Source organism: Hyaena hyaena, unplaced genomic scaffold (genome assembly GCF_003009895.1).
Source record: "Hyaena hyaena isolate Hyena2069 unplaced genomic scaffold, ASM300989v1 scaffold_986, whole genome shotgun sequence".
NCBI lineage: Eukaryota > Metazoa > Chordata > Mammalia > Carnivora > Hyaenidae > Hyaena > Hyaena hyaena.
The window spans coordinates 447,148-519,236 of NW_024081620.1; the positions used below are offsets into that span (position 1 = coordinate 447,148).

The following is a 72,089-nucleotide window of genomic DNA, read 5'->3' on the forward strand; positions in this document are numbered from 1 at the left end:
TTTCCAACATTTATTATAAAAATTTTCAAATGTATGGAAAAGTTTAAAAGAATTTTATAATGAATGTACACCACCAAGATTTTACAATTACCATTTTATTATTATATTCCAATAGCTTTCTTTTAAACAATAACAGGAATAGAAACAGGAAAAAAACCTATCCCATTCTCGAGTAGAAAAAAAATGTGTGAAACACGAACCGACACAGACAAAGCCTCCACAAAATTCTTTTTCTTTTCTTCTTTTTTTCTTTAAAGATTTTATTTTCAGGAGCACTTGGGTGGCTCAGGCTGTTGAGCATCTGACTCTTGATATTTGTTAGGGTCCTGATCTCAGGATCTTGGGACCCAGGTCCAAAGAGGCTCCGTGCTGAGCATGGAGCCCACTTGAGATTCTCTCTCTCTCTCTCTCTCTCTCTCTCTCTTTCTCTCTCTCTCACCTCTCCCCCACCCTCCGACGCCGCTCGCGCTCCCTCTTTCTTTCTCTTTAAAAAAAAAGGGGGGGTGGGATCAAAATAAGATATATTTTGAGTTTTCTGTTTGCTTTGGGGCCAACTAGGCTTCTGTCAGGCGACTGTGGTTTTCCCTGAAGGATTGGTCAGATCCGCTGTCAATCAACCACCTTCGACCTGTTAGACACGCCGGAACTCCGGGTTCCATGAGCGGGACTTAGCTTTAAGAACGTGCGTGTTGCTAGCGTGACTAACGGTCCTTCGTTGGCTGTCGTGGTTCGGGGGCCGGCCGAGGAGTTTGGCGGTCAGAATCGATAGAACCCAGGTAACCAGCCCAAATCCTGTGGGTCCTCTTGGGACGGTGAGTTAAACAGACCCTTAGAGACCCCGGGAAAGCGGAGCGCGTATCTTTTAGGGGCTTACCGACTGTGGCCCTGCCTTTGGGCAGAGAGACCATACGCCAAGGCTGTTTCTGGTAATTTTAAGTGATTCTCTTTGTTGTACTTCTTTCCGTTATTCCCGCACGTTTAAAAGAGGTGTGTTAGAAATTATAGCCTTTAACTCAGCTGCGATATGAATTTAGGGAAAAAGTGTGTTAGAGCCACAGTTATCTGAGGAGAAAATCCTCTTAAAGATGGCGACCACGAGGGACGACCCCCAACAACTATGGCTCCGTAGCCCGATGAAGAGGCCCAAAGAGAAGATAATTAGAGACCTGGTTCAGATCGTAGCGAGGTCGTACTTTGAGACCTTCTGAAATAGCTGGAGGACGCCTTGACTGGAGTCTGTGTATTGGCGGTCAAGCTCCCGGGCTTGGGGGGGGGAGGGGCGGGGGGGCGAGTGGGGGCAAAAGCCCTCGTAATTTAAAAGGGCATGGCAGATACACAGTTTACGATGTTAGTCTGAACAATTGTGCTTTTTCTCCACAAAAGAGCATGAAAGAGGGAAAATAAATATAAGAATAAAGCCGTAAAAATAAAAAAAGGATAGAGCCGTAACCGTAGGGGATAACGGGGCAAGGTGTGATTGGCAGGCCAAAATTGTGAGGATTTTCTTGAAGATGGCAAATAAGATACACTTGGTTGAGAAGCCAGAGTCTGTGAATCCGGAACACTATCCAGATATGGGAGAGGACTGCTGCAAACATGAACTCTGTTTTCTAATATAGCCCTTCAAAGACAGATTATGTCACAAACATCTGGATCAGGGAAAGGGAGGCATGATGCCCCCATTTCAGAAGACGATGGTGAGTAAATGAACTAGTAAAAGCTAAATACAGAGTTAAACACAAATAATTAAAAATCTGTCCAGGAAGTGGTGCCTGACTGGTTTAGTTGGTAGGGCATAGGACTTGAGGATCTTGGGGTGGTGAGTTCGAGCCCCACATTGGGTATAGAGCTTACTTAATAAAAAAAAAATCAAGCATAGTGAAACCATTCATATGAAAAATTAATGGCAAGATGCAAATAAATTTCTGGAGAGAGGATGGTGGTAGAGAGGATACTTCTGCTTTGTTGCAATTGTTTTACAGTGAGAAGGAATTCATGTATATTTTGGCAGAAAATGTAAAGTTTGATAATACTTAGCACTGCTAATGGCAGTCAGTCATTCTGATGGCGACGGCATAGGTACTCTTCACCTTTCTGAAGAGTAAGATGGCAATCTATCGAAATTTTAAATATACCTTTCCCTTGATTCTACTTCTTCATATATATCCTCAGAAATACTTGTACACGTGCATAAAGATTTACATTACAGGATGTTCATTGCTGCATTATTTGTAGTAGAAAAAATTAGAAATAGCCAAATATCCAAAACTAAGGGAGTGGTTAAATAAAACAAGGAATGGCTGTACTATGAAATAGTATGCAGCCCTTAAAAAGAATGAGATCTCTATGCACTGTCATGTTAAACTCTCTGAAGTATATTAAGTTTGAAAAGCAAATTGTAGTGCCAAACATACAGAAATGATACTATCAAAAAATACCAAAGCTGCCTATTTGTGGATATACAAGTAATATGTATAGAAATGCTGAGGAAGGCTATGCACAAAACCTAACAGTGAAGGGACTTTTTGTTTTATATTCTTCTATATATATATTTTTTTATAAGAATGTGTGTGTCATTCATATAAGTTAACAAAACTGAAAGACAACCAGTAATAGAATTTAGTGTGTAGAACTTCCCAATCACTAATAGTTGAAAAAAAGTAAAAAGGGAAATTCAGTCAGTCCAGTAAGGAGAGGGGAAAAAGAAACAATAATGCAATAATTAGAATGTTTTAAAGTGAGAGAAATATGTATATTCATATACAGTATGCTATGCTGCCCTTAAAAGTGGTGGTGGGGTAGATCTGTGTATACTGACAAGGAAAGATGTCCATGATAAAAATAAACTCACAGAACAATTCATTTAAGTACGATTTATTTTTTAAGCAACAACTGTATGTTGCTAAATGTGTACAAAAAGATCGTTAATTAGCAAACTGTGAACTGAGGCCCCAGGCACCAGGTCTTTATACTTTAAAAAACTTTTTGTTATATAGTTTTAATACATACAGAAGAATACGTGGGACATGTAAATTATGGAGCATTCTAAGAAAATAAACACCCATGAAACCCATCATCAACCTAAGAACTAGAACATTATCAGTGCTTTTGAATCTACTTAAATTCTCCTCTCTACTTTCCCCAGAACAATCCCCTATCCTGGATTTTGTGTTTATTTGTTCCCTTCTATATGTTAATGGTTTTACCACATTTTCTGTCCATTAAGTATTATTTTTGAGCTTTACAAAAAAGTTATCAATTGCGTGTATTCTGTGATTTGCTTTTCCCATTTAACATTTTTTGCGATTTATGCATGTAAAATAATTTTTCAGTGTCATGTAGTATTTCATTGTGTGAATATGCCACAGTTTATTTAGTCATTCTGTCAAAGAATATTTTGTCATTTTTTAAATGTTTACTTATTTTTGAGACAGAGAGAGAAACAGTTCAAGTGGGGGAGGGTCAGAAAGAGAGGGAGACACAGAACCTGAAGCAGGCTCTAGGCTGTGAGCTGTCAGCACAGATCCCCATGCAGGGCTCAAACCCATGAACCATGAGATCATGACCTGAGCCAAAGTTGGACACTGAACCCAGTGAGCCACCCAGGTGCCCCTTTTTTGCTATTTTTTGAAGTCTGTATCAAAAGTGATGCAGACTCATAACAGAAAATCCTTATCCTGTTTTTTCCTTTCTTTAGCATGTGTTAAATCACTTCACCCTTGTGCCACCACTAAACATTCTCCATATAGCTATTTTTATTTTATTTTTTTACATTTGTTTATTTTTGAGAGAAAGACAGAGCACACAGCATCCCTCCTAATCAGGGAAATGCAAATCAAAACCACACTGAGATACCACCTCACGCCAGTCAGAGTGGCTAAAATGAGCAAATCAGAGAACTCTAGATGCTGGCGAGGATGTGGAGAAACGGGCACCCTCCTGCACTGTTGGTGGGAATGTAAACTGGTACAGCCCCTCTGGAAAACAGTGTGGAGGTTCCTCAGGAAACTAACAATAGAACTCCCCTATGACCCAGCAATAGCACTGCTAGGAATTTACCCAAGGGATACAGAAATGCTGAGGCATAGGAGCACATGTACCCCAATGTTCATAGCAGCACTCTCCACAATAGCTAAAACATGGAAAGAGCCTAAGTGTCCATCAACAGATGAATGGATCAAGAAGATGTGGTTTATCTATACCATGGAATACTACATGGCAATGAGAAACAATGAAATCTGGCCATGTGTAGCAACATGGATGGACCTTGAGGGTGTTATGCTGAGCGAAATAAGTCAGGCAGAGAAGGACAAATATCATATGTTTGCACGTATAGGAGGATTAGGAGGAACTTGACGGAGGAACAAGGGGGAGAAGAAGGGCGGAAATGGTGGGGGAAAGGGAGAGAGGCAAACCATGAGAGACTCTTGAGTGCTGACAAAAACTGAGGACTGATGGATGTGGGGGGGAGGGGGGATGGGCATGGAGGAGGGCACTTTGGGGATGAGCACTGAGTGTTATGTAGAAACTAATTTGACAATAAACTATTTGTAAAAAAAAAAAAAAAAGAAAAAAGAAAGAGCACAAGTTGGGGAGGGGCAGAGAGAGAAGGAGACACAGAATCTGAAGCAGGCTCCAGGCTCTGAGCTGTCAGCACAAAGCCTGACATGGGGCTCGAACTCACAAACCATGAGATCATGACCTGAGCCTAAGTCGGACGCTCAACCGACTGAACCACCCAGGTGCCCCCTTCATATATCTGTTTTTAGCACTTAGGGCAAAGGTCAGCAATTTATTTTTTCTCTAAAGGACTAGATAGGAAATATTTTAGGTCCTTTCTGGCTGTATGGTCTGTCCCAACTACTGAACTCTTGTTTTAGCACGATAGCAACCACAAAAAATATGTAGATGAATGCATATGGCAGTAGTCCAATAAAATTTTCTTCATAAAAATAGGCAGCCGGCTGGGTTCAGTTCGACTGACTGTCCTTTCCCAAACTCTCCTTCCAGTTCATCTGAATTCTTGTAGCATTGTCCAGTACTGTGGTTATGTGTGCATCTGTATTATCTCATTTCACTCTTACTACTTTCTTTCTCATGCTTATCTTTCCCTACATTCCCCGCCTCTGCAATTCCTGAACCAGTGTGGCTCACAGCAAGAATTATTATCAGTAATGGGGTGCCTGGGTGGCTCAACCGATTAAGCGTCAGACATCAGCTCAGGTCATGATCTCAGAGTCTGTGAGTTCCAGCTCCGTAATGGGCTGTGTGCTGACAGCCCAGAGCCTGGAGCCTGCCTCAGATTCTCTCGGTCTCTCTCAAAACCTAAATATTAAAAAATTTTAAAACAAGAATTATCAGTAGCAATGAGAAGAAAAGCTAGAACAGCAGATAAAAAGGTCCAGCCAGATGTCTGAGGCTGGATACTCCCCTTGCATACTTTTGGCTTCTATACTCTTGATTGCTGCGTGTGTCCACCACCTGCCTGGTTAGCACCATGGATAAGGGTCCCCTCCCTTTTTCTTTGGTTTCTCAACCCTCTACCATCCCAGCCATAAAAGGAGGCTGATGCCAAGGCTCGGGGCCCAGCCTTTGGAGGTGACGCCACTGGGCCGGCACTGGTGCACAGTAAACAGTCTTTTCTGATTCCCTGAGTGTATGTGGCTTGTCTCTTCCTGGGCACCGAGTATTTGCTGTAACATATGGTGCATTGACTGGGAAACTCGACAGCCGCATTGGTCCCTTGAGGCACTGTTGTGAGAGGCCAGCAGAGAGGCTACTCTTCGAAGGCCCTGTGACGGAAAGGAAGGCGGCCCCGCCACTGATTTCACTGGACCCAGACCCTTCCCAGGCCTGGCGATAGTCAGCCCCCGCTGTGCTCAGACAGACTCCAGGGGGCATCAGGAATTCTGCCAGGATGGGACATTGGATCGGGTAAGTGTTCCTGGGGAACCAGGACTGAGTTCAGGCCCACCCTAGAGGCAGAAGGGGAGTCTGATCACCTCCCGGGTGACACAGTTGCCACATAGGACAGGGAAGTCCTGGGTGGAAGTCTGCAATCTGTCTGAATGTGTGTGTGAGTGCCTGTGCTCCACGGTCATGGCTACGGAGCCTGAGTGGGTCCTAACCTGCGATTCCGTGACGACCTCATATGGCTTAAGGCAGAATCTGGTCTGCAGAGGCCTGATCCAAGTTAGGGGTTTATACTGACCTGCCAATGCTAAGAGGCGTCTAAATCCCTGCGAGGGGAGCAGCCAGGCAGACGAAGCAACCTCTTCCCTCATGTTTGTCCTACGACACCATACATTGGGAGGGATCTATCTAGGATACCAGAATAAGAGGAAATTTCTCAAAACCAACTGTTTTGGAATATATGATGATTAAGAATATTAAAAAGCGATTTTCAGTGGCACCTGGGTGGCTCGGTTGATTGGGTGTTGGACTTTGGCTCAGGTCATGATCTTGCAATTCATGGGTTCGGGCCCATGTGGGGCTCTGTGCCAACAGCTCAGAGCCTGGAGCCTGCTTCTGATTCTGTGTCCCTCTCTCTCTCTGCCCCTCCCCTGCTCATATTCTGTCTCTCTCAAAAATAAATAAACATTAAAAAAATTAAATAAGTGAAAAGGGATTTTTAGGTGACTATGGGATCAAATTGACCTGCGGAGAAGTTATGCACCCTCTGTGAATTAGAATGGCCCATGTTTGGTGTAGGTTGGCCCCCTGAGGGCACCCTAGATGTCCCCACAGTCTGAGCTGTTTATAAAGTAGTTAGTGGAGACCCTGGCCCCCCAGATCAATTCCCATACATTGGTCAATGGCTGGAAATAGCCCAAGTCAAGCCTCCTTGGTTCTGGTTCTGTGTTAATAGTAAGGGGTAATGTAGGATCTTAGTGGCATGCGCTGAGAAGACTTCACAGCAGAAAAAACTGCCTCCCATCCTCCAGGAAAATTCAGAAGTCCTTCCATTTCCACCATCATATGCCCCCAGGGCGCCCCCCTCACCTGCCTGATAGTCCACCTCCACCAGTCATGTCTCCACCAGCAGCGAGCCTGCCCCAGTCAGGGACACCTGAACCAGTATGAAGATGCCTTAGGTCCATGGCTCAAGGTCGAAGGCTCAAGGTCCAAGGCCCTCAAAGGCAATGCAGATGCCATTGCAGGAGATTGGGGGTCCCCAGAGAATAGGCCCTGACAGGACCCTACAAAAGGGGCCATCAGTTTATACTACCAACTCTTTTCCACTAGTGACCTTCTCAACTGGAAACACTATATGCCGCCCTACTTGGAGAAGCCATAGGCGATGATAGATCTCCTAGATTCCATAATCCAGACTTGTCACCCTGTCTGAGTCAACTATAAGCAGCTTCTTCTTACCCTTTTCAACATGGAAGAGCGCTGACAAATTGTCACCGAAGCCAGAAAATGGCTCCAGACTCAGGCATCAGATGGGAATGTAGATGTTGAGTCTTGGGTATGGGAGGCTGTGCCTGAAGAGGAGCCCTGCTGGGACCCCCAACACAGAAGTGGGAACAGCTAGATTAGAAAGATACCAACTCACCTTCCTCCAGGGGGTAAAAGCAGGGGCCAAAAAGCCCACCAGCATGGCAAAGGTATCTGAGTTCCTACAAAAGCCAGAAGAGAGTCTGGCTGATTTCTATGAAAGATTATGTGAAGTCTTTGGAGTTTACACTCCATTCAACCCAGAAGCCCTCGAAAATCAGTGCATGGTCAATACTGTCTTTGTGGGACAAGCCCAAAGTGATATTTGCAGAAGCCCCACAGATTGGAAGGATTACCTGGAAAAAAGGCCACCGAATTATTGGAAAACACCAACAAGGTTTCTGTAAAGCAAGATTAAGCTGCCAGAAAGGAGGCAAACCAAAGAATGAAGCAAAAGGCAGCTCTCCTGGCCATGGCGTTGGGTCACCCACCCCCGTCTAGAAGGGCCCCCCACAGAAACCACAAGGGATGCAAGAACAAAAAAGAAGGGCACCACTAGGACGGGATCAATGTGCCAACTGCAAGGAATATAGACACTGGAAAAATGAATGCCCCAACCACCAAAAAGGGAAACCGAAAACCTATTCTCTACCCAGCTGCTACCAACCAGAACCACCTGAGGCTGATAGGACTGGCAGAAATGAACTCTGATTTGGAAAGACTAGGCTCTATCCAACTAGGCTCCCAAGAGCCCATGGTCAAAATGAAGGGGGGGGGGGGCAAACAATAGACTTCATGGTTGATGGAGGGGCCAAACACTCTGTGGTGACACTTCTGTCAGGTTAAGAAGTCACCATTATTTAAAAAAAAAAAATTTTTTTTTAAAAGAAGTTACCATTGTAGGAGCCACAGGGGTGCAAACCCAAAGGCCATTTTACAGTCCCCGACAGTGCCAGCTGGGGGTCACCAAGTAGTTCATGAATTCCTGTATCTACCTGACTGCCTGGTCTCACTGTTAGGTAGAGGCCTCCTAGCCAAATTGGACATAGAAATAGCCTTCTCCTCAGATGGGCAGACGCAATTGCGCCTAAACAGAAAGGCCCAATGCATGATTTTGTCCCTGACAATTCCACAGGAAGAGGAATGGAGACTATATACTTCCCTCCTGGTCAGCCAACCGTGGCCTCCGAGCTAGAAGCTGAATTCCCTTCATTTTGGGCAGAAAGAAGCCCCTCTAGTCTGGCAAAAAAAACACTCCCTGGTATTAACTGGTACTAACACTCCCTGATCTAAAGCCTGGGTTGCAACCTGTCAAAAAAATGCCAATATATGGTCCCACGGGAAGCATGCCTGAGGATTCAAACACACTTGGACAGGCTACTCAAATGGGGACTTGTGAAAGTCCCCATGGGATATTCCCCTGCTGCCCATGAAAAAGCCTGGGACAAATGATTACCACCCTGTGCAGGACCTAAGAGACGTTAATGAAGCAGTCATCACACTGCATTCAGTATTGCCTACTCATACCCTCAGAAGCAGGATGGTTCACATGCTTAGATTTAAAAGATGCCTTCTTCTGTGTCCAGCTAGTGCCTAATAGCCAACCCCTATTTGCTTTTGAATGGGAAAACCCTAGCACAGGGGCCCAGGAACAGTTCACTTGGACTAGACTGCTGCAAGGATTCAAAAATTCATAAGCCTTATTCAGTGGGGCACTGGCATTTGATTTAGCCAGGTTTCCCGGACGGGACCTAGGATGCGTCCTCCTCCAATATATGGATGATCTTCTGCTAGCCGGTCCCACGCGGACCCAGTGCTGGGAGGGAACCAGGGCCCTACTCAGGCTACTAGTAGAGACGGGTTACTGGGTGTCAAAGAAAAAGGCACAGATTTGCCAACAGAAGTTAAGTATTTGGGGTTCACAATTACCCAAGGCAAACGGATGCTGGTAGCCTAAAGGAAACAGGCAGTCTGTGCCATTCAGGTTCCCACTATCCACCAGAAGATTTAAGAGTTCCTGGGAGCAGCAGGATTCTGTCAGATATGAATCCCAAGCTTCTCGGAGTTGGCCAGACCTCTATATGAGGCACTGAAGGGGTAAGAGAGAGCACCCCTTTTCTGGGGCCCTAATCAAGAAAAGGCGTTCGAAACTATAAAAGCAAAACTCATGGAGGCACCGGCCTTGGGACTCCCAGATATATCCTGACATTTCAGCCTGTTCGTACATGAGAAGAATGGGGTGATCCTGGGGATTCTCACCCAGGAATATGGACCTTGGCAAAGACCAGTGGCAAACTTTTCAAAGCAGATTGACTCAATTATGGCAGGGTGGCCATGCTGTCTGAGGGCACTAGCAGCCACCACACTTTTAATCAAGGAAGCAGACAAACTCACATTGAGGCAAAACCTAAATGATAAGGATCCTCATCCATCTTGATGGATGCCAGAGGGCAACACTGGTTAACACATGCTTGGATGATACAGTATCAGGGGCTGCTATGTGAGAACCCAAGAATAAGATTGGAAGCTGTAAAAACTCTAAATCCTGCCACTTTCTTGCCCACAGTGGCAGGGCTCTCAGAAGTCTATTCTAGCTGACCTGACCTATCAGACAGGCCCTTACAAAATCATGACCTCATCCTGTATACCAATGGCAGTAGCTTCATGGACAAAGGCAAAAGATACACTGGCTGGGCAATAGTCTCTAATTTTGAGGTCATAGAAGCAAAAACCCTTCCACAAGGATGGTCAGCCCAAAGAGCAGACCTGTGGGCCCTAGTAAGAGCACTAGAACTCAGCAAAGACCAGCAGGCCAACATATACGCTGACTCGCGCTATGCCTTCGCCACTCTACCTATACATGGCGCTCCATACAAGGAGAGATTGACTGCAGGAGGAAGAGGAATCAAAAATCAGGAAGAAATCCTAAAACCATTATGGGCAGTCTGGGATCCAAGGGAGGTAGCAGTCATCCACTGCAGGGGACACCAAAGAGGAAAGGGACTCGGTGTCAGAAGGTAACCAATGGGCAGATGCCACAGCTAAACAAGCAACAAGAAAACAAAACAACACCCTCAAAAATCATGATGGCCCCGGAACTGCCAAGGCACGCAATCCAAGAAACAAAATGGGCACAGCAGGAAAGGGGGGGGGGAGACAAAAAAAGGATGCTGGGTACTTCCAGACCAAAGAGTCTATACACCAGAGCAGCTAGCCCACCAGGTGGTTCTCCAACAGCATAAGCTCACCCACCTGGGAAAAACCACCCTTGAAATCTTAATGAGCTGTTACTCTGTAATTGCTCTACTCCCATCCCTCTGTGCCTCCGTCTCTCAATGCTGCCTCCTCTGTGCTCAAAATAATGCCAAACAAGGCCCCACTGGGCCTATGGGAATCAAATGCTGTGGTCAGGCACCCTTCGAAGATTTAAAGGTAGACTTTATCGAAATAAGGCTCAGTAAAGGATACAAATATCTTTTGGTATTCATCTGCACATTTTCTGGCTGGGTTGAAGCCTTTCCCACACACACCAAAGAGGCAAGAGAAGTAACCAAGGCCTTACTAAGGGATAGCATTCCCAGACATGGAATGCAGTTAGCCTTAGGCTCAAGCAATGGCCCAGCTTTTGTGGCCAAGGTGATCCAACAAGTAGCCAAAGCCCTAGGTATCCAATGGAACTAACACGCAGCCTACTGGCCCCAGAGTTCAGGGAAAGTGGAAAGTATGAACGGGACCCTTAAATCAGCTATGGCAACTATGTCAGGAAACTAACTTGCCCTGGCCAGATATACTACCCCTAGCTCTTCTCTGAATACGTTGTACACCCTGGGCAAAAATAAGATTCTCCCCATTCGAGATCCGAGGACCTGCTTCACTAGTCAAATTCAAGGGGGACCCAACAGAACTATGGAATTTAGAAATATAAAAACAACTACAAGGACGAGGGAAAACTATTTGAGACACATAGATGGGTGACAGACAGGGTACCGATTTCCCCAGGAATAACTGTACACTCCCACAAACCTGGGGAGCAGATTTGTATAAAAGATTGGAAAAAGGAACCGCTTAAACCTACCTGGAAGGGACCTTATTTAGTTGTGCTAACCACGCCCACAGCTCTCAAGATTGCAAGACCAAAAGCCTGGATCCACCATTTTTAAGTAAAGGCAGCCCACCTGTCACCTGACAACCACTGGGAACGGAAAGTAACTGCTAACCAGAATAATCCTCTACAGATCACCCTTAAGAAGATAGCAGATGATAAGCAGCCTGCAGCCAACACCTGAGAACTCTCTGTAACCAGAAGCTTGAGGAAAATCACCAAGCAATTTAAATGAACTATAACAAATTGTTCTCTCATTTCATTGTCATCGCCAACCTATTTTTCTTTTCATACTTGTTGCTATACTCTTTGCTGTAGGGCTAGACCTGCTAACTGCTGAAAGGGGAGGGCTAGGTCTCTTTCTAAATGAAGACTGCTGCTTCTATGTCATCCAATCAGGGATAGTCTGAGATATGGTCCAGCCGTTAAGGGAGCAAATCAACCAAGGAAGACAGGAACTAGCAGATTCATTGAACTCTTGGAGCACATATTGATGCTCCAGTTGGACCATTCTAGCTGTTGCTACTCTCCTTTGAATGATGAAGAATCCTAGCTGCCTCACCCCTCCCTTCGACGTCCCTGTCCAGCAGGAAGAAGCCAGAATGGTCTTCGTCCCTCCTCCCATTCCCTGGCCCCCACAAACTGATTTTCTCTAAGTTGGCTACAGCAGCTTGAGATTCAAGAGGGGGTAGAAGAAGAAAAACTAGTAACAACAGATAAAAGAGTCCAGCCAGATGTCCGAGGCTGGATACTCCCCTTGCATACTTTTGGCTTCTGTACTCTTATTTGGCTCCTGTGTCCACCAACTGCCTGGTTAGCACCACAGATAAGGGCCCCCTCCCTTTTTCTTTGGTTTCTCAACCCTCTACCATCCCAGCCATAAAAGGAGGCCGATGCCAAGGCTCGGAGCTCAGCCTTTGGAGGTGACTCCACTGGGCCGGCAGTAGTGCACAATAGTCTTTTCTGATTCCCTGAGTGTGTGTGGCTTGTCTCTTCCTGGGCGCCGAGTATTTGCTGTAACAGCCACAGCTCCAACAGCAATTAGGGATAGGAGTAAGGCCTAGTGCTGAGAAGCCTAGGAATTAGCTGTACCAGAAATGAGAATGGAATGCTGTCTTAATTCCCCTCCATAGCACTCCTGGGAAATAGGTTAGGAGAAACTATACTGTTCACTGACAACTAGTTTCCTTGCCGCTCCTGAATATGTCTTAGTCTTTCTCACCTTTAGGATTTAAACATGCACCCTAGTTTCCTTCTCTGTGCCCCTTTCCTCCTCCCATTCTTCTACCCTGGTTAATTCCCACTTACTCTCATGTATTTAAATTGAATTACTTTCGGGACCCCTGGGTGCCTCAGTTGATTGAGCTTCTGACTTTGGCTTCGGTCATGATCTCACGATTCATGAATTCATGAGTTCCAGCCCCAAGTCAGGCTCTCCAGCTCAGAGCCTGGAGCCTGCTTCAGATTCTGTGTCTCCCTCTTTCTCTGCCCCTCCCCTGCTCATGCTCGGTCTCTCAAAAAATGAAATAAAATGTTAAAAAATATTGTAAGTGATTACTTTCTTTGGAAGCTATTACTTTCTCTGGAAGCTATTTATAACTCCCCGCGCCTACCTTTCTCTACTCCGCCCCACCTTCTTAGGCTGTGCAGGTGTCGCTCCTTTGTGCTCCTATAGCAGCTTTTATCACTTTGTCCTCTAATTGTCTGCCTCACCCACTAGGCCAATTGAGAACTGTTTGAGGGCAAGGGTTGTCTTTGTATACTCAGTGACAGGTCCTCAGGCAAGACTTCTTCAGTGTTTCTCTGGATTTGGCTAGGAGAAGGAACTGGTTTCTACCTCTAGTGAAGATCAGCTATTGGCTGAGGGTCCAGCCAAAGAATGGACTGATTCTCTAGAACCAAATTGCTATTGTCTCCTTGAATGTGCATTGCTTGCTGCTGGATCCTGTCTGAGCTGAATCCAAGCTTGGTCTCCTATTGAGTTCTGTGATTTGGCTTATCTCAATAAAGGAGTTTTTTTTTTTCTTTTTTTACTGTTTTGTTTATTTCTGAGAGAGAGCGAGAGCGAGAGAACACGAGCGTGAGCAGGGGAGGGTCAGAGAGAGAGGGAGACACAGAATCTGAAACAGGCTCCGGGCTCTGAGCTGTCAGCACAGAGCCCAACGCGGTGCTCGAACCCACAGACAGTGAGATCATGACCTGAACCGAAGTCGGACACTTAATCGACTGAGCCACCCAGGAGCCCCAGGAGTTATTTTTTTATTCCTCATTTGTTTTTCTCCTGGTGAGTGGGACTCTGAACGTCTTTTCCTAACTTGTCTATTACTTGAGACAATTTTGTGGCGTGTCTCCTTACTAAACTGGAAATTATGGGAAGTACCATATTTGGGTTTAGAGAAAAATTGTGTTTGGTTTAAGTCTGTGTGCTTTGTGTCCTTGGCAAGTCATTTTAACCTCCTTCTCTGAGCCTGTTTCTCATCTGTAAAATGGGGGTGGCACCTGACCTATCTCACAGTGTGGTTATGAGGTTAAAATAAGATTGTGTGTGAAAGTGCTTTGAAAAACTGTAAAATCAACCACAAATGGGATTTCGTATTAGTTCTGTATTCCCTTATGACATCTAGCACCGTGCCTTGCCCAGAGTAGTTGCTCAATACATTTTTGTTGAATGACCAAATGAATTGGCAAGAAAAATAATGCTATTGGTGGGAATAAAGGACATTTAATGGAATCAGGAAAAACAGATCACTTGGCAATAGAAGCATCCATATGGTGAATAATTCAGAGTTGGGCATTTATGGATAGTCCCAAATCTACACTCCCAATGTCTGGTCTTCATTTTGTTTATAAAAAATACTTAAATTTCTTTGAATAAGCTTTTGGCAGCTGAGATAAACTGGACTAGATCTTAAATATGCAGTCATCACAAAGCAGGATTGGCCCCAGGCAATACTGTGAGGTCAGGAAAATGTACTCTCAGAAATCTTTCCTCCCTTGCTGGTAACTTAACCCCCCCCATCCCCCATTGCAATGCCTAGTCCTAGTTCTGTTTACCTCCAGGCACTTAGGACTTTTGTATCATCCTTTGTTCCCAAGAAGGATTCACCTTAAAGGGTCAGGCACTGAGTCTCCCTGGCTAATTTGCATTTGAAAAAAGGATTCCTAGAGAAGGAGACTATTTTTATCAAAAGGAATGAATAAATAATTGTGAAATTTCAGGCATTAAAGAGTACAAAGGCATGTCAGCCTCATTCAGATCACGATGGTACTTAGTTCACCTACAGCTGTGGTCTCAATCTTGGAGGTATGTAGATTCACCCTGAGAGCTTTTTAGAAATAATGATAATTGAGGCCCTACTCAGAGATTCTAAATCCGTTGGACTTGTTTCAAACCTGGGCAAAGGTGTGTTTTTTTTTTTTTTTTTAAGTCCCCAGGCAATTCTGTTGTTTACTTGGAGTTGGGAACCACTGATTTAAACCTAAATTGGCTTTGCTCTCGAGAAAAAGAAAAGCCAAATGCCATTGGAATATCAAACCTTGAGGCTGGGTGGGAGTGAAAGGACTGTGATAGTCATTGATGAAGGGAAGATTAAAAATAGGCCCGGCAGCTCCACAATAAGCAAGTGCTTAGCAGCACCAAAGAAAGAAGTCATCTGTGGTTGATCCAGCCCCCTACCCCAGACCCCCAGGGATAATGGCCTGGCTCTAACTGTTAGTCCTGAAATCTGCTTTCCAGATGGTTCACGGTGTAACTATAGGTAGAATCTCTGTGCTAAGGTGCTAAGTCCTCAAATGTTTGAGGTACCCAAATCAGTAAGTCTTAAGTTGATGAGATAATTTTCCGTAGAAGATAAATGATTTTGTTAAAAATATGAAATCTGTGTTATATTTATTTACATTGCACTGAGCACCACAGGTTTAGCATTTTTTATCAAGTTTCTTGCTTCATAAAGCAACTCTAGGAGGGGTGCCTGAGTGGCTTAGTTGGTTGCGGCTGACTTCCCCTCAGGTCCTGGTCCCATGGTTCCTGGGTTCCAGCCACACGTTAAGCTCTCTGCTGACAGCTCAGAACCTGGAGCCTGTTTTGAATTGTCTGTCTGTCTCTCTCTCAAAAATAAACACTAAAAAAAAAAAAAAAAAGCAACTCTAGGATGGGCAAAAGGTGAGTTCACATTGTGTAGTTGGATCATCTTTGCTTCAGCTTTGACCTCTTCAGTCATTCCCTAGCAGCCCCTTGCTGTTGAGAGCATCACAGAGCCCTTATTATGATATCATGTTGACCACCTCACCAATACCTGGTTTAGCTTTTCTGTACTTCCCTGCTTCAAAGATGGTCCTTCAGAAAGGCAGATAGGCAACATGGACTACCTTTTACCCACCAGTTGTTTTTTGTAGACACATTCTTAAACAATGCTTCCTGCAGAAACATCTTTAGTATTCTTCTGAGCAAGCACTATTTCCTATTTAAGGAAGATTCCACCCCGTGGACAACAAGGCTTCCAGGAGTGTCTGTCACTGACAAACTCCTCCTCTGAGATGTCTGGAGAAGACCCCGAACGAAATAACTTTGGAAATCCCCATAATCAAAAAAGGGAATCAGGTTATACTCTTTTTTAAAGTTTTTAAAAATGTTACTTATTTTGAGAGACAGAGACAGCATGGGCAGGAGAGGAACAGAGAGAGAGAGAGAGAGAGAGAGAGAATCCCAAGAGTGCAGAGCCCGATGTGGGGCGAGAGAGAGAGAGAGAGAATCCCAAGAGTGTAGAGCCCGATGTGGGGCTAGAGCTCATGAACCATGAGAGATCATGACTGGAGCTGAAACCAAGAGTCAGATGATTAACTGACGACTGAGCCCCCCCAGGCACCCCTCTCTTTTAGAGACACGCCTGCCAAGATAGAGGAATGGACTTTAGAAAAACTCATCCTCTGTCTTTGTATATCTTCCTTTATGCATATATTTACCTTTATACGTAGCTACAGATTTATTTATTTGCTTGATTAAAAGAATACCAGTAATAACTATACTTCATCTGGCAGCACTGTAAAGTTTAATTAATGTTTCTAAGGTATGAGTTGAACTCACAAGATGAAAGATTCTATATATGGAATATGTGTTAAGTGCCCAATCTGGTTTAGTCTGATAATGGCCATAATTGTATGGTGTCCTACATTGCAGTCTTGATTATTGTGGTTTCAGTGAGTTCAACCTTGAGAAATGTATTTTAATGTTGAGAATGTGTTTAACAATGGTTGGCAAATGTTTGGGTGTACTTGATTCTTGATGTAAAAGATGTTTTTACAAAGAAACATGGAAGGTTTTTCTTTTTAAATTGGTCCAAGGGTCCAAGAAGACACAAAATTCTGGCCCTCACACATCATATAGTAATATCTAACTTGGTTTGTGCCACAAAATCTAAATGTTAAATGAAAAAGATTGTTAAAAATATATTTCCAGGGGCGCCTGGGTGGCTCAGTAGGTGAAGCGTCCAACTTCGTCTCAGGTCATGATCTTACTGTTCATGGGTTCGAGCCCCGTGTCGGGCTCTGTGCTGACAGCTCAGAGCCTGGAGCCTGCTTCAGATTCTGTGTCTCCCTCTCTCTGACCCTGGCTTGCTCCTTCCTTTCCTTGCTGTCTACCCTAGCCTACAGAGTAGACCAGATTTTTGGCTTTGTGCGCCAGAGGAGGGAAGGAAACATTCTTATTCTACCCTTCAAGGTCTTCCAGCTGGATTAAGAATTAAATTTACATGAGACAGATTAATAGGAAATAAAACCAAAGTTTTATTATGTGGGCACTGAGATACCAAGAAATGACCAAGGCAGGCAGTTCTTATACATTTTAGACAATGAGACAATAAATTTGTGAGGAATTGAGAGAATAAAGAAAACAGTGTTTGAGAGCTTTAATTAAATTAGTAGGGAATTCTAAGCAGAATGTAGGTTGAGGCAGATTAGAAAAATGGTTTCTGCAGCTTTCTTGGCTTTTCTGGTGATGTCTTTTTATTTCTTAGTACAGGGAGCATATTTGCCTTATGTGAGATTTGTTTCTTGCTTTCACGGGGACAGAACACAGTCTGCATGTCCTTGTGCCAGTGGTTTCCCATGTAGCTTCAATTCAAAATAATCAATATGTCATTGTGTTACATTTTGGGTGGCCTGCTTTTAGCCTCTACCCAGGCACCCTTGAGCCTCATTTTCCTTACTTCCAACCAGACATCTTACTTGCTAGCTTCATTGCGCTGTCCATATTTCCATAAATAGGCCAGGCCCTTTCAAAACTCCCTGCTTTGCCCGTTTCCACTGCCCAGAATGCCTTTCACCTTACCCCTCTCTCCTCTTTTGGGCAGTTCCCACTCTGACACCCAGGATAAATAATTCCTCTATGAAACTGATTATTCCAAAATTCATTTCTTGATTCACATGTTTCTGGAGCACTTTGTACATTTGTTATACAACTGTTAGGGAAATTAGTTTTGAAACCGTCTTCCCCTACTCGCTTCCCGATGGCAGGGACCTGATACCGTGTGTGGCATGAAGTCTTTGAGTACATGCTCGTTGCATGTTTCTGCAATTAGAATGATCAACAGGTTGGCAGATCTAGTTTTACTTGACATTGTGCCGCACCCCCCAGTGCCCTCAGGTTAAACAAAAACTCCCAGCAGGAAATTTACAAGGTTTAATATTGCTAATTTAACAAAATTTAGAGGTTTGTTATGAGTAATCCATTTTGAAATTTGGGCTCGGGGAATATATTGGTAGAAAACATTGATTTTTGCCAGTATCATTCTCTTAAAATGTGTTCTTCGAAACAGTGTCTGAATTGAAATTGGTAAAAGTGGCTTTGTTTAGTCCGTAAATTATTGGATTAATGACTGAGGAGGTCGTTGTGAATTGTGTGTGTCGGGGGGGGGGAGGGTTAGTTACCTTCCTGTTTCTTGGACCTTAGAATGCACCCTAACTCTGGCCAGCCATCTTAGAAAATGCTCTTGGAAGGTAAAAAGATTTTACAGCTACATTATTGAAAAAGGTATCAAAACTCAGGCCCTATTCAGTACTGGGTCAGCAGTGTCCTTGTCATAAGAGAAACAATTTATAGCTCAATCGAAGCAAAAACTCCTTTTACTTTGTATCTAAGATCTTTTTCCTTTCCTAGTTTAACGTCAGGACATTCCTCTTTAGCAGCAGGCATAATGCCATGATCATATTTTCCTCCATTTTGGGTTACTTCCCATGCCCTGCAATCCCTCCTTATTCCTTTATCTCTTTCAAAGTTTCCATTCTCCGTTCCCTTACTTTTTACTCCCTCCCTTCCTGTCTTCCTCCTCCTCTTTTTTCCCAGCTAGCTCACCCCGCCCCTCACCGTCACCACCTTCCCTCCCCTTCAGGCTCCTTCCCGCTGCTGCTCCCGCCACCTTCCCCCCACCCCGCCCGCCTCGCGTTCAGAAAGCTCCAATCAGGAGCTCGGGAGTTGTCTCGAAAGCCCGCCCCCTCCTCCCTTTCCACTTCTCTTACCCCCCTTTTCTCCCTCCCCCACCCCCCCCACTCAAGTCCTGCGGACCTGGGGGCTTCGGGATCTGGGCGCTATGAAAAGTGTCTGCCCAGTCACTTCCGGTAAGGGCGCTGCAGCGCGAAGCTTCCCGCGGGACCGTTAAGGAGGGGGTGGGTGTTACCGGCGGACCGGGGGAGGAGAGTGCTGCCAGGGAAGGGGAGCGGGAGAGGGAGGGGGAGGAACAGCGAGAGCAAGAGAAGGAGCACGAGCGTCTTGGGTGCCTTAGCTGCCGCTTTCCCACCGCCTCCCCAGGAGCCAGCACCCCCGCCCCCCGGGCGCCTTGCAGTGCTTCTCTCCACCCCCCACTCCGGAGGACAGACGCCGCCCCTCCCTCGCCGCCGCGTGACCGGAAGTGGCGCCATCTTTAGCCTCTTGTGCTATTGACAATAACAAGTCCCGGTTCTCTCCCCCTCCCCCTCCCCCCCAACCACGGCATCTCCCCTCCCAGAGAGAGGGAGAACTGGAGGAGGAGCTGCAGCTCACAGACTCACTGAGTCGCTCCTGCAGAAAGGGGGGAGAGAGACTGAAAAGCAGGGGAGGGGGACGGCACCGCCGTTACCTGTCTGCCTCCTCATTTGCTCTCCCCCCTCGTTTGGCTCACTCCTGGTGTCAGCCTATCCGCCTTCCCAAACCCTCCCATTCCCCCGGTGTAGCCCCCCCCTTCACTTTCCTTCCCGTCCTCTGTGTTTCTCCTCTCTTTCTTCCCTTCCCCCTCTAGCATTGCCACCTTCTCTCCTACACGCACGCAGGCATATAAACGTAGGTTTTTGATGCTCCTCTGCCTGTTGACCCCGCTATTTTCATGTTTCCAACAGGTTTTTCTTCCCCCAATCCCTCAGCTGCTGCTGCTGCTCAGGAGGTCAGATCTGCCACTGATGGTAATACCAGCACCACTCCGCCCACCTCTGCCAAGAAGAGAAAGTTAAACAGCAGCAGCAGTAGCAGCAGTAATAGTAGTAACGAGAGAGAAGACTTTGATTCCACCTCTTCCTCTTCCACTCCTCCTTTACAACCCAGGGATTCGGCATCCCCTTCAACCTCGTCCTTCTGCTTGGGGGTTTCAGTGGCTACTTCCAGCCACGTACCGATACAGAAGAAGCTGCGTTTTGAAGACACCCTGGAGTTTGTAGGGTTTGATGCGAAGATGGCTGAGGAATCCTCCTCCTCTTCCTCCTCATCTTCACCAACTGCTGCAACATCTCAGCAGCAGCAACTTAAAAATAAGAGTATATTAATTTCTTCTGTGGCTTCGGTGCATCACGCAAACGGCCTAGCCAAATCTTCTACCACCACTTCTAGCTTTGCTAACAGCAAGCCTGGCTCTGCTAAGAAGTTAGTGATCAAGAACTTTAAAGGTAACCAAGGCCAAAATCCATAATCACCTACGAAGGATTTGACACTTGAGCGGTCACGTGCTCTGTTTATGTTAATATATTAAACAGTATAGAGGTGGCCTAATGTTTTATGCATAATCAATGAGGTGGAGGGAGGTCCTTTTTTGGGTGGAGGGTTCATTTTCCGGGGGTGGTTAAGTATCCTTGTGCTGAAGCAGACACCCAGTGTTTCTGTGCAGTATTTTGAGATCTGGCTCAGCTTCTTGTATCTACTCTGTTACCCATTATAATATTGACAATCGGTATGATTGATCCGGATTTTACAGGTGAGAAATTTGTATTCTAAAGAGATTTATTTCAGGTGCATAGTGAGCTTTGGTACTGCTGGGATTTTTATTTTTATTCATCAGTAGGCCACATTCTCTAGTCCCTAGAAATGCAGGTAGCAATGGTGATCTTCTCATGCTAAATCAATGAAGATTTATAGTTAGATTTGTAATGTTGAATATTACATTCTTGAAACCCCTTGTGGAAGCAGTATTTGGAGGAAAATACTTATGATCTCTGCATCTCTTTCCAAAGGTAGTGTTTGGAAGTCAAAAATACTGTGTATACACAGAAGTAGTAACTCTGTACCACTAGTTTAAAGATGGGAACAATTACTACATCTCTTTCTTTTTTCTTCTTCATTAAAATGGATTTTAAAGTACTGACCTGCAGGTCAAATTTAGGAAAATTTGTTCATTTTACATTTGAGATACATGATAGAATTATGAATGCATTAATATATATAAAAATCAACAGATTTTGAATTGAAATACTTTTTTCTGTTAACTGTTTCTCGTTTTCTTAGTTTTTCAATACTCTTAACTGGCAGGTAATAGATGCTAAGGGGTTTATTAAATGGAGAAGTAAATGAATGAACTTAAGTTATATTTATCAGATAAGTGCCTTGTGGCTAAATATTAGTATTCAGAAAATAAGCTTCTTGATGCTTGTGCTTTCAACATTAGTGTGAAAATCAGTTATATGCTCTATTTTGTCTAAAGTAGAGGGTTATAGTGTTTATTTTTAACCTCTTGTTTTCCCTATCACTCCTCTCCCATCCCCAGGTTCTCAAGAGTGTTGTAATCTTTCTGATTTAATAGTAGACCTTTTTGAAGTAAATGTTGAATTGTAATTGACTTATGTGTTCAGTGTTTCACTCCAAGTGTATGGATTTAATAGCCAAGGATTTTTAAGGAGATGAACTTTATCCTTAATTTCATTTGCATACTGGTTTCAGAGATTTTGTTTGGTTTCTTTTTATCTCCCTCTTCAACTAAAACACATTAAGTTATTTGAGTGTTTTAATTAAAAAAATATTCCTTATTGGTTAGTCAAGTTTAAATTAAGGACTGAATTAAGATATTCCTCTCCATCCTGAAAATGCTACATAAGTTCTGGGATCATTTGGATGTTTTAATTTTTTTAAATTTTGCTCATAGATGGAGTTTAAATTAAAACCTGAGTTAAGATGTTTCTTTCCAATTGTAGGAGCTGCATATATTTGTGTGAGTCAAACAGACTTGGGTTAGAATTCCAGTTTTGCCATTGATTAGCTATTGATGACCTTGGGCAAGCCTTACTAAATGAGCCTTCTGGCCTCAGTTTCCTCAGTTGCAAAATAGGGATGATAATACCTTCCTTAGAGCGTTGTTAGGAAGGTTAAGAGGTTTATAAAATACGTGTACATAGTAGATGCTCAGGATTTTAAATCCCAGGTACAAAATGCATGTCGACTGACTTAGGTTTTACATATGATCGAATAAGATCAGGATTGTTATTTTTTAATCTGTGATTCTTAAATTTTTATTTTTTGAAGCAATACAGTCACCAAAAAAAAACCCCTCACCTTTAATTCTAATAGGTGAGTCAAAATGACAAACAATATTCTGGCATTTCAAATTTTATTCTTTATGTTAAGCTTAAATACAGTAGTTGTTTTTTAATTGTTTTATGTTTATTTTTGAGAGAGAGAGCGTGACTAGAGGAAGGGCAGAGACAGAGGGAGACACAGAATCTGAAGCAGGATCCAGGCTCTGAGTTGTCAGCACAGAGCTTGACATGGGGCTCGAACTCACGAACTGCAAGATATGACCGGAGTTGAAGTTGGATGTTTAACCTTCTGAGCCACTCAGGCGCCTCCAGTAGTTACCTTAATGTTTAGATGTAATAATTATAAAGATTACAATTTACTTTTAAAAAGCAGTAATATTATTATTGCACTTTTAATGGATCCTTCCATTACTATATCCTACATATTCTGACATCAACTTTGTATGTATTATCTAGATAAGCCTAAATTACCGGAGAACTACACAGATGAAACATGGCAGAAACTGAAGGAAGCGGTGGAAGCTATCCAGAATAGTACTTCGATTAAGTACAATTTAGAAGAACTCTATCAGGTATGTGTTAATGTGGATAGCCAGATTTGGCTGGCATATATTGAGGTGGGATGTATATGGATTTTACTTTGAAATGAGGCTTTCTGTAGACTCTTGCTTCCCTTCGATTTATAATTTCTTCATTGATTTATGCACTCTTATAATACCACATACTCTGACATTTTGACATAAAACTACAAGTACAGTCATATTGGTGTATATCAGGTTTATTTTTTATTTTTTTCTTTTATTTTTTTCTAATGTTTTATTTATTTCTTTTTTTTTAATTTTTATTTTTTTTAATTTTTATTTTTTTTTTTTGTTTTATTTATTTCTGAGAGAGAGAGAGAGCGTGAACAGGGGAGGGTCAGAGACAGAGGGAGACAACAGAATCTGAAACAGGATCCAGGCTCTGAGCTAGCTGTCAGCACAGAGCCCGACGCGGGGCTCGAACCCATGAACCTTGAGATCATGACGTGAGTCGAAGTTGGATGCTTAACCAACTGAGCCACCCAGGCGCCCCTATCAAGTTTATTTTGTACCCTTCTGATTAGGATTTACAGTGAGGAGTACCTTGGTATAATTAAGGTTTTACCTATAGTGAAATCCTATAGCCTGGATCCCAAAAATATATGGTAACATATCATTCTATTGTGGTACTTCTTGCTAAGTGGCGTTACTTGTCTATAGGAAGGGCCTTAAGAAATGCAGATACTCTATTTTATCCTCCCTCCTTTGTATTAGTAGACTTTTGCCATTTCTTTTTCTTGTTCTCTACATTTGTCTTATCTTCTGGACTGCAAGACCATCCTTAGCCAAAAAAATGAGCAGCCAATTGTAGTCCAGTGACTTCCTCTGAGGTTCAGCTTTGTTTCTCTTGCTTAACAGATGGGTCTATACTTGAAGTTTAAATATACTATTAAGGGCAATTACGGATTTTGACTCCTTACTACTAAGGTATTATATTCCCTACTGTATTTTAGACACAACCACTTCAAGAAGTTACTTTCCATTATAGAGTCAGCAGTTGCATATAAAAAAATTTCAGAATCCAATAGCTTGAGTTTTTTATTTTTAAAATTTTTACGTTTATTTTAAAAGAGAGAGAGAGTACACGTGAACACAGGGGAGAGGCGAGAGAGAGGGAGAAAGAGAATCCCACGCAGTTTCTGTGCTGTCAGCACTTAGCCCGACTTGGGGCTCAAACTCCCCAACCATGAGATTATGACCTGAGCCAAAACCAAGTCAGGATGCGTATCCAAATGAGCCTTCCAGGCACCCCTAGAGGTTTTTATATTGATAAATACCTTGTAAGAAATTAAGTTGGTTCAATTTATCAGAATTTGTAGTTTTCATCTATTGATTTTAGTTGCAGAGGCTGTGTAGTAATGGACAAACCCTAGGTTAGGAGTCAGGAGACAGATTTGGAATCTGGTTTTGGCTGCGATCACCTTTGTGATCTTGAGCAAGAAATTAGACCTCTCTTAACTTCAGTTTGCTCCTCTGCAAAATAGGGGAAAGAAGAACTGTCCTATCTACTTCATGGAACTACTTGTAAGAATCCAGTAAGATGTAGAAAACACCTTGAAGCACTGTGATCTAGAAATATGATGTTATCACCAGTACAACTCTTTCATAAGTCACAGTGTATCTTTTTCACTTGTAATAAGTCAGTTAAGATCACCAGTTTCTGTTGCTATGAAAATCAAATGAGTCAGTGCATGCAAAACAGAACAACATCCAAAACCTACTAATAACGTTGTACAGTATTATAATCATTATGAAGCTATGAAAGTGTCAGGGGTAGTAGTAAGCTATTACTTAAGAATGAGCCCACCTGACCTGGCTTTGTTGGTATACTATACATGTGGCTCCTGAGTTGTACAGTGCTAAAAGTAGAATTAGGGAATTAGAGTTGGAAAGGCCTTAAGAGATCAGATCACGTAGTCCAATAGCTTTTCTTCATATAGTGCAGTTGATAGTCTACAAAGCAGGTTCATCTTTTATTATTTCATTAAAGCATTATAGAAACCTTTTGTGAAGTGGATAGGGGAGTGCTTATTATTCCTCTCTATTGATGAGTTCAGTAATGTGTCCAGACTCAAACTGAGATGCCCAAGTTTCCAGTCCAGTGCCTTTTTACTACTATGCTGCTGCTTCACTAATACACCACAGCACTTTGAATACTCCTGTAGTGCAGTGTTTGAGGCAAATAAACAGTTTTACCTTAGGGAAAAAACTCTTTGTCCTCACAGAGAATTTTTTTTATTCGTGTGCGTATATGGTATTTATTTGGATACGCTGGTGTACAGCATCTTTAGTTTCAATCATGTTACGTATTTTGTATTTATGGTAGGTTGATTGTGATTGCTAACAAAGTCTATTTACTTTGAATATTTTTTTAGAGCTTTTGGGTTCAGAAATATTTTTCTTGGGGCGCCTGGGTGGCTCAGTCGGTTAAGCGTCCAACTTTGGCTCAGGTCATGATCTCATGGTTTGTGGGTTCAAGCCCTATATCAGGCTCTGCACTGAGCCTGCTTTGGATTCGGTCTTCTCTCTCTCTGCCCCTCCCCCGCTAGCGTGGGCACAGGCATATGCACATGCACGCTCTCTCTCAAAATTGAATAAACATTAAGATTTTTCCTGATAAATTGATTCTGTTAAATGTCTTTGTTTCAGGACCTCATGGCTTATATTTTTTCTGTTTTTCCTTTCTTATATTTCAGAATTTTTACCTGCTATTGTTCAATTGCGTTTCTTTAGCCTAAAATCAGTAATACAGTTTTTTAACTCTGCTTTTTCCACAGTATTTTACTGTTTCTGTTGTAATAAATTCAAAAGCATTATTTCTAGCTCTTTTTGTTGTTTTAGACTTTAATTTTATAAATGCTCCTTTGGATCATTCTCAGAAAGTTTATTTTGAGACGTTCAAGTTCACAAAAGGATAAAAAGATAAAAGGAGTAAAATTATTTCATACCATCTGGATTTCAGGTGCTTGTTTAATTTTGACGTTGAAATGTAAAAAGTAGTCTCCTAAAGAGGGGGCAGGGACAGAAAAGGGCAAAAAAAAAAAGTACTCTCCTCAAGTTGAAATTATAGAAGTATGTAGTATTACACCAAGCAAAAGTTCACCAAACCTCTCATTCCCTCATCCTATTCTCTGTCTCTGAAGTAAACGCTTATTTGGCGTATTTTTTCTCAGCATGCAAACTGTTTTAAAGCTTACGCATGGAAGTCCCTAGTGTGGATTGCATGTACTGCTTACCTAAGTTTTTAATTTCTAGAAAAGAACATGTGGTTCTGAGTGCATTTGCAAGAAACAAATGTTTTTTAAAAGTGATTTTAAATGAGAATTGTACTCGAGTTTAAATATTTTTCCTCGACAGACAACCTTGAAATCCCGTTAGTTGTCAGGCAGTGGTTGGTTAATGTTATTTGGTTTGGGGGATTTTCTTTGTTTGCTTATTTTTGATTGTTTACAGATAGGAGTCTGGTTAAGTGCACTGACTTTTGAATTGATCAGCCTGCCTTAGATTAGAGATCTGCCATTCATGATAACTTTGGGCAAGTTACTTCTCTAAGCCTTGTTTTCCTCATTTGCAAAATGGAAGATTAACATTACCTATGTGTCAGGGTTGTTTAGTTGTAAACAAAATACTGCAAAAAACTGCTTATTACAGTGTCTGCTGTTGGTGTCAGTGATGACGATGATAATAAATGAGTCTTTTAAGAAGATCTTTTTTTTTTTTTTTTAAGATTACACTTTATTATACAGCTCTAAAGCTACAAGTTATAAAATTCTAAATCCACACCGGCCCAGAACAGCTGGCTGATAGGTTACATTGCAGATATGTGTCAGTAGACCCCATTAGCCAAATTGAAAAAATAATAGAAAGGAACTCTGTAGGAACAGTGTCCTTTACTTCTCAAGAATATGTCTTGTTTTTTACATGTGGCATCTTTTTTTAAAAATATTTATTTATTTTTGAGAGAGAGTGTGAGTGGGAGAGGCGCAAAGAGAATGGGAGACACAGAATCTGAAGCAGGCTCCAGGCCCTGAGCTGTCAGCACAGAGCCCGATGCGGGGCTCGAATCCATAGACCATGAGCACAAGACCTGTGCCAAAGTCAGACGCTTAACTGACTAAGCCACCCAGGTGCCCCTACATGTGGTATTTTATAATAGTTGGAATTTGGGGTATTTTAAATAATGGGATTATTTTCTTCATGTTGTCAGCCTTGTATATAAGATACTATGTAGTGTTTTAAAATTGGCTACGTTTTTTGGAGCTGGCTGCTTATATATGAAAATGTAACATTTATTCTTAATATAAATGTCTAGCTATTTTAAAGGCAAGTCTAGTCCATACTTTAGTTCTGATGGAAATAATTGGGTTGGGGGGAATGCCTGGGTGGCTCAGTGGATTAAGCATACCACTTTTGATTTCAGCTGAGGTCATGATCTCAAGGTTCGTGGACTTGAGACCCACATCTGGCTCGCTGCTGACAGCGAGGCATCTGCTTCAGATCCTTTGTCCCCATCTCTCTGTGCCCCTCTCCTCCTCATGCTCTCTCAAAAATAAACATTTTAAAAAGTGAAACTACAAATTTTTAGTTCTTGGTAATGTTAGTCTTATTTATATCCTTTTTTTACTAGCTGTAAAAAGATAAATAGGTTCATATCTGGTTTCCTTTCCGTAAGTTCTTAGTTTTTGATATATTTTCAGGATCTTATTTTAGCCATTTTTACTAAATGTAAAAAGATACTTTAGATTTTATTGCTGTATCATTTGTTGAAAACTTGGTGGTGTGTTTTCCTTTCTTCAAATACATGGTTTAGAGAATAAGACCCCTAGGACACCTGCATGGCTCAGTTGGATAAGCGTCCGACTTTGGCTCAGGTCATGATCTCACAGTTCGTGGATTCGAGCCCCGTGTTGGGCTCTGTGCTGACAGCTCAGAGCCTGGAGCCTGCTTCGGATTCTGTGTCTCCCTCTCTCTCTGCCCCTCCCCTGCTCGTGCTCTGTCTCTCTCTGTCTCAAACATAGATAAACAATAAATAAATAAATAAATAAGACCAAATCCATTAGGCCAATGACCAGAATTCAACACCGTGTGGGAATTTAATATCTTTCTTGGTGCCTATCATTGTTAAATCAGAACAATTTCTAGATTTCCTCCCTTACCATGTTTATTTTTGCAGTGTTTATATTTTTTCGTTTAGTCCTCTTAATTTTTTTATTCTAGTCTTAACTGCTCACCGTCATTTCTGTTCCTTCTCTTGCCCCATATGCAATCTTATGTACCTTTGCTGTTTCTTAAATCCTGTATTCCCCAAAGCATCAAATTTCAGGAACTATAGTTTTACATTTTGTTTGCTACATGTTTACAGTTTTTTGGAATGTGTGGTTTTGCTTGTTTCAGACAAACATGTTTTTGATGTGACATGTATGGATTTTGGAGGGGAGGGGCTGAGGTTCAGGGGAGTAAAGGTTAGATCCTTGCTAGAATGTTCTATTTTATATCTGACTACCTTGAAAAAGAATTTAAGGCAGCATATTTAACAGTAACAATTGGGAGCTTTAGTAAAAAGATAATTTTATGTAAGAGACTTATAAAACTATCTAGAATCTGTTTGATATAAATAGTTGAATGTGAAATGAGACCTAAAATAATACTAAATACATTTCTAATAGTTCATTTCAAAGATCTGGAATAAAATAGATCTTATCCCAAACTTTAAGTAGCGATTTAACAGTTTCCTATTCATGTTTCTATCCCAGCACCTAACAGGGTATATAGCACTTAGTAAATAGTTCTTGTTGAATCAGTTACTGCTTACTGTGTACAGAGCTGGACAGATGCCATGGACGTATAAAGATCACTTAGGCCTTGTTCCTAACGTGCTTATATTCAAGTGGGTTCATGAAATGAGTAGTTTGTGACCAGCATTTAAAAAAAAATTTTTTTAATGTTTTAATTTTGAGAGACAGAGCACAAGCAGGGGAGGGGCAGAGAGAGAGGGAGACATAGGAGCCAAAGCAGCCTCTAGGCTCTGAACTGTCAACACAGAGCCCTACAAGGAGCTGGAACTCACTGACCAGACCAGACCTTGAGATCATGACCTGAGCCGAAGTTGGATGCTTAACCTACTGAACCATCTAGGCCCCCACCCCCACCCCACCCCCGCCATGACCAGCATTTTTTTAAAAGACGTGAAATAGAAAATAATCAGAGAACGTCACACATATTAACAATAAGTATAGTTTTCGTGAAATTTTTGTTTAAATTACATAAATTTATGTACAATGGATTGTGACATAACAATGTATTTCTTAACTGTGGCTTGTCAAAAATTTTTGGAAGTCCCTGTTTTAGGCACATGTGACTCCTCCACTCAAACCTTGCTTTAAAAAGTAAGGAAAGCAGAGAATGTTTAGATGATAGTGTGTGTAGAAGATCATAAATAGACATGGGGCTAAAATGGTAAGATTGAGACTTGAATGCCATGCTGAAAAGTGTGGTGGTGGGGAAGATAGGGTTTATCGGGTGAGGCGAAAATTTACATTTTTTTGAGTACTTAATATATTCATCTAGTTCAAAGCCCAAAAAGTATTACAGAGCATATAGGGAAAAGTTTCACTTCCACCCTATCCTCTACCGCCCCCCAACCCAGTTAGTTTTTCTCTCCATAAACACTATTAGTTTGGGGGAAATCTTTCCAGCAGTGTCTCATGTATGTAAAAACAACTGTGTGTGTTTTATTTATTTTGTCTTTTTTATATAAATGGTAGACCATGCACCACATGATTCAGTCCTTTATTTTTTTTTAAGATTAATTTTTTTTTTTTTTAGTTTAGAGAGAGCACATAAGGGGAGGAGAGAGGCAGATGGAGAGAGGGGGAAAATCTTAAGCAGGCTCCCTGCTTAGTGAAAAGCCCAGTGCAGGTCTTTATCCCATGACCCTGGGATCACAACCTGAGCTGAAATCAAGAGTTGGACCCTCAACAACTGACTGAGCCACCTAGGGTGCTCCAAAGATTTTTTAAACTAGGCTCCATGCCCGGAAATCAAGAGTTGCAGTCTCTTCCAAAGGAGCCAGCCATGCGCCCCTAAAGTTGTTTTTGTTTTTTTGTTTTTTTTTTAAGAATTTATTTTTGGGTGGGGCGCCTGGGTGGCTTAGTCGGTTAAGCGTCCGACTTTCGCTTAGGTCATGATCTCGCGGTTCGTGGGTTCGAGCCCCGCGTCGGGCTCTGTGCTGACAGCCAGCTCAGCCTGGAGCCTGTTTCAGTCTGAGACTCCCTCTCTCTCTGACCCTCCCCTGCTCACACTGTCTCTCACTCTCTCCTAGAAATAAATAAAAACATTAAAAAAAATTAAAAAAAAAAATTTATTTTTGGGTAATCTCTACACTCAACATGAGGCTCAAACTCACAACCCGGAGATCAGGAGTCACATGCTCCACTGACTGAACCATCTGGGAGCCCCAGCCCTTATTTTTTTTTATATCTATTATGGAATTTTTCCATAACAGTACTCGAGGAGCTTGATTGAAAGCTTGTCAGGGAAGGGAAATTACTAGATCTGGTCTATATATATTAAGAAGCAGTGAAAGCCAACTAAATTAGAGAAGCAGAGTGTTCTCTTCAATTTGACCTTCAGGACTCACCTTAAATGCTCCCTTTCCTGCTTTTTCTTTCCCTCTTAATATCTTAAGTCACTTTTCAACTAAACATGGGGGAGATGGTATGCATATAAAGCCCAGTTTAATTCTCTATTTCTCACTATTCCCACTAGCTCTTCATTTTCTTTTGGTCTTTGGGATTCCACCTTTTTACCTCTGCTCAGGAGGGCTATTCTGACTTGCCCCTATCCTAAGGAGACTTGGTTAGGGCCTTGCCTCTATGCTTATCCTTATCATAGCACCTAACGATGTTTTGTAACTATGTGTTTTGTGGTCAGTTTTCTTACACTATAAGCCCCTTCTATGTGCAAGACACATTGCGAGCCGTAAGTATGTTAGTTTTTTTTTTTAATATTTACCATATTGCCTGGTTGAGAGTCCCCAGAACATTAATAGAATGTGTGGATACATAAGCACATGATCTCTTTTTCTCATTAGGGAAAATTAGGGGACAGGATATATTTGAAAAGGTAAAGTATTGACTTGGTGACAGATTAGTGTGTTATGATTGGTGATAGTGCCAGGTGAGGCAGTTAGGGAAAGCTCACCGAAAGAGATGGGACCTAGCTAAGTCGAAAGGGAATATGGTATCTTGTGTGAGAAACACAACAGGAGGGAGTCGGAGAAGTAGGACTTGGAGAAGTACTGGAAGTGGGGAATGTGCATAAGATGAAGTACAAAGAATCTAAGCAGGGAAGTAAATGCTGACAAAATGAATCATTCAAGAGGAATACAATGAGATTACTAAAGAAGGAAGGGGGAGAATCCATAGAGAAACAATGTGAACAGAAAGGGTTATGAAATAAGCATAAATACACCCCTTTAGGTATTTGTGGCCTACCCCAAGGCCCCAGGGGAGACTGAGGCTTCTTTTTCCACCTTAGCTACTAGATCTAATTGGCCTGCTGTTTTCCTGGTGAGGTGCAGTGACTTTTCTCCAATGATATAAGTGGTTTTCTTTAAGCTTTCTTTTCATTTGCTAATTCATTTATTGGACCTGCATACTGGGAGTGTGACTTCCAACATATTTATAAAATTCCACTCCAGCCAACGGAAGTTGGATCCTCCCTTAGAGTCAATTTTAATGGATTTTCTGCCTTTTGTTGTGGTGAGGAAGGAATCTTCGTGTTATATTTAAGTTATTACTAGTTGGAATTGTAGATTATATCAGAGTTCATCCCGAGAGTTTTACCATGCCTGTTTTAAATTTGGAAGTCTTTGCTACACATAACGAAACTCCTTGAAATCTGAAGTTTGTCTTTTTGGGATCTGAGCGAAAAAGGAAGACCAATTCAACTATTAGAATGAAGTAAAAATACAGCCGTTTTGATTATAATTAATGTTTATTCAATTGTGCAAATTTTAAAACCTCTATCTTTATTTTTTTTTTAATATTTTATTTATTTCTAGGAGAGAGAGAGAGAGACAGTGTGAGCAGGGGAGGGTCAGAGAGAGAGGGAGTCACAGACTGAAACAGGCTCCAGGCTCTGAGCTGGCAGTCAGCACAGAGCCCGACGCGGGGCTTGAACCCACGAACCGCGAGATCATGACCTAAGCGAAAGTCGGACGCTTAACCGACTTAGCCACCCAGGCGCCCCTAAAACCTCTATCTTTAAATATTCTTAAACTGAAATATTGGAGAAAAATACTTGGTGTTTACATCGTACTCTTATAATACTGCTAGCAGTAATTTTTCCATTGTTCTGCTCAGGAAGACCAAAGAAAGTATAATTAATTTTTAATTCAGTGGTGATCAGACTGCCAAACTCATCTAATAAACAACTGGTGAAATTGTTTTTAAAACTCAAAATGGGGGGCACCTTGGTGGCTCAGTTGTTTAAGTGTCCAACTTTGGCTCAGGTCATGATCTCATGGTTTGTGAGTTTGAGGCCCGCGTTGGGCTCTGTGCTAACAGCTCAGAGCCTGGGAGCCTGCTTCAGATTCTGTGTCTCCCTCTCTCTGTTCATCTCCCGCTTGCACTCTCTCGCTCTCTCAAAACTAAATTTAAAAAAATTTTTAAAAACTCAAAATGGAATTTTGCATATGAAAACAATGAACATTTTAAACAAGACAGCATTCATATGTAGTAGTTGTTACAAACTGAAGCTCTCTATAGGGGAGAACTTGGCTTGATTCCCTCTGTTCTTAACCTGAACAGTATATGATAAATACACTACTGGGGATTTTTTTTCAGGTATGTTGGTTATGAAAAAGTTTACTTGCATTCATATTTTGTTATTTTACTTTGTGTTTTTTTTTTTTAAATCTTCATTTAATTTTGATTTAAGGTGCCCCTTCCTTTGTGTTTTAAATAGATGAATATGGGGTGCTTGGGTGGCTCAGTCGGTTAAACGTCCGACTTCAGCTCGGGTCATGATCTCATGGCTCGTGAGTTCGAGCCCCATGTCAGGCTCTGTGCTAACTAGTGCAGAGCATGGAGCCTGCTTCGGATTCTGTGTGTGTGTCTGTGTCTGTGTCTGCCCCTCCCTTGCTCATGCTCTGTTTCTTCTCTCAAAATAAATAAACATTTAAAAAACATTTTTTTAGTGGCTGAATAACCCTTTTAAAATAAAGTGATGTAAAAATATTAAAATAGTAAGATTTGAGGGTTGCCTGGGTGGCTCAATCAGTTAATCATCTGACTCTTGACTTCAGCTTAGGTTAGGTCATGATATGGTTCGTGAGTTCGAGCCTTGCATCGGGCTCCTGCTGGCTGTAGGAGCCTGCTTGGGATTCTCTGTCTTCCCTCCCACCCCTCCCCTACTCACACATGCTCTCTTTCTCAAAATGAAAAAAATAAAGAAACTTTAATAGGAATTTGATGTAAGTAATCAAGAAATCCCTACCCCATTTTTCTCCTTTAACAAGTATGTGTTTAATCTTGCAGGCTGTAGAAAATCTCTGTTCCTACAAGATTTCTGCAAACTTGTACAAACAACTGAGACAGATTTGTGAAGATCACATCAAAGCACAAATTCATCAGTTTAGAGAATATCCTTCTAAAAACCAAAAATACTATATTTTTCCCTTTTCTCTCTTTCCCTATCCCTCACTATTTAACCCCACTTGAAATGGAATGCCTGTGTTTTGTAGATTTGTTGTTGTTAATTTCATTTCTAGAGAAAGAAGAAACAAGTTTTTGACTTTTCAGCTTTAATTAGGTTCCAGATCTACATTGTAGTATTTGTTTATCCTTTTTGTCCTAACAAATTTCCATTTTAAGGAAAAATAATCTTCTGAGGGAAATCATAACCCAATGCTGACTTATATACAAGATTTGTTTTAAAAAGTTTTTTTTGGGGGGGGGATCTGAAACGTTTTTATAGTATAATAGCCATTTTGTTCTGTAATTAAGTGTTATTTAGTTTAGTGTGTAATAATCCATATTTAAGACAAATGTGTTCTAACATTGCTTATTACTTGTACTAAGCACTTAAAAATATCCTTGACATATCTCATGGATTCATTGGATAGTGTTCTTTTTCTAAAGAAGATTGATAGATGCTGGCAAAACCACTGCAGGCAAATGGTAAGCTGGAGAAAGTATTCTGTTTCAGCTAGATATTGTAGTTAAATACATTTTTCTAAATACATGGACGTTAGTTTTAAAAGCTTTGCAGTGTTTGAGGATTGCTTCAGTATCTGCTCTTGTTCTGAATTGAAAACGGATTTTGTTTGCGTTTTCTGTTTTAAAACTAGTTATAGGGAAACCACAAGTTTAGAATGATTTACACCTTAGGATCATTTTTATTTTTGTCATGCTTAATCTAAAAGTATTTATCTCATTAAAAAAATGTAACATTTTTGTCTGTTAGTCTTGATGGATGTCCCACCCATCTACTTGATTATCTGTGAAGGTGTCTGATGGTCCTGCATTTTAATTTATTCATATCACAACTTTTGCCTTTTTCCCTAATTGTATTTATTTTATACCTTTTAGTTTGCAAATTAAAAATCTTAAAACCTCCATACCCCAAATCCACATGTACAATTTAAGGCAGCTTCACTCTGAATGAGCACTGTTACTGAGGAAGATTTGCATGTGTGTCTCCTTGATTCCCTGTTTTTATTTTCAGTTACTTCTCAAGTTGCAGAGAAGTCATAGGACCATTCTAAGTGTCTCTTTTCTAGAAACTACAGCAAGGATTAAGACAATAGAATAGGTTAATAAAAACAGTTTGGGCATATTCTCAGGCAGATTTCTTTATCTGTGTGTTTGATTCTAGTAGTCTAGTATGTATAAAAAGTATGTATAAAAAGTGAACCCTGCAATTTTATCAAGAGCAAATATTTCAGCATAACAAAATATAAAAATTGATTTCTTTTTCATTGGCAGATAATGATTAGGAGCATTTTTTTGTTTCTGGATAGAACTTACGTTCTTCAGAATTCAATGCTACCCTCGATTTGGTAAGAATGCCAGAAAAAATTATGAAAAGACTTGTTACAAATCATAGTTAAATCTTAATTACACTAATAGAGAGTAAGTGATTCTGTGAACATTCTCCTAAAAACTCACATTTGGCTTCTAGACTTGTATTTATAGCAGTTTTACCTTCTTAATTATGTTTTGCCTATGCTAATATTGGAGATAGCTTGCATTCCTGGAGCATATAATAATTTATGAAGTTTTTTGTTAGCCAAGAGGATTAAAGTTTGCTCTGGACTATCTATGAGTGCATTATTTTGTTGCTTATCAAGAGTTTGCTCATTATCTTTTAACGTTGTTATGGAAAATTCCACAAATGAGAACAGAATACTATAACGAGCTCTTTCCCCCACCATGTGCCTAGTATCTACCTGCAGTAATTATCTGGAGAGTTTACTGATTTTTGAGTACTGAAGCCAGATGACAAATGACCAATTAAGCCTTCAGTACTAGTACAGTGAAAACCATTTTATATCTTTGAACTAATTTTGTTTCTTGATTCGACCAAGGAAGAAGTCCACCAAAGGAAATGATATAACCAAACTTAGTTATGGAGAAAGACAGGAATTTAGCTTCAGTTCTCATCAAAGACTAAATGAGTTTCCTGTATACTTTAATTCTAATAATGTTATATAAAATTAAATATGTGGATTTTATCTTTTCACAATTGCTGCTTAAAATCTGGAGTTCTAATTAACATGGGGCGAGAAGTTGAGCAGGTCTCTCTAGAAGTGGTATTGTTGTCAATTAATTTTAATTATATATATGTTTTTTATTTTAGGGACATGGGACTTGAGTTGTTTAGGGCTCATATTATAAGTGATCAGAAAGTCCAGAATAAGACAATTGATGGCATTCTTCTCTTGATTGAGAGGGAAAGGAATGGTGAAGCAATTGATAGAAGTTTACTCCGAAGCCTTTTGAGCATGCTCTCTGATTTGCAAGTAAGTTAACTTACTTCACTTAACAGCAGAGTTGATTGCTAGTCCTAGTTTGATGTTTGAAAACCAGATTCACGGTGCTGTTCGTGTAGAGGATATTTAATAAGTATTTATTGAATAAATGAACTCCTTTATTTTGATCCCCCCTCTCAGATTTATCAGGATTCGTTTGAACAACGGTTTTTGGAAGAAACTAACCGGCTCTACGCAGCTGAAGGCCAAAAGTTAATGCAGGAAAGAGAGGTATTTAAAAATCATGATCAGTGAATCCACTGTGTCTCATAATAGACCTTACTTTAGAGAGCATAAGCTGCTCTTTGCATTTATCTTCTGAACATTGTGATGCTTTCTCTCACTTAGGTGCACCTTTCTTTTCTTTTAAAGTCCAGAATTCTGGGTCATAAACTACCTATAATTTTACATGCTTCAACCCTATTGTATTTGTCAGGGCTACTCCCAGGGTCTTTTGGATTTGACATTCTCTGAATGATTTATGGGGAGGAAAACAATAATATGAAAAACTGTCTTTGTAGGTTCCTGAATATCTTCATCATGTTAACAAACGTCTAGAAGAAGAAGCAGACAGACTTATTACTTACTTAGATCAGACCACCCAGTAAGTATTATATGCTCAGTCTAATAGACTTTAACCAATGTTGTTGAATCACTTTTAAGGCACTTTCAGCATCCCCAAACCTGTTAGTACCTATTTTCAGATGTGATTTGAGATTTTTAACAATTGTTTTCTTAATGTAAACTTTAAGTTATTTTTCCCTAGTTAATTAGATTCAATCAAGAGTTGTCTTCATGTGTTTAGGATGTAATTTAAAAATAGTATTAGAGTGGTGCCTGGCTGGCTCAGTTGGTAGAGCATTTGACTCTTGATCTCAGGGTCATGGGTTTTAAGCCCACATTGGATATAGAGCTTACTTTTAAAGAAAAACCTGAAAAAATAATATCAGAAAGGCTGATTAAAATTCAGTAGGTATGGGACATGTGGGTGGCTCTATTGGTTAAACTTCCACCTTCAGCTCAGGTCATGATCTCATGGTTGGTAAATTCAAGCTCCATATCGGGCTCTCTGCTGTCAGTGCAGAGCCCTCTTGGGATCCTCTGTCCCCCCATCCCTCTCCTGCTCACATGCGCATGCTCACTCTCTCTAGCTCGCTCTCTCAAAAATAAATAAACTTTAAAAAAATCAGTAGGTGTTTGGAGGAGAAACTGTTTCTGTGCTTTCCTAAATATTAACCCCCTAAGGTTCCTGTAAGCAGCATAGATAACTACCTTCCTAATAAAAGTAGAGAAACTTGGAAAAAGCTAGCCATGGCAAGACCATGGAAATACTTATTTAGTGATGTAAATCAAATTCTGAAATAACGCACTTTTTATTCTTGCATAAGTAGAGTGACTCTGAGCACCAATAAATTTAAATGTAGAATAGGAATGTTAAAATAAAATAAGGTATGTGATTTTTTCCCCCAAGGAAAGGTTTTAAATTTTCAGCAATGTCCAATGTCAGTAATTCTAAACATTTTTTTTCTTGTAGGAAGTCATTAATTGCTACTGTAGAAAAACAACTTCTAGGTGAACACTTAACAGCAATTCTTCAGAAAGGTAATTGACAATTTATAGATACTTTTTAAATGGTAGCAGCAGACAAGTAAAAATTTTTTTAAGGATTACCCTTTTAAAAGCTTGATGCTGTGTGGCTGCTTTTCTGAGGATAGACAAAACCCTTTTTCCCTATTCATCATTGTAAACTTGCAGGAGGTGCTTCTTGCCTTAACAAGATACAAGAACTGAGGGGTTGCCTGGGTAGCTCAGTCAGTTAAGCATCTGACCTTGCCTAGGTCACGATCTCACAGCTGATGGGCTCGTGGGTTCGAGCCGCACTTCAGGATCTGTGCTGACAGCTCAGGGCCTGGACCCTGCTTTGAATTCTGTCTCGCTTTCTACCTTTCCCTCACTCATATTCGCTCGCGCTCTCTCTCTCTCTCTCTCTCTCTCAATATAAATAAACATTAAAAAAAGATACAGGAATTGAGAATGAGAGGAGTCCACTAACACCAGTAAAAAAAAAAGCAAACAGTGGGAATGTGGAAATTCTTGACTTAATTTGTAAGACAATGTAAGATTCCTTTTTACGCTCAAGTGTTTTTATTCATAGCATATAAAACCAAACACTTCTACTAATCCTGGGTGATCTTGAGGGTATACCCTGAATTTTATTTTGACACTGCCAGAAATAGACAAAAGTCTTACCTTTCCCTCCAACCACCTTTTGTATAGAATGGATATGTTTTAGAACTTCAAAGCAGTTACATATTATTTCATTCTGAAAATCAGATACATTAGAACCTCATTTAAACTTGGCCTGTTAGTAGCGCCTGGGTGGCTCAGTTGGTTAAGCATCCAACTTTGGCTCAGGTCAAGATATCATGGTCTGGGAGTTGGAGCCCCACGTCAGGCTCTGTGCTGACAGCTCAGAGCCTGGAGCCCGCTTCAGATTCTCTCTCCCTCCCTCCCTCCCTCCCTCCCTCCCTCCCTCTCTCTCTCTCTCTCTCTCTCTCTTCCCCTCCCTCTCCCTCTCCCCCCCATCCCCTGCTCATACTCTGTTTCTCTCTGTCTCTCAAAAATAAACATTTTTTAAAAAACCCTTAAACTTAGCCTATTAATGCATGGTTTTTAAAATACCACAGACTGTATCCAATACTCTAGAAGATATAGTTACGTATACTAATTAGTGCCAGATGTAGTATGGCTACCGCACACATATGCAAGTTATTTATAATGTGTATTTAAGTAAATCAGTTTTTACAAATTGGTTTATACCTCTGATCTACTATGCTAAATGGCACAAACTATTGCATAATTATTTTTGTTTTTATATAGACTAAAGCTCCCTGTATTTAGTTTTCATTTGGAAAGGTGGTTTATCTATTTGGATTTACTAGAAAACAAGTCTCTATTAAAATTCATAGACCAGTAATAGTTTAGACCAGTATCACAATAATAATTGAACTTAATTTTCATTAAAATGTCTGACATTTTTGCTAACTATTTTTAATGCCAAAATGTTTGAAATTCCAGGTTTAAATAACCTCCTTGATGAAAACCGAATTCAAGATTTATCTCTCCTGTATCAGCTCTTTAGTAGAGTTCGAGGTGGAGTTCAGGTTCTCTTGCAGCAGTGGATTGAATACATTAAGGTATTAACAATTAACCTGTGGTTTTTTCATGTCTTATGATCTGTACAGAGTGCATATCAGCAAGTATTTCCTACTTGTTAGGTCCAATTTTTTTTTTTAAGTAATGGGAATTTTGAAGGCAGTCAACCTGAGACTGATACCTGTGTAACAGATCCACAATAAAAGTTATTTTCCTGAGGTCTGATATGATTTCTAGCTCCAATACTTAAATAGTGAATGTGGGGAAGGGGGCAACAGGAAAGAGGATTTTGTTTGGATCCAAAATTCTTTCCATTCTTCAATTTTACGCTGAAGCCAGATTGCTATTTTTAAAAAATTCAAACAAAAACACGGAGAATTTAATAATATCCCATGATGATACCATATACCCAATAGGTCATTTCTTATTTTGTGACTATAGATTATTGTATCAGCCTGCATGTTTTACCACTTTATTTTTTCTTTTCCTGACTTCAAAAACAGCTTTATTTTGAGATTCAAAAATATGTATACCTAGTTAAAACACGATTTGGGGATTGTTTTCATCAGATAACTCAGTTCTACTAAAAAGTGGTCATTTTTGTTTTTTAGGCATTTGGCAGCACTATTGTAATTAATCCTGAAAAAGATAAAACCATGGTTCAAGAATTACTGGATTTTAAAGATAAGGTTGACCATATAATTGATATTTGTTTTCTGAAAAATGAAAAATTCATCAATGCCATGAAAGAAGCATTTGAGACATTCATTAACAAAAGACCAAACAAACCTGCTGAACTTATAGGTATTTTTCCAGTCTTTTTTTTTCTGGCTATTTGTTCTTTTATTTATAAAATTTCAGTTAATTTGAAATTTTGACAAGGTTGTAGTTGATTCAACACCTTATTTATTTGGGGTTGCTTAGGTGGAAGTTTCTAATAACTTTATCTTAAGGAATAAGTCCTTTGAGGTAAGGAGAATCAGTCACATGTCAAATATGATGTTCTTTCTTGGTAAGACATACATTGGACCCTGTTTACTTTTATTTACACTAAGCTTGATATCTCTTTTCTAAGCCTATAGCAATTTAGACGTGGGACAGGGTGCTACTTCTAGAGGCCCACACTTAGGTTCTACAAGAAAGGCTAGCAAGAAATTATAGTTGCTAATGAGAAAGGAAAATGTCCAGGACAGGGGTGGCTTAGTTGGTTAGCATCCAACTCTTGATTTTGGTTCAGGTCATGATCTGATGGTTCCTGAGATCGAGCCCTGAGTAGGGATCTGTGCTGACAGTGCAGAGCCTGCTTGAGATTTTCTGTCTCCCTCTCTCTCTACCCCTACCCCATTCATGTAGGCGCTCTGTCTCTCTCACAATAAATAAACTTAAAAAAAATGTCCAGGACAAAAATGATCTGGTAATCTGTGTCCATTTAGTGTAAGGAGATGATATATGGCAGTGTTTCTCAGGTTTTCCCACCAAACTACCCTTCAGTGTCAGGAGAGGTACCCTCTGAAGGTCTAGGGTCCTCTGGCAAAAGGATAAAGTTTCGTTGATCTACTACTTAACTTTAAATTTTTTTAGCAGATTTTGCCTTTTACTCTGTAATGGGTCTGGTTTGTTTTCATAAGTAGTGTTTAAGATTGCTCAGTATCAGTATAAAATGGACACTCGGAAGATGGGCCAGGTCTTTCAGTGGCTTTTTTTTGGAGATGTAACTGCCATATGTTATATTAGTTTCAAATGTACAGCATAGTGATTCAACATTTGTATACATTGTGAAATGGTCACCACAATAAGCCTAGTTACCATCTGTCCCCTTAAAAAGTTAATACAATATTTATTTATAGACTATATTTTCTATGCTGTCCATTATATTCCCATGACTATTTTATAACTGAATTTGTGTTTCTTTATCCCCTTTACTCATTTTGACACCCCAACCTCCCTTTCCTCTAGCAGCCACCAACCTGTTCTCTGTATTTGAGTCTGAATTTTGTTTTGTTTTTTAGATTCCACATATAAGTGAAATCCTATGGTATTTGTCTTATTTCTGTCTTAATTTCACTTAGTATAAAACCCTCAAATCTGTGTTGTTGCAAATGGCAAGATTTTATTCATTTTTATGGCTGAATAGTATTCCATCACACACACAAACACACACACACACACACACACACACACACACACACACAGACTCTCTCTCTCTCTCTCTCTCTCTCTCTCAACTTTCTGTATCCGTTTATCCATTGATGGACATTTAGGTTGTTTCCCTATCTTGCCTATGGTAAATATTATGCTACAGCAAACATAGTGGTGCATATATGTTTTTGAATTAGTGTTTTCATTTTTTTCATATGGAATTGCTGGATCATATGTTAGCTCTATTAATTTTTTGAGGAACCTACATAATATTTTCCATGGTGGCTGCACCAGTTTACATTCCCACCAGTAACGCACGAGGGTTCCCTTTTCTCCAAATCCTCGCCAACACATTTTTTGTCTTTTTGATACTAGCTATTATGATTAGTGCTATTGAGCATCTTTCCATGTGCTTGTTGGCCATCTGTATGTCTTTGGAAAAATATCTATTCAGATCCTCTGCCAGTTTTTTAATTGGATTTTTTTTTGTTACTGGGTTGTAGAAGTTCTTTATCTATTTTGGATATTAACTCCTTATTGAAAATTGATTTTTCTGTATGATATAAGATCATGGTCCAGTTTCATTCTTTGCATATGACTGTCCAGTTTTCCTAATACCATTTATTACAGAGACTGTCTTTTTTCCCATTGTATGTTCTTGCCTCCTTTGGCATAGATTAATTGACCACATAAGCATGGGTTTATTTCCAGGCTGTCTATTCTATTCCATTGATATGTGTGTCTGTTTTTATGTCCATACCATACTGTTTTGATTACTGTAGGGATTTTTTTTTTGTTTTTTTTATTAAAAATTTTTTTAAATGTTTATTTTTGAGAGACAGAATGCGAGCGGGGGAGGGCAGAGAGAGAGGGAGACACAGAATCTGAAGCAGGCTCCAGGGTCTTAGCTGTCAGCACAGAGCCCAACGTGGGGCTCGAACACAAGAACTGTGAGATCATGACCTGAGCTGTCGGATGCTTAACTGACTGAGCCAACCAGGTGCCCCTGGTTTACTTGTTTTTAAATAGGGAATGCCTCACGAATTTGCATGCCATCCTTCGGCCATGCTAATCTCTGTATCCTTCCGATTTTAGTATGTGTGCTCCTCAAGTGAGCGCTGATTACGATAGTTTTTTTTTTAATGTTTATTTTTTGAAAGAGAGAATTCTCAGGCATCTGCATGTGGTGGAGGGGCAGAGAGAGAGAATCCAAAGTGGTTTGTGTGCTGACAGAGAGCTGGATGTGGGGCTCGAACTCACGAGCTGTGATATCATGACTGGAGCTGAAGTTGGTCTGACTGAGCCACCCGGGCACCTTGATTAATAGTTCTGTAGTATAGTGTAAAATCAGGGAGCATGATACCCCTGGCTTAGTTGGTCTCTCTCAAGATTAGCTGTTCGGGATCTTTTGTGGTTCCATAAAAATTTTTAAATTACTTGTTCTAGTTTTGTGAAAAATGCCATTGGAATTTTGATAGGGATTGCATTGAGTCTGCAGATTACTTTGGGTAGTATGGACGTTTTAACAATAGTAATTCTTCCAGTCTATGAGCACGGTTTATTTTTCCATTTATTTGTATCGTCTTCAATTTCTTTCATCAGTATCTTATAGTTTTCCACATACAGGTCTTTCACGTCTTTGGTTAAACTTATTTTTAGATATTTTATTCTTTTTGATGCAGTTGTAAATGGGATTGTTTTCTTGAGTTCTATTTCTGATAGTTTAGTGTTAATGTATAGAAACACAAGAGACTTTTCTATATTTTGTATCTTGCAACTACCATTTTTTTGAATAGTTTTGTGGTGGATTCTTCAGTGTTTTCTATATACAGTGTCATGTGCAGACAATGACCATTTTACTTCTTCCTTTCCACTTGTATGCCTTTTATTTTCCTTGCCTAATTACTGTGACCAGACTTCCAATATGATGTTGAATAAGACTGGGAGTAGTGGACAACTCTGTCTTGTTCCTGATCTTAGAGGGAAAGCTTTCAGCTTTTCACTGTTGGGTATGATATTAGCTGTGGGTGTGTCCTATATGGCCTTTATTTTGTTGAAATACGTCTCCCAGTACTCAATTAGTTGAGAGGGTTTTTTTGTTGTTGTTTTTTTGTTTTTAATTTCTGAGAGAGAGAGACAGCGTGAGCAGGGGAGGGTCAGAGAGAGAGGGAGATACAGAATCTGAAGCAGGCTCCAGGCTCTGAGCTAGCTGTCAACACAGAGCCCGACACAGGGCTTGAACCCACGAACCATGAAATCATGACCTGAGCCGAAGTCGGATGCTTAACCAACTGAGCCACCCAGGTGCCCCTGAGAGTTTTTAATTGTAAATGGCTGTCAAATTTTGTCAAATGCTTTTTCTACATCTAATGATCATATTTTTATTTTTCGTTTTGTTAATGTGGGTGTATCATGTTGATTGGTATGGCCGTTGAACCATTCTTTCATCCTTGAAATAAATCCCACTTGATCATTGTGTATGATTCTTTCAGTGTATTAGTTTTTTTTTTTATTTTAACAGTTTTTTTAAAATGTTTATTTTTGAGAGAGTGCAAGCAGGGGAGGGGCAGAGAGAGAGGGAGACACAGAATCTGAAGCGGGCTCCAGGCTCTGAGCTGTCAGCACAGAGCCTGACATGGGGCTCAAACCCACGAACTGTGAGATCATGACCTGAGCCCAAGTTGGGATGCTTAACTGACTGAGCCACCCAGAAACTCCTCAGTGTATTGTTGAATTCAGTTACCACATCCAGGCTCTTTCTATCTGTGCTAGCGAACTATGTGGAAAGTACAGTGATGGTGCTAGCACCTTGATCTTTAGGGGTATATTAGCTGTATCTTGCTCCTCCAGCTGTTATGCCCCCAGATCAGCAAATGTATCTTTCACATATAGTCTAGGTGCTTTTCAAATGGCTGTTTTTTCATTGGGTCTTGAGGTGAGCCAGGCTACCAGAGAGCCCTCCAAGAGGGGAATCTCCATTTCCTAGAGTACTTTGGGATCCCTGGAAATCACAATGTTTGTTGGTTTTTTATATGTCTTTTTAAATTTATTTTTGAAAGAGAAACCAAGCACAAGCGGAGGGGGGGCAGAGAGAGAGGAGGGGAGACACAGAATTCGAAGCAGGCTTCAGGCTCTGAGCTGTCAGCACAGAGCCCGATGCGGGGCTTGAACCCACGAACTGTGAGATTGTGACCTGAGCCGGTCAGACGCTTAACTGACTGAGCCTCTCAGGTGCCACAAAGTCTGTTGGATTTTTAAGTCACATGTTCCGGGGGCTCATCTGTCTGCTGCAGATTACTGAGGCCAGGGTGCCTGAAGTAAGGCACCAATCCCTTGTTCCTCCAAGAGAAGCACCTGTCTGGTGAAATCTTTCCCTATTGTATGTTGCAATATCTGTGTCTCTGCCTCTTCTACCCATCTTGCTATGATCCTTTTATCCTTTGTTGTTCAGAGCAGTTCATCCAGTTTTCAGATGTTTTTCAAAACAAGATGCTCCACATACTGGTAGCTGGGGTGTGTTCATGGGAGGAAGTGAGTTTAGGTTCTTCTGCTGCTGCCATCTTGGACCCCCCCCCCCCAATCTTCAGTGGTTTTGATGACTCCAGCATGGTACTGTATACACTACCTCCCCCAGGATACATAAACTCCATTTTAATAACCATCAGTATAGTGGAAAGTACATCAGATCTAGAGCCAGAAAACTTGGGTTTAAGTTCAGGCTCTGGTATTTATTAGCTCTGTGACGTTTAAAGTCACTTGATGTCCCTGACTTTGGAGACTTTAGAAAATGCATCTATACATTTAAAATTTTTTAAAGGCGGGGGACACCTGGGTGGCTCAGTTGGTTAAGTGGCCAACTTTATCTCAGTCATGATCTCACAGTTCGTGAGTTTGAGCCCCGCTTGGGGCTCTGTGCTGACAGCAGGAGCCTGCTTTGGATTCTGTGTCTCCCTCTCTGACTCTCCCCCGCTCACACTCTGTTTCTCTCTCTCTCAAAAAAAAAAAATATTAAAAAAAAATTTTTTTAAAGAAAATGCATGTATATCTCTGAAGCATTGAAAAACTCAGTATATCATACTCCTTTGGGTGGGTGGGTGTGTGTGTGTGTGTGTGTGTGTGTGTGTGTGTGTGTGTGTGTGTAGTACTCATATATACTCAGGATCACTAAACAATAAACTTTCCCCCCCATTTTAGCTAAGTATGTAGATTCAAAGCTTCGTGCAGGCAACAAAGAAGCCACAGATGAAGAACTTGAAAAAATGTTGGATAAAATTATGATCATATTTAGATTTATCTATGGTAAGTGTTTTTGCCTTAAAATTTTTCTTTTAAAACAGCACTCAACCTGGAGAGAGTATATGGGAGTTAGATATTTAAAATTGTATTGGATTTGTTGCATTTAATTCATTGGGGTACTCAAGGAATATTACTTAATTGCTTTGTGCCTTGATTTTTCCACTTAAGAGCCTTGATTTTTGCTACTTGTTTTAATCCCTGTTAATGCCAAAGCCACCAGTCAACTAAAATTTTTTTTTAAAAAAAGCTAATGCAGTCTTAATTCTTTACAGCAAAGAACATTTGAAATGTCCAGCATAAATATCTACCTCTAATGTCTGTTGCATTTAACAAACTTGGGTAAAATGCATAAATTTAAATAACTTGGTAATGGTGTGATTTATTAAGCACTTTGGATCAATTGTGTCAGAACTTTTTATTGGAAACTTAGCTGTATTTTATTTTTTAACATAGGTAAGGATGTTTTTGAGGCCTTCTATAAGAAAGATTTAGCCAAGCGCTTGTTAGTTGGGAAGAGTGCATCTGTAGATGCTGAAAAATCAATGTTGTCCAAACTAAAACATGGTATGATTGTCATTTTTTATTCCTTTTTCTTTGATTTCTGAGAGAAAATGTTAGCTTAATTTTTACTCATTTAATTACTTGCCTCTTTAATCATTGTTCAGATGATGAAAATGTAAATTGAGTAAGTTTATGAGGTTTCCAACCTGTTGTACATATCCAGAGCGGTTGCAGTTTTTTAGAAAATAAAGCATTGTTCTTGTTTCTTTATTTGTATAAATATTTTCCATTTATCTTATGCCTAAGTAGTAGATAAGGTTACTACAGGATTAAAGAGTTTGGCTCTGAATTAGTGGGGCATACACTTTGGGGTAAGGATTTTTTCATTCTTCTGAATAGTTACAGATCATACTTCATGCTAAAGTACGTTTTACATTTCATGTTTTCAATTTTCAATTGTTTTCACCACTTTGAAATATTATAAATGTATAAACATCTTTAATAGAATGTGGAGCTGCTTTCACCAGCAAACTTGAAGGAATGTTTAAAGACATGGAACTTTCTAAAGACATCATGATTCAGTTCAAACAGGTAAAAGTGAGTTAAACTCTTACTTAATTTCTCAAACTTGAGTATAGTTATTTCCTTGCTGTGATTTGTACTGAAGAGGATAAATAGAAACATATATTTGTCGTAAATACATCATAGCAGCTTAGGTGATACTCACATTAGAGAAATCACCAATGGAATATATTTGACCTACTTCAGAATTTATTCCCAATATACACCCAGAGTAACACAAAAACAAATAAAATGCGTTGAACTGAAGTCAGGAAGAAGAAAAACTGTAGCTAGATAGTGAGAACAGGGCTTTCTGTAGCATCCAGTCACTGTTAGTGATTTGTATGTTGAAAGCTGGCAGTGGGGAGGGAGGAGAGGTGATAAAATGGTTGCAAAAGGCCTTTGGGGACGTTGGGAATGAAAAGCTTAGATCCACGGTTTTGTAGATGTTGGTAGAAGGTGGTTTTGAAATATAAGAGCATAGATAACCATGATAGCAAATTAGATTTTCCTCTCAGGGTTTTAGTAATGGCTTCTTTACCACTATATTGCTATGGTGAGAAAAGAGAGTGGACAATGCAAGAGAAAGAGCAGCAGGATCATGTTCCTATTGTAGTGGCAGAATAGGATTTGTCTGCTTTGCCCTTTCCCCTTCTCTTTCCTTCCCCACTTTAAGTCACCCCCCTGCAAACAGGCGGTGGAACAAGTGAATACCTGGATACTTGGGCTGGCTGGTGGGGTGAGGAGTGAGGGTCACTACAAGGTGTTTCAAGTCACATAGGCATCTCCAAAGATGGGGACTGCAGGTGGTAGGGGGAAAAAGAATGGACATGAGAGTCTACCTATAATAGCCTAGCCATAAGTGAGAGATATTTAAGTCAATAATGCCTCTAATTAGGTCTTGTGATCCTTGTGTGCCATTGTAATAGAATGTTAGTTAGGGCATTTGATATAGGTTTCATTTATAGTCCTTTTAGAATAGTTGCCTTTTATTTTAAATATGGTCAGTGTTTGCATGTAATTCTGTAATGGGGAATTTCTTGAATGGGCTATTACTATGACATGAAATGTATGCACTTTTATTTTTTAAGATCTCATTGTATGTGTGTTGATCTTATTGTAGTATATGCAAAACCAGAATGTACCTGGGAATATTGAATTAACTGTGAATATCCTGACAATGGGTTATTGGCCAACATATGTGCCTATGGAAGTCCATTTACCACCAGAGGTAAGACTTGCTGTTCAGGACTTGTGTTATAAGCACAGAAATACATAACACTTCTATTTTGTTTGTCATTGAAAACTGGCCATTTGCAGTAACATGGATGGAGCTGGAGGGTATTATGCTAAGTGAAATAAGTCAGTCAGAGAAAGACAGATACCATATGTTTTCACTTATACGTGGATCTTGAGAAACTTAACAGAAGACCATGGAGGAGGGGAAGGGGAAAAAAAAGTTACAAACAGAGAGGGATGGAAGCAAACCATAAGAGACTCTTAAAATACAAAGAACAAACTGAGGGTTTTTGGGGAGGTGGGGAAGAGGGCAAAGTGGGTGATGGGCATTGAGGAGGGCACTTGTTGTATGAGCACTGGGTGTTGTATGGAAACCAATTTGACAATAAATTATATTTTAAAAAAAACCCTCCTCAATCAGTTGAAAAGAAAATTTAAAAAAATACTTTAAAAAAATTTTTTATAGTTTATTTATTTTTGAGACAGCATGAGTGGGAGAGGGGCAGAGAGAAAAGGAGACACAGAATCCGAAACAGGCTCCAGGCTCTGAGCTGTCAGCACAGAGCCTGATGCGGGCCTCAAACCCACGAACCATGGATCTGACCTGAGCCGAAGTCGGATGCTTAACCGACTGAGCCACCCAGGTGCCCCAAGAAAAATGCTTCTTAAAAGTTTGTGCCAGTAAGCACACCAACATGAAATGCCAACTGTTTTAATATTTTGCTCTTTTGTTTATATTATTCTTGTACTTCTATCATTAGAGCATAGTTAATGATGTCAAGTTTCTGGGTTCAGAGCAAATTTCCCTGACTCTTTTTTAGTTTCCCAGATTGCACCCATCATTTTGCCCAGCTCTCAAAAATTATTGCCCGTATATCACCCAGGGGTTGGATTGCTGAGTCCATGGGCTTGAGTAAATCCATCCTAATTCTTGTGGGAAATGTCTTAACTCAGGACTGAAGCTTAGAAAGGGGGTTAAAGCTAGAGATAGATATTGAGAATCCTTCATGGAGATGATCATGGAAGCCAAGGGGGTAGAGATCTCCCTCATTAAGAGGAAGAAAATGTAGAAATAGGAAGAAAAGGGCCAAGAACAGAACTTTGGAAAAGGTTCACATCTGGCAGGTGGTGGGAAGAGGAACCCGTGCAGGAAACCAACAGAGAAGCAATCATGAGGTAAAGGAAGCAGCATGGTATAGAGGAACAAAGCCACTGGAGGTGAATGTTGCAAAAGAGGGGATGTTTAAATGTTGCAGAGAGATCAAAGAGTATAAAGACTGATGATTGCTATTAGATTTGGTAGTTGGGAGATCATTACCTTACATCAAAGTGATCAGTGGGCCTGCTGGGTATAAAAACTGATACTAAAAGCTTCCAGAAATTATTACACATGAGGTGAATAGAAAGAATGGTGAAAGTGATACTGGATACAGAGCTTAAATAAAGCTGTATTTTATTTACTGTAGATGGTAAAACTTCAGGAGATTTTCAAGACATTTTATCTAGGCAAACATAGCGGCAGGAAACTTCAGTGGCAGTCAACCCTAGGACACTGTGTGCTAAAGGCAGAATTTAAAGAGGTAAGTAGATGTTCCCATAACTTAGTTTTCATCTTCATTTTTGATGTTGAGGTCATCCTTTTTTTTTTAATTTTTTTTATTTGAGTATAGTTGACACACAATGTTACATTAGTTTCAGGTGTACAACATAGTGATTTAACTTCTCTATACATTATACTATGCACACCATGAGGTCATTCCTTTTAACTTGAAGATTTAAGTTATTTTACAAGTTTATCCTAAATATATAACAAGGACTCCTTAATCACACCTTTGTGTATACTATTAAGAATGTGGTCTTCATGGTTGAATTGGCCCCACTGCAAAACCACAAACAATAGCCCTTTTCCTGCCATCCATTCCCCACCTGTGGATGCAGGATTCCCAGTTCCACTTCTTCACATGAAACTTCTTGTTGCTGGGAGCTAGAGAATAAAGTGAGTGTAAAGGAGAACAGTTCCCATATCTAATTTCAAAAAATCCCTGCAGCTTTTCATGACTAATTTGAATCCAACAAGTTGAAAATGCATTTGAAATAGTGATTTCTTGCTGCTTGTGAAAAATAATCTGTAGTGAAATAGTAAGGCCAAGTTATTAATGTTTGTTTATTTTTGAGAGATACAGACAGAGGGCAAGTGAGGGAAGGGCAAAGAAAGAGAGAGAGGGAAACAGAATCTGAAACAGGCTCCAGGCTCTGAGCAGTCAGCACAGAGCCTGACACAGGGCTTAAGCTCGGGAATGGTGAGATCATGACCTAGACTGAAGTCAGACTCTTAACTGACTGAGCCACCTGGGCAGTAAGGCCAAGTTCTTAAATTCCATTACTTTGTTGTTCTGTTTGTTTTAATTATAAGACTTTTTAAAAAAAGATTCATAGAAAGGTCACCCAATCCTTCCTATTTTAGCTAGGTTCACACCCAAACCCTACACTGAATGTACTGACTTTTCTGGGTAATGTTAATTCATGTTTCTAAATCCACTGGAAAAATGCTTTTCCTGTTAAAGATTATTGATTATTTGATTAATTTTCATGTTTTTTTTTAAAGTGATGGCTAACCACTGCTGTTTCTCCAACAGGGTAAAAAAGAACTCCAGGTCTCTCTCTTTCAAACCCTGGTGCTGCTAATGTTTAATGAGGGAGAGGAGTTCAGTTTAGAAGAGATCAAGCAGGCTACTGGAATAGGTTTGTGTTGAATCAATCAGTTAGCAAACATTATTCAGTATCTCCCATGTTCATTCCAGTTCATTCCACTAGGTTAAGAGCTCTGGGGGGATACAAAGGAATTATCCCTCTTAGCAGTCATAATCATGTGGAAAGGGGGAAATGACATTTGTAATAATTTCACAATCAATAAGTACCAATCTGTGGTGCTGACTGTGGTGCTGTGGTGTTAGGAGTTCAGTGAAGCAAGAAGTGGGCTGGCGTAATTGGGAAATCCTTCAGGAAGGAGGTGATATATGCTTCAAGTTTTAGTTTTAGTTAAGGAGGTGGCATATGCTACCATGGGAGATAGTGTGAGAAAAGGCTTGGCAGTAGTAATGAACACAGTGGGCAGGAGTCCTGAAGAATTTAACTGCAGCATCAAATAGTGAGATACAAGGATAGGTAAGATGAATAGAGCCTGATCATGGAGAGCCTTGCAAAGCTAGCAGATGAAACCTGCATTGTAGGGTCTCAAGTATGAGATGTCATGGAAGTGGCTTATTTGGACAACTTACCTGGAATCAGTAGACAATTAGGGCAGCTTGGAGGATGAAGAGATGCCAGTCCAGGAAACTAATGGTAATTCAAAGCAGTAAGGGCCTTTGATTAGAATGAAACCAATGAGAATGGAGAAGAGGCATCTCTAAGGAAGCAACTACTGGGTACATGAAGGATAAAGGGGAAGGAACAGTTAGGATTTCAGAGTTTCTCCAGAGTGGATTGGTAATTACAGGACTAACAATTGGAAAGAGGACACAGTTTTATGGGGAAGATTATGAATAAAATTTTAGACATATTGGAGTTGATGACAGTTAAACAGCCACGTGGAGGTGTGTTTTCAATGTGGAACTAGAAGGAAGTGAGATGTCATTTCTGAAGATTTGGTACTTACATGGAATAACTGAAACCTTTAGAGAAAAAGAGCCATTGGATAGGACAAAGAGGAAGTCATTAATGACCTTGGGGAAAATAGGAAACAGTTTTAATAGAGGGATGGGGTAGAAGCTAGATTGAGGCGAATATAGCTGTTTATGTTGATGAATTAGTAACAAATAATCCACTATTTCTTCTTCAGAGGATGGAGAATTAAGGCGAACACTGCAGTCATTGGCCTGTGGCAAAGCTAGAGTTTTGGCAAAAAATCCAAAGGGCAAAGATATTGAAGATGGTGACAAATTCATTTGTAATGATGATTTCAAACACAAACTTTTTAGGATAAAGATCAATCAAATCCAGATGAAAGAAACGGTATCTCTTTTGCATTCTCCTTGTCCTGATGTACTGGAATTATATGTGTTCATAATAAAAATGTATAAAGAAGATTTCATACGTGTACTATTACCACTAACATTTTCCGTGCTTATATCTAGCTCACTATATTTCAGTATTTGATCTTATAGTTTCTTGGGGTAGGGGAGAAGTGCACACAACTGGGCCTGATACTCAAGATAGTTTTATATTTTGCTTTGTTTGCTTAACATTAAATCTTAAGAATTTTCTGTGCCATTAAATATCTTCATAAAATGGCAGATGGCCGCACAGTGCTCTTTTACATGGCTATTATGATTTATTCAACCAGTGCCTGCTGGGGGATTAAATTCCTAATTTCTTAGTACTGTAAATAAAACTGCCAGAAATATCTTTGTACCTTAATCTCTCTGAGACATCCTTTAGGATAATTCATGGAGGCACATCTTTTGGATTAAAGAGTATGAACAGTTTAAGAATCTTAAAACTGATGTCATACTGTGTTCTAGAAAGACTGGACCAATTTATACTCTGTCTAGCAACAAGGATACCTGTCTTAATGGTGCCTTCACCATCACTAAAGATTAGGTTTTATTTTTTAAATCTTTGCCAATTTGCTGGGTGAAAACTGAATGATTTACTTAGTATTTCTTTGATTAACAGTGAAGTTTTTGTTTTTGCCATTTGAATTTGTAAGAGCCTTTTATTGCGGAAACAAATAACTGCAGCATTTCCTGACACCATTTGGTTTCAGTTCCAGAGGTTTTTTAATGCAGTACATGAGGAAAAGTTTTAATGTGGGACAGAGGGCAGTGTCTCAGACAAGTTCCTGTCTTCTACACATTCACATCAAAGGTGTCATATTCACTTAGACAATTACTGTGTCCTTTTAAAACATTTATGCTGTATCAGAAAGAAATGGGCTGCAAAAAGCCCAAACTATACTTTTAACTTCAGTCCTAAAGATGAACACCTTTGCTTTAGCATTAATAAACTGACTCCTAAACACCTAAATTTCTGGTGGTTTTGAACAAATGTAATAACTAACACTGCATTTCTGATTTATGTATTGTAAAATAAAAATTAATTTTTAAAAAGTTTGACTCTAGTTAGTACCATACCTTAAGTCAGAGATCAGAGTCCGTCACTGTTATGGAAAAGCTAATGTCATACAGAAATCTGGTCCATAACCCATTGTGACACATTTAGAAGATTCTGGGGACAAAGTAAAAGAAAATGATAAATTCTCCATCTCTACTTCTAAAAAGGCAACTATAAATAGTATTTTTTATTAACTAATATTAGCATTGCTTCACTGGTACAGGACAATATAATTAAGACAGAAAGGAGTTGTTTGTAGGTTTTTTCTGTCATTGTCTATGTTTATAAGGTTTCTGTAAATAATTCAGTATATTTAAATCATTAATTAACAGTGTGTCATGGCCCTAAAGTGTTCAGTTTGTGTTAGTAATCAGATTTCGCTTCAGGTGTAATTCCTAAGATTGAAAATTTTGTTGTTAGGTTGAAGAACAAGCAAGCACTACAGAAAGAGTATTTCAGGACAGACAGTACCAAATTGATGCTGCAATTGTTCGAATCATGAAGATGAGAAAGACGCTTAGCCACAATCTTCTTGTTTCAGAAGTGTACAACCAATTAAAATTTCCCGTAAAGGTAGGTACTTCTGTGTTTTTATATTGAACTTGTTATATAGAAAAGAGAACACATTAGATTTTCAGACAAATCTTTTTTTAAGTTTATTTATTTTGAGAGAGGGAGAGAGAATCCCAAGCAGACTCCACACTGTCAGTGTGGAGCCCAACGTGAGGCTCAACTCACAAACTGAGATCATGACCTCAGCCTAAACCACGAGTCAGATCCTTAACCAACTGAGCCACTCAGGTGTAGACACGAATCATAAAAACATAGATTAATTTTTCCTCGTATATATATATGATTCCCCCCACAAAAAAACCCTTTGTTTTTTCATATACCTGAAAGTATATACCGAGTTTGGTTAAACTCTTGGCTCTTGAGAGTTTTGGGCTTAGGTAAATGATTTCACCTTGTTTTGTAAAATGGTGATAATAATAATACTTGGAGGTTTATTGTAAGGCTTAAATGAGATAGGATATATGTACAAAACTTAGCATTGGGCCTGGCATATTATGAGTGCTCATTAGCTATTTATGCTAATAATCAGGCTTTCTCTCTTCTCCAAATCTAATACTGCCTTCTCATTACCACACTCTTACCCTTATGCTCTGTTTTACAACCATTTCACCTCCAGCCAAAGAGATCACTGGTGCTATGGCAGTTAAAGGATTTCTATAAAAATATTGGTTTTTGGCTGCCCCAACAGACCATTTTCCCTCCTTAGCCTTCTCAAGTCAAGTGGTCATTTTATGCAATCTGAAAAAAAAACTATTAGCAAGATTATATTCTTTCTTTTAAACTTTTAATTTTTTTAATTAAGAACTTTTTTTGTTTGTTTTATTTATTTTTGAGACAGAAAGAGACTGAGCATGAGTGGGGGAGGGGCAGAGAGAGGAGACACAGAATCTGAAACAGGCTCCAAGCTCCGAGCTGTTAGCACAGAACCCAATGCAGGGCTTGAACCCACGAACCGTGAGATCATGACCTGAGCCAAAGTTGAACACTTAACCGATTGAGCCACCCAGACGCCCCTTTTAAACTTTTTTTTTAATGTTTTATTTATTTTTGAGAGAGATAAGAGTGTTCAAGTGGGGGAGGGGCAGAAAGAGAGGGAGACACAGAATCGAAAGCAAACTCCAGACTGAGCTGTTAGCACAGAACCCAACACAGGGCATGAACTCATGGACTGCGAGATCATGACCTGAACCGAAGTTGGTTGCTTAACCAACTGAGCTACCCAGGCGCCCCGATTGTATTCTTTTTTTTAGGCTAGATACAAAAGACAGTGAAGTTTTGTCATCCAAGAGCTAAGAATGCAAACGTGAGAACAAGTTATAAGCTTTCTCAATTTTTCAACCACAAGTAGGGTTCAAATATCCAAATTGTTTATGGTAGGTAGCAGGTAAATCTTAAACCTGAAATACAGAGACCTGAATTATTAAATGATAATTCACTTATCAGACCATTTGTTGTAGTATTTTTTAAAATAGTGTTTTCTGCAGTACATTTTTTATCTTAATTTATAAAAATACAACCTGACTTTGAGAACTATTTTTTGCCTAAATTTAGGGCCTACTTAATCTTTTTAAACTCTCTTGGCAAAACTAAAAAGCATTGTTTTTCTAAACTATAGTATATTCCACATGTGAAGCTATGATAAGATGGTCTTTTGTAGTTTTGCAGAGAATAGCTGGTTCTTTTTTTTTTTTTTTTTTTTATTTATTTAGAGAGAATGTGAGCAGGGGAGGGGCAGAGGAAGAAGGAGAGAGAGAGAATCCCAGTACTGTGCTGACAATGTGGAGCCTGACACAGGGCTTGAACTCACGAACCGTGAGAGTAGGACACTTAACCAAGTGAGCCACCCAGGTTCCCTGGGAATAACTGGTTCTTAAAAGACTTCATTTGGGGCTCCTAGGTGGCTCAGCCAGTTAAGCGTCTGACTTCAGTTCAGGTCATGATCTCACAGTTAGTGAGTTTGAGTCCCACGTTGGGTTCTGTGCCGACAGCTCAGAGCCGGGAGCCTGTTTCAGATTCTCTGTTTCCCTGTCTCTCTCTCTCTCTGCCCCTCCCCTGCTCACGTTCTATCTCTTTATCAAAAAATAAAAAATTAACATTAAAAAAATTTTTTTAAGATATCTTTAAAATAGGTAACAGTATCATACAATGATATGGTAAGACATGATAGCATATATATATATATAAAACATTTCTTAATCTGGTTTTATTTTCCTTATATTTTTTTCTCTTTAAAAAAGTAAGGAGACTAAACTAGCCAAAACTATTTTTTTAGTGGGGTGTTGGTACGTGGGCTTGAGCCAATGATGATGCAGTTTGCACTGAAAATTTGCCTTCTTTTACAGCCTGCTGATCTTAAGAAGAGAATAGAATCCTTAATTGATCGGGATTACATGGAAAGAGATAAAGAAAATCCAAACCAATACAATTATATTGCATAAACATTGGCCTCTGAGTATTTGGTATCATATACATTAGCAGTGGATAAACTAACATGTTGATCCTATATTATTTGACTTCTTTTATACTACCAATGACCAAATGAAGCAGTGTAATGGAAATAGTTGAGTCGACTTTTTTAGTGGTTAACATGCCCATTTAAAGAGTTAATACTTAACCTTTAAGAAGAATGTTGTTGAACTCTTTGCATGTTATTTAGTATGATGTGCAGAAAATTCTTAAGAAAGTACCTGGTCTTCATGATTCCTCTTTGGAACTGGGGAAGAGGTCCCTAAGGCTATTAAAAAAAGAGGGGGGGTTCTTATACACCATTAATTATGAAGCAAAAGGTTTATTTGCTTAAAATGTCATTTAAAGATACTTAAACTGCATGCAAACTTTATTTACTGTACAGAGTTCTGGATGTATTTATCAAATAGAAAAACCACCCTGGACTTGGTTGTTCACATGTTTTGTGATTTCCCTTGAAAAGAAAAATAAGTTGTTATAGCTATTGATATTTTACTAAGTAATGTTCTGTTACACTGAAGGGGATGTTTTAAAAAAAATTATTTGGAAATAAGTTTTCAAGTTAGAGGGACAGTTGCTTAAAAAATCTCTTGTATATACACATCCTAAGGTGTTCCATCTATGACTATTGGAGTTGTGTATATGGCTTAGCCCTGAGTTTACTGTTCTGATTAACAGGTACTTATAAAAAGAACTGAAATCGAAAATTGCTCATGAGCTGTACTGGATGATTGTGGTAGGAGAGAAAAAAAATTCAACTCTTCGTATTAAAAAATGAATACAATATGAACATTGCAAAAGAGACCAAAACCCATGTGTTTTGTAAATTTTTACAGAAGCAAAAATTCATCAACTAGTTTTCAACTTCTTTTAGACTTTAATGTTTGGACAGTTTTATCTTTAACTTGGACCAATTGTTAGATTGTTACAGGCTTCCTAGGATTTAGCATTCCTATTTTCTCTACCAAAGTTTTTTTGGGAAGCACCCCAACTCCTTTTTGTTGCTAAATAAACCTTTCATCCTTCTTCTGAGTTCCTAAAGACCTAGATATGAAGGTCCTCCTTTATTTTCCCCATATACCTCCTAGTCGGGAATTCAAGAATCTGTATTATGTTCATCTTAGTCCTTTCAAAATTTCTTGAAGAGTTCTCATAGCCAGCCACTGGACACCTACTTTTCAGTAGAATGTCCTAGGATTGTTCATACATAGAAAATAGCAAAAGTATTGTTATTCAAATTGGTAATGTGAGTAAAAGCCTTCTCTGTAGCATCAGCTGGTTTTTTGTTTTTGTGGATTTTTTTTTTTTTTGCTTGTTTGTTTTTCCTTGAAGAGAATTGATCTTGGAGGAGGAGAAAATTTTTAAAAATGAGAATTGCTTTGATGCTTTTGGCAACAGATTTCCTTGACTATTTGGAGCCATTAGGAATACCTAGGTCCTAACCATCAACCGAGGAGATGTTTGGCACTTGTGTCTACTATTGATTGTTTTCTTGAGTTCTCAAGACCTGTGACCAGCTATTATTTTAAAAAGTTGCCTGTTTCTCTAATTGCATCAACTTGCACACTGTTAACAGTATGTGGTATTTAGAATGCCTTCCTAATTATTTTTGAGCAGCCATTGCCTATATTTTCTCAGCTTCTCCCTGGTTTCCTTGCATGAACTCATCTGACAAGGAAATGCAGTTATTTTGTTTGTCCTCTCTCCACACTGGACCATCTTCGTTAGTGTTCTGACTCATCCCTGGTGGTCTCTGAGATACACAGACTACTCCACAAGACTCCCTAGTTACTCTTAAGGAATTTCTAGGTAGAATTGGTCCCTGTTAGGAGGAGACTCTTGGTGTCACTTTTGTTATCTTGAAAGCTGGTCCCTTCCCTGAGGCTCTTAATTGTTTGAAAACTTGATGCTGTTTCAACTGAAAAATTGACAAGACTATTAAAAAAAAGTTGAGGGGAGCTGTTTAAGAAATTGAAAAATAATTGCAAAAGACATTGGATAATTGTGACTTTCAGTTGTTCTGTATCAGTTAAAAAATTTTTGTGCTCTTTTCCCTGTGTACGTGGTGGTTCTATTTTTCTCCAATAAAACTTTTATTTAAAAAAAGTTTCTGGAGATCTTTAAAACTCAAGAATTGTAAGAAAATTATGAAACCACATAACTTCCTAAAGACTTAACATATTCATATTTGTCAGTTTTGTTATTTTAAATTTTCTCTCTTTTATGTGTGTGGTGGTTTGGTGATAATGCTATAAGAATGTGAAGGAGGGCATTGGTAAAGGGTGAGTCAAATTCCCAGGAATTTTCAAGGTGAGTATTCATTCTTAAGTGTCGTACTGTGGAAAAATCGAGTGCAGGTATAAACATGGTTTTATTCAAATGCTCACAAGTTTAAGAGTTTCATAAATCAGCGTAAAACTAGATTTATGTTGAGGGAAAAATGAAAGATTAAATACTTTGGATTTTAGTAATGGCATTTGATCTTCTTTTTCTATTAATGGGAGTTCTAGGCCATATACTCTCACGGTAAGATGCCCCTCAGGAACCTTACCAAGCCAGGAATCAAGAAGCTCTTTTGAACCCAGTTCGTGAATCTCCTGAACAGTATTAACATGAGGTCTAGCCATATTCTTGAAAATTCTTTTTTTTTTTAATGTTTTATTTACTTTTGAGAGAGAGATAGAGACAGCGTGAGCAGGAGAGGGTCAGAGAGAGGGAGTCACAGAATCTGAAGACAGGCTCCAGGCTCTGAGCTAGCTGTCAGTACAGAGCCCGACGTGGGGCTTGAACCCACGAACTGTGAGATCATGACCTGAGCTGAAGTCGGATGCTTAACTGACTGAGCCACCCAGGCACCCCCCAAATTCTTCTCCTTGTACGTTTGTGTACAGTTCAGGAAATCGGTTGATCTGTTTAAGCACCTGTGTCTCAAGATTTTCAAAAGCTTGTTTTTTAATCTTAATATCCATACATCTTTTTTTACATTAGCTGGTTTTTTTGTTTGCTTTAATGACCATTCTGATTTATGCTGTGAATAGCAGGACGTGTTACAAATGTGTTCTGTTCCATCATCTATATAAAATTGCCAAAATAAATTGTCTGTTAAAAAGAAAAGAGCAGAGGTGCCTGGGTGGCTCATTCGGTTGTGTTTGACTCTTGATTTTGGCTCAAGTCATGATCTCGTGGTTTGTGAGATCAAGCCCCATATCGGCTTCTATGCTGTAAGCATGGAACCTGCTTGGGATTCTCTCTCTCCCTCTTTTTCTGTCCCTTCTCTACACTTGGGCTAGCACGTACTCTATCAGGATAAACAAACATTAAAACAATTTTTATGTATTTTGTTCTTTTTGATGCTCTTGTAAATTAAATTGTTTTATTTTTCAGGTTGTTCATTGCTAGCATATACAACTTTTTTTTTAAGATCTTATTTTTAAGTAATTTCTACACCCAACATGGGACTCAAACTCACAACCCTGAGATCAAGAGTTGCATGCTCTACTGACTTAGCCAGCCAGGTGACCCATATACAATTTTTGTGTATTTATCTTACACCATATAACTTTGCTGAATTTGTTTATTAGGTCTAATATATTTTTGTGGATTTTTAAGATTTTCTATTGTCTATGAATATAGTTAAGTTTTTGCTTTTTCCTTTCCAGTGTGGGTGTGTTTTATTTCTTGTACTTATGTCTCTGTCTGGAGCTCCCAATATCATGTTGAATAGAAGGCTACAGCAGGCATCCTTGTCTTGTTCCTCATCTTAGGGAGAAAGCTTTCAATCTTCAGCTGTTGAGTATGATATTAGCTGTGGGTGCTCCACAAATACCCTTTATCAGACAGTTGTGACTTTTTCCCTTTGTTCTCTTAAATTGGTGTATTACATTTATTGGTTTTCATATGTTGAACCACTCTTGCATGCCTGACATAAATCCCACTTGATCATGGTGTATAATCCTTTTAATATGTTGCTCATTTTGGTTTGCTAGTATTTTGATGAAGATTTTTACGTTATATATTCATAATGGATATTGATTGCTCTGTAGTAGTGTCTTTGGCTTTGCTATCAGTTGAAGTAGTTCCAAAGTGGTTTTTTTTTTTCCTCCTCTTTGACAACTGTGAGAAGGATGGATATTAATTGTTTAAATATTTGCACCAGTGGAGACATCTGGTCCTGAGCTTTTCTCTGCGGAAAAAATTTTAATTCATTCAAAATTATTTAATTCATTCTCTTTGCTTATAGATCTTTTCAGGTTTTCTATTTTTTCTTGAATCAGATACAGTGTTTTGTTTCTAGGAATTTGTTGATTTCATCTTGGTTATCCAATTTGTTGGTGTACAGTTGTTAATAGTGTTTTAAAAAATTTTTAACATTTATTTATTTTTGAGAGATAGAGTACCAGTGGGGAGGAGCAGAGAGGGAGGGAGACACAGAATCTGAAGCAGGCTCCAGGCTCTGAGCTGTCAGCACAAAGCCCAATGCAGGGCTTGAACCAACAAACTGAAATCATGATCTGAGCCAAAGTTAGACACTTAACTGATTTAGCCACCCAGGTGCCCCCATAGTGTTTTTTAGATTATCCTTTTCATTTCTAAAAGGTTGGTTGTAATGTCCTAACTTCATTTCTGATTTTAGTAATTAAAAAATTTCTTAACTATGTATTTATTTTTGACAGAGAGGGTATGAGTGGGGGAGGGGCAGAGAGAGAGGGAGACACAGAATCTGAAGTAGGCTCCAGGCTCTGAGCTGTCAGCACAGAGCCTGATGTGGGGCTTGAACTCAACTGTGAGATCATGACTTGAGCTGAAATTGGTGCTTAACCCACTGAGCCACCCAGACAGACACCCCTGATTGTTCTATCTTTTTGATATATTGACCCTTAATATATATTATTGTTCTTTCTCTCTTACACAGTTTTTTACTTAAAAGTTCATTTTGTATGATAGTAATAGAGCCGCTCTAGTTCTCTCTTGGTTACTCTTTGCATGCAATATCATTTTCCATTCTTTCTCTCACAAGCTTTTTGTGTTTTGGGATCTAAAGTGGGTCTCTTGTAGACAGTCTGTAGTTAATGTTTTTTGATCCATTCTCCCAGTCTCTGCCTTTTTAAATTGGAGAGTTTAAGCCATTTACATTTAAAATAATAACTGTGATTGAGCCCCGTGTTGGGCTCTGTGCTGACAGCTCAGAGCCTGGAGCCTGTTTTGGAATCGATGTCTCCCCTCTCTCTCATTCTATCCCACCCCAGTTCATGCTCTGTCTCTCTCTCTGTTGTAAAAATAAGTAAAACATTAAAATAATGACTGTAATAGGGCACCTGGGTGGCTCAGTCATTAAACATCTGACTCAGCTCAGGTCATGACCTCATGGTTTGTGGGTTCGATCCCTGCATCAAGCTCTGTGCTGACAGCCTAGATCAGCTGATTTGGATTCTCTGTGTCTCTCTCTGCCCCCCGCCCCCATGTTCACACTCTTGTTTCTTTCTCTCAAAAATAAAACATTAAAAAAAGTTTTTTTAATGACTGATAAAACTGCCATTTTGCTATTTGTTTGCTATATACCTTATATCTTTTGTCAACACCTTTATTACTGTTTTTTGTGTTTGATTTTTTTATTTTGTAGTATATTGGATTGATTCCCTTCTCATTCCTTTTCTCTGTTATTCTAGTTTTTTTCTTGGTGGTTAGGGGATTGCAGTTGACATCTTAAATTTACAACAATCTAGTATGAATTAATACAAACTTAGCTGCAGTAGTATACAAAAACTTTTCTATACAACTCTGCCCTCCTCCTTTGTGTAGTTAGTGTCACAAATTATATCTTTATACATTGTATGCCCATTAACATAGAGGTAAAATCTTTTTCATGTTTCTTATATCAGTCTTAAGTAGCCAGTTAGGCATTAAGTTGAAAATAATTATCATACAGTGAGCTGTTCCCATATTTAACTGTTTTGAGTTAATTAAAAGCCCCTGCTATGCCTAAAAGTATTTTCTTTCTGTTAATTACTGTATGTCAAGTTACTTTTTAAAACATTTTCAGACAGTTTTTATTAAGTACATCTATTTCATTATTTTTATTTATTGTCAAGGTAGCTAATGTACAGTGTAGTCTTGACTTCAGGAGTAGATTCCCATGATTCATCCTTTATGTACAATACCCAGTGCTTATCCCAGCAAGTGCCCCTCTTTGGTACCCATCACCCATTTTCCCCACTCCCATCAACCCTCAGTTTGTTCTCTGTATTTAAGAGTCTTTTATGGTTTGCCTCCGTCTTTGTGTCTTATTTTTCTTCTCTTCCTCTATGTTCATCTGTTAAGTTTCTCAAATTTCACATATGAGTGAAATCATACGATATTTGTCTTTCTCTGCCTGACTGATTTTGCTTAGCATAATCCTCCAGTTCTATCCACATTGTTGCAAATGGCAAGATTTCACTCTTTTTCATCGCTGAGTAGTTTTCCATTGTGTATATATTACATCATCTTTATCCATTCATCAGTTGATAGACATTTGGCCCCTTCCATAATTTGGCTATTGTTGATAGTGCTGCTATAAACATTGGGGTGCATGTGTCCATTGGAATCATTACTCCTGTATCCTTTGGGTAAATTCCTAGTAGTGCAATTGCTGGGTCATAGGGTGATTCTATTTTTAATTTTTTGAGGAGCCTTCACATTGTTTTCCAGAATGGCTGCATCAGTTTGCATTCCCACCAGCAGTGCAAGAGAGTTCCCATTTCTCCACATCCATGTCAGCATCTGTTCTTTCCTGAGTTGTATATTTTAGCTGCTCTGACCAGTGTGAGGTGGTATCTCAGTGTAGTTTTGATTTGTATTTCCCTGATGATGAGTGACATTGAGCATTTTTTCATGTGTCTGTTTACCATCTGGATATCTTCTTTGGAAAAGTGTCTATTCATGTCTTCTGCCCATTTCTTCATTGGATTATTTGTTTTTCAGGTGTTGGGTTTGCTTAAGTTCTTTATAGATTTTGTATACTAACCCTTTATCCGATATGACATTTGCAAATATCTTCTCTCATTCCATCGATTGCCTTTTAGTTTTGTTGATTGTTTCCTTCACTGTGCAAAAGCTTTTTATCCTGATGAGGTCCCAGTAGTTCATTTTTGCTTTTATTTCCCTTGCCTTTGGTGACATGTCAAGTAAGAAGCTACTGCAGCCAAGGTCAAAGAGGTTGCTGCCTGTGTTCTGTAGGGTTTGATGGTTTCCTGTCTCACATTGAGGCCTTTAATCCATTTTGAACTTATTTTTGTGTGGTGTAAGAAAGTGGTCCAGTTTTTGCATGTTGCTTTCCAGTTCTCCCAGCAGCACTTGCTAAAAAGACTTTTTTCCATTGGGTGCTCTTCCCTGGTTTGTCGAAGATTAGTTGGCCATACATTTGTGGGTCCATTTCTGAAATCTCTATTCTATTCCATTGGTCTATGTATCTGTTTTTTGTGCCAATACCATACTGTCTTGATGATTACAGCTTTGTAGTAGAGGCTAAAGTCTGGGATAGTGATGGCCTCCCCCTTTGGTTTTCTTTTTCAACATTACACTGACTATTCACAGTCTTCTGTGGTTCCATATAAATTTTAGGATTGTTTGTTCTAGCTCTCTGAAAAATGCTGGTGTTATTTTGATTAGGATTGCATTGAATGTGCATATTGTTTTGTGTAGTATTGACATTTTAACATTTATTCTTCCATTCTATGAGGATGGGATGTTTCTCCATTTCTCTGGGTCTTCTTCACGTTCTTAAGCTTTCTGTAGTTTTCACCAGACAGATGTTTTACCTCTTTGTTTAGGTTTATTCTTAGGTATTTTATGGTTCTTGGTGCAGTTGTAAATGGGATAAATTCATTGATATCTCTTTGTATTGCTTCATTGTTGGATATAGAAATGCAACTGATTTCTGTACTTTGATTTTACATCCTGCGACTTCGCTGAATTCATGTATGAGCTCTAGCAGTTTTTTGGTGGAGTCTTTGGGTTTTCCATGTAGAGTATCATGTCATCTGTGAAGAGTGAAAGTTTGACTACTTCTTTGACAATTTGGATGCCTTTTATTTCATTTTCTTATCTGATTGCTAAGGACTTCCAACACTGTGTTTAACAACAGTGTTGAGAATAGACATCCCTGTCATGTTCCTGATCTCAGGAGGAAAGCTCTCAGTTTTTCCCATTGAAGAGGATATTAGCTGTGGACCTTTCATATATGGCTTTTATGATGTTAAGGTATGTTCCTTCTATCCCAGTTTTCTTGAGAGCTTTTATTAAGAAAGGATGCTGTATTTCATCAGATGCTTTTTCTATATCTATTGACAGGATCATGTGATTCTTATCCTTTCTTTTATTAATGTGATGTATCGCATTGATTGATTTGAGAATATTGAACCAGCCCTGCAGCCCAGGAATGAATCCCCCTTGATTATGGTGAATAATTCTTTTAATATACTGTTGAATTCAATTTGCTGCTAGTATCTTGTTGAGAATGTTTGCATCTGTGTTCATCGGGGATATTGGCCTTTAATTCTCCTTTTTTGTGGTGTCTCCGTCTGGTTTGGGAATCAAGGTAATGCTGGCTTCACAGAATGAGTCTGGGAGCTTTCCTTCTATTTTTAGGAACAGCTTCAGAAGAATAGGTATTAACTCTGCTTTAAATGGTAGAATTCCCTTGGGAAGCCATCTGGCCCATGACTCTTATTTGTTGGGAGATTTTTGATAACTGATTCAATTCATTGGTGATGGGTCTGTCCAAATTTTCTATTTCTTCCTGTTTGAGGTTTGGTAGTGTGTGTCTAGGAATTTGTCACTTTCTTTCAGATTGTCCAGTTTGTTGGCATATAGTTTTTCATAGTGTTCTCTAATAATTGTATTTCTGTGGTGTTGGTTATGATCTCTCCTCTTTTATTTGTGATCTTATCTTTTGAGGTCTTTTCTTTTTGAGAAGTCTGGCTAGGGGTTCATCAGTTTTGTTTATTTCAAAAAGCAGCTTTTAGGGGCGCCGGGGTGGCTCAGTCAGTTTAGCATCCAACTTAAGCTCAGGTCATGATCTCGCGGTTTGTAGGTTCGAGCCCCGCATCAGGCCCTGTGCTGACAGCCAGCTCAGATCCTGGAGCCTGTTTCAGATTCTGTGTCTCCCTCCCTCTGTGACCCTCCCCTGCTCATGCTGTCTCTCTGTCTCTCAGAAATAAATACAACATTTAAAAAAAAAAAAAAAGCTCTTCGATTCATTGATCTCTTCTGTTTTTTGTTTTTTTTTCTTATTGTATACTCTTTATTTCTGCTCTAAACTTTATTATTTCTCCTTTTCTGCTGGCTTGGGCTTTCTATGCTGTTGCCTTTCTAGTTCCTTTAGGTGTGAGGTTAGGTTATGAATTTGGGACCTTTCTTGCTTCTTGAGATAGGCCTGAATTCCAATGTATTTTCCTCTTGGGACTCCCTTTGCTGCATTCCAAAGGGTTTGGATTGTCATGTTTTCATTTTCATTTGTTTCCATATATTGTTAAATTTCTTCTTTGATTTCCTGGTTGACCATTCGTTCTTTAGTAGGGTGTTCTTTAACCTCCATGTATTTGAGGGCTTTCCATATTTTTTCCTGTGGTTGGCTTGAAGTTTCATAGCATTGTGATCTGAAAATGTGTATGGTATGATCCCAGTTCTTTTATATTTATTGAGGACTGTTTTGTGACCCAGTATGTGATCTATTCTGGAAAGTGTTCCATGTGTACTTGAGAAGAATGTGTATTCTGCTGCTTTTGGATGACAATGTATCTGTTAAGTCCATCTGGTCCAGTGTGTCATTCAAAGCCATTGTTTCCTTATTGATTTTCTTCCTAGATGATCTTTTCATTCCTATAAGTGGAGTATTAAAGTCCCTTACAATCACAGTATTAGTATCTATACATTTATTTATATTTATAATTTTATATATTTGGTTCTTCCACAGTGGGAGCATAAACATTTACAAATGTTAGCTCTTCTGGATGAATGAATAATTATTATACAGTACCCTTCTTCATCTCTTGTTACAGTCTTTGTTTTAAAATCTAGTTTGTATGATACAAGAATGGCCACTCTGGCTTTCTTTGAAGTCCATTAGCATGATATATGGTTCTCTATCCTCTCACTTTCAATTTGCAGGTGTCCTCACATCTAAAATGATTGCCTCCCTCGTAAGTAGCATCTAGATGGAACTTGTTTTTTTATCCATTATGATACCTTATGTCTTTTGATTGGGTGATTTAGTCCATTTACATTCAGAGTGATTGTTAAAAGATGGATCTAGAGGGGCACCTGGGTGGCCCAGTTGGTTAAGTGTCCGACTTTGGCTCAGGTCATGATCTCGCTGTTCCTGAGTTTGAGCCCCATGTTGGGCCCTGTACTGACATATCAGAGCCTGGAACCTGCTTTGGGCTCTGTCTCCTCTCTCTCTCCCTCCCCCACTCGTGCTCTCTCAAAAATGAATAAATGTTAACAAAAAATGTTTTCAAGAAAGAAGATGGATTTGGTGTCATTGTGTTATCTGTAGGTTTCATGCATGTGGTGATGTCTCTGGTCCTTTGTAGTCTTTGTTTCTTTCCACTCAGAGTCCCCCTTACCATCTCCTGTAGGGCTGGTTTAGTAGTCATGAGCTCCTTTAGTTTTTGTCTGGGAAAGCCTTTGTGTCTCCTTCTATTCTGAATGAGAGGCTTGCTGGATAAAGGATTCTTGGCTGCATATTTTTCCTATTCAGCACATTGAATATTTCCTGCCACTCCTATAGCAGGATTCTTGCACAGGGAGTTGTGACACTGAGGCTTTTCTTTCCACGAAGCAACGTTATTCCTGCCGGCACTGCTCAGTTGGGTTCGTACCCGAAGAACTGAGCCCCAAACACCACCTGGCATAGGTTTTTATATATTTTCTATTTCTTTGTCTCCCATATATAGTAACATACAAACATGTCTGTTTAAGTGGTTTCATGTAACAAGGTTGTGAGGGATGTTGTCATGTACACATATAACCAGGTTGCCTTGAGGGTTTTTTCTTTTTTCTTTCCTTAGGGAGAGGACCCTACCACACTCTCTTCTGGCCTACCAAGTTTCAGTGGACAGGTCTGCTATTACCCTTAGGTGTCTGCCCTTGTAGGTCAAGGCCCATTTGTCCCTAGCTGCTTTCAGAATTCTCTCTTTATCTTTGTATTGCCAGTTTCATTATGATATGCCATGGTATTCACTTGTTTTTGTTGACTTTGAAGGGAGTTTTCTCTGCTTCTTGGACTTGAATGCCTGTTTCCTGCCCCAGATTAGGGAAGTTCTCAGCTATAATTTGTTCACTAAACCTTCTACTCCTTTTTCTCACTCTTCTTCTGGAACTCCTAGGATACAGATATTATTTGAGTTCATTGAATCACTTAGGTCCCAAATTCTCCATTTGTGGCCTAGTAATTTCCAGCTTCATCATTTTCCATAATTTTATCTTCTATTTCACCTATTCTCTCCTCTGTTTCTTCCATCCTGTCATTGTATCTAGTTTATTTTACATCTCATGTATAGCATTTCTTAATTCATTGTGACTATTAGGTCTGTGATCTCTGCAGCAAAAGGTTCTCTGCTGTCTTCTTTTTTCAAGCCTAGCTATTAGTCTCATGACTCTTATTCTAAATTCTTCCAGATACATTGTTTTGTTCAGATACATTGTTTATATATGTTTTGAGCAGTTCTCTGGCTGTCATTTGTTCCTGGAATTTCTTTTGAGGAGAATTCTTCTGTTTTGTCATTTTGGCTCAGTTTCTGTCTTTTACATGTTTTAATAGCTTGTTATGTGTCCTGCACATGCAAGAACTACTGTATTAGAAAGGGGTCACACACTGTGCAGGGCCTGGCACTTCAGGAAGTGATACAGAGTGTGTTGTGTGCACTCTGTAATGTATTTTGCTGCTCTGTCCCAATGGTCGGTCAGTACTCTGCAAAAAATCCTCCTTGCTTGTAGTGATGGAATGTTTGGACCTTCCACCAGGTGTCCTTTGATTTATTCATTACGGTAACCCTGGGAAAGGGGATAGGGCAGGGAACCTAATGCCATACAAAAAAAGTTGAAAGGGGCAAAAAAAAAAACACAAAACCTAGAATCAAAGAAACTATAAGACTTAATCCAGAGAGAGAGAAAGGAAATAAAGTAGGAGATACAGAAAAGACGTGAAAACAGTAAAAATGACTAACCAGAGAAAAAATTGTATATATAATCTTTATATTTAAAAATCAAATCAGAAACTATCAGCCTGATTCCAAAGGGGAAAAAAGAAGAGGGTAGGAAGAAAAAAGAGAAGGAAAGAAAAAAAAAACCAGACTAACCCACAAAACCACAGGACAGTTGTCTGTTGGTGCCCGGGACCAGGGGCTGGGCTGGGCTGGGCTGGAGGAGAGGCCCTCTGGTCCCCCCGGTGTCCATCTCCCCCCCACCCACCCACCATAAGCCGTCACTGGGCACAGAGGGGCGGGCTTTGGTGTAAGCGGTCCCGCCTCCACTGGGGGTCCATGGTGCTGCTCCCAGAAGCCCCAGCGTGTCGGTGATGGAGAGGAAGATGGTGATGCCCCGGTGTCCCAGACCACGCTGTTCGCACAGCCGTCACAGGACGGCAAGGGTGGTCTGTTTGCCCTGCTCCTCGGTCTCTGCTCCTCCTAGGCGCTTGGCTGGCTTCGAAACCCCACGTCTTGAAGGATCCTGGCCTGCGTGGACCTGGTTCTGGGGTGGTGCCACTGCACCCGACTGACAGGGGGCCTTTGGCTGTTGCCTGCAGGGTCTTTTGTCCTTGGGCGGAGGGCAGTAACCCTCTACCCTCTTCGCACAGTACTCGAGGAAGGGGACTATTATCTCCTGGTGTGGCCCTGAGATGGCTACAGCAACCTGGGATGGCTCCCCTCCCCCAAGGCATACAAATAGGTGGTGGCTTCAGTCCAGAGAAAGGTGTACACTTTTGAAAACCGATCTTCAGCTCCTAAGGCTGTTAAAAAGAAACGCTCTCCCTATTCCTCATTCCCCAGTCTGTGGTCCAGAGAGGTTTTTGTCTTAACGATGGGGTTCTTGAACAAACAGCTAAGAAAGCATTCTTGAGACGGGTTTGGTGTAAAAGTGATTTTATTAAAGCACTGGGACAGGACCCATGGTCAAAAAGAGCTGCACTGGGGTTGTGAGGACTAATTATATACTTTTAAGTTAGTGCAGGTTAGGGAGAGTGTAAGTCTCTAAGAAATCTGAAAGCAAGTCTTTCAGGACCTCTCAGGGCTAGCTAACTTTAGTCTTTAATAAAACAAGAAAAACATAAGGAAGTGAGGCAACCATGAGCTCTTTGAGCAAAGTCACACCCTGCATGTTTCAGGTGTCTATTGTTGGGCTGGGCTGTAAGCTATAAGGAAATTTAATTTCAGCTACATTTGTCTTGCCTTTGTTTCCCTTCTCATTAATGTTTTTTATTTATTTCTGAGAGAGAGAGAGAGCATGAGCAGGGGAGGGTCAGAGAGAGAGGGAGAGACAGAATCTGAAACAGGCTCCAGGCTCTGAGCTAGCTGTCAGCACAGAGCCTGACACAGGGCTCAAACCCATGAACCACGAGATCATGACCTGAGCCGAAGCCGGACGCTTAACTGACTGAGCCACCTAGGTGCCCCTTGTGAAAACATTTTTAAAAGATAATTGGACATTCTTCACAGTGGTTAACATACCTAAAAGGGCAGTATGGAATTTGCTAGATTTTAAAAAGATAACACACTGCAAAAGCAAATTTTCCTAGTATCAGACCTCCGTGATCTCCTAAAACACTAGTTGGAATTCAGTCCTGGAGTTGGCATTTTTCAAAGATTTGGTTCTAATTACTCTTTGAGGTAAGGAGCTTTCATTATGATGTAGAAAGGTATTATATAAACATTTTCCCTTTTGTCTGACTTTCATAAATATTCTTAAAATACTTTATATGTTTAGAAATATTAAGTATTCTTAATATGTTTTGTATTTTATTATTTTAAGAGGAAGTTAGATCTACATGGGCCAACTATTTTAACAAAAAACAAGAATAGAATGAAAGTCTGAAGGCTCTTGAAATGAGACCCATGGGGGCTTCTGTTAGCCCTCTCACTCTACTCCTATGTAGGCAGTAATACATAGAGGGTCATTTCCTTATCACTGAAGTGAACTAGAAAAGTTGATAGTTCCGGACCAGTGTGTACATGATCTACATAAAATAGATCATCAGGTACTATCATCCAAGAGTATGTATTTTAGGTATATCAGGTTCTATTATCATAGTAGAACATTCTGTTCACTGAGTTTCCAATTTATCTCTCCAAAGCAGACCAGTAGCATGTTCTTTTTAGAAGAAATGAGTGGGATGCAAGAAGCAATGGTGACCAAATTAATTGTTGAAATGATAGTCATATATTTAAATAAGCATGGACTAAAAGTAAAAATGACTAATTTTGCTGGGGAAGGTAAAAATGAGATTGGCACTAAACTGCTAAACAAGCTAACATGGAAGATGGAAAGAGTTTCAAATATGAATTATTTGGGTCTCTGTTCAGAAGAGGGATAAAGATACTAACCTTGCACTCTTTAGTCTGCATTAAAATTATAAGGATACCTAGAAATCCCATTCCTAATTTACCTGAGAGGAACGAAAACTTAGGTTCACACAAACACCTGTAGGTAAATGTAGTAGTTTTATTTATAATTACCAAAAACTTGAAACAACCACATAGTCCTTCAGCTGGTGAAAAAACAATTGTTTGCTACATACATGCAACAGAATACTACGACTACTCAGCAGTTTAAAGGAACAAACTATTGAGATGCCTGACTGGCTTAGTAGAGCATGCAATTCTTTTTCATTTGTTTCGTTTGGTTTTCTGGTGCAAAAAGGTGATTTTATTAAAGCAGGGGCAAGACCCATGGGCATGAAGAGCTGTAATGGGGTTGTGAAGAGTGACTGGTGTTATATAGTATGGGGCTGGGGAGGAAAAGTCCAAAGGGAAGTTTCCAAAGTGATTTTCATTTGCTAAAGACTCCCTAGATTACTGGAGGCCTAGGTATTGTCAAGTTAAGGTGGTTTTTCCCCTCTAGCAAAGCATTAACTTTAAGACAATAGGAAGGTCCTGGACTTCAGGCAATTGATGGGATTGCCTTTTTCTTGTAAACTGAGAGAGACTCTTACCGGTTTAACCATTTGTTTTTTGTCCTTTCTCCTGTTTTGGGGTAGTCAGGAGTGTCGAAGGAATATCACACATACCCCACCGGGGAGGGGTGGGGTAGGTGTGCTGGCTTGTGCTTTGCCTTCACCCTGCCTTATGCTCCTGCATCATATCCCCCTGAACAACTTTGACCCTTAAATCTTTAAGGTTGCTGAAGGTGGAAGGTCTCATCTTCTGTAGCTGCTTCCTGCCGAGTAAGGGCATAGAGCTGTTCCTACCTATATGCGTCAGTGTTGGTCAGTCGATGAACACACGGGGTTAAGGTGGAGGCAGCTGACTCCCCGGTGGACAACGTAGATGAACCTGCTTGAGTAGAAGGGATCATCTGTTGGCTTGAAGTTACTGCAGTGATGGAGTCTTGCACCAAGCAGAGAGAGACATGGGAGAAACAGCAAAACACAATTAGAATAAATAGAAAGATTAGCCCCAATCTTAGCCCGTTGGTAGTTGACAAAAATCCTCTAGTCCAGGAGTTTAACCAATCACTAAAAGGAAGAGAGGGATTGTTTAAAGCACCAATTTGAGTATTCACAGCAGTTAGAAATCCAGAAAGATTTTTGTGGTAATCTAGAATGTATACACAGCATTTTGTTTTTATAAGAGCTCAAGTTCCATCTTGTGCAGCAGCTAAAAATGCCATTCTATTTTATAGAACTGTTTCATGCATTTGAGTTATATTAGTATTTAATAATATAATACTATTTAGAGAGTCATTTAAGGCCTTAAATGTGTAGCAGGTGGTATTTAGCCATCATATAGACTATTTTGCTTAGTAAGCAATCAGGTAATTATGAGGTACTTTTATAGAAACAAGAAAAATAAAGGTTAATGGTTAGAGCAAATTTCAAACCCAGTGTCTACTATTGATAATGATGAAATTTGGGGGGTAATGGTGGGGTGGT

At 39.7% G+C, this 72,089-nt stretch overlaps 1 protein-coding gene and 1 pseudogene across 3 annotated transcripts; one reads left to right on the forward strand and one right to left on the reverse strand.

The window, feature by feature from the left end:
• The first annotated feature begins 18,991 nt into the window (after positions 1–18,991).
• Positions 18,992–56,773, forward strand: CUL4B (cullin 4B). Of its 3 annotated transcripts, none has more exons than XM_039221460.1 (21): positions 18,992–19,153; positions 19,907–20,446; positions 22,760–22,875; positions 33,426–33,529; positions 33,998–34,067; positions 34,875–34,948; positions 35,749–35,911; positions 36,062–36,151; positions 36,442–36,524; positions 37,455–37,522; positions 38,999–39,117; positions 39,688–39,880; positions 45,410–45,514; positions 45,965–46,075; positions 46,518–46,609; positions 47,697–47,804; positions 49,279–49,392; positions 50,449–50,554; positions 51,651–51,823; positions 53,345–53,497; positions 55,840–56,773. In XM_039221460.1, exons 1-21 carry the CDS (start codon positions 19,126–19,128, stop codon positions 55,933–55,935), a joined length of 2,706 nt encoding a protein of 901 aa, XP_039077391.1. In that variant the 5' UTR covers positions 18,992–19,125; the 3' UTR covers positions 55,936–56,773. The 3 variants fall into 3 exon arrangements, with proteins under 3 accessions (XP_039077391.1, XP_039077392.1, XP_039077393.1); XM_039221461.1 differs by having other exon boundaries at positions 18,993–19,153; positions 46,518–46,603; XM_039221462.1 differs by lacking the exons at positions 18,992–19,153; positions 19,907–20,446 and adding an exon at positions 20,684–20,751 and having other exon boundaries at positions 46,518–46,603.
• Positions 42,237–42,334, reverse strand: LOC120223386 (annotated as a pseudogene).
• Positions 56,774–72,089: the final 15,316 nt, after the last annotated feature.

Bases quoted from the DNA above. Each gene is read 5' to 3' on its own strand.
- CUL4B (XM_039221460.1), top strand. From the start codon at position 19,126: ATGAAAAGTGTCTGCCCAGTCACTTCCG. The intron at 22,876-33,425 runs GTATGTGTTAAT...TTAATCTTGCAG, and splicing joins ATTTAGAAGAACTCTATCAG to GCTGTAGAAAATCTCTGTTC. The intron at 46,076-46,517 runs GTATGATTGTCA...CATCTTTAATAG, and splicing joins GTTGTCCAAACTAAAACATG to AATGTGGAGCTGCTTTCACC.